This window comes from Pavona decussata, unplaced genomic scaffold, assembly GCF_977016875.1.
Source record: "Pavona decussata unplaced genomic scaffold, jaPavDecu1.1 SCAFFOLD_726, whole genome shotgun sequence".
Lineage (NCBI taxonomy): Eukaryota > Metazoa > Cnidaria > Anthozoa > Scleractinia > Agariciidae > Pavona > Pavona decussata.
Genome location: NW_028145906.1, coordinates 1,540 through 73,628, shown reverse-complemented (window position 1 = coordinate 73,628; position 72,089 = coordinate 1,540). Strand labels below are relative to the sequence as shown.

General features: G+C 39.4%; 1 protein-coding gene across 1 annotated transcript; it reads left to right on the top strand.

The window, feature by feature from the left end:
- Window positions 1-39,700: 39,700 nt before the first annotated feature.
- LOC146448960 (TNF receptor-associated factor 4-like) lies at window positions 39,701-71,214 on the top strand. The gene is made up of 9 exons (XM_085102082.1): window positions 39,701-39,927; window positions 40,947-41,010; window positions 41,935-42,036; window positions 42,618-42,782; window positions 50,948-51,022; window positions 52,094-52,171; window positions 55,270-55,362; window positions 56,933-57,148; window positions 70,628-71,214. Exons 1-9 carry the CDS (start codon window positions 39,755-39,757, stop codon window positions 71,129-71,131), a joined length of 1,470 nt encoding a protein of 489 aa, XP_084958208.1. The 5' UTR covers window positions 39,701-39,754; the 3' UTR covers window positions 71,132-71,214.
- The last annotated feature ends 875 nt before the right edge of the window (window positions 71,215-72,089 follow it).

Genomic DNA, 72,089 nt, shown 5'->3' with positions numbered 1-72,089 from the left:
AGTCTTTGGCTTTAAAAAGTAGGTCTTAGGGATGAGTTCTTTTCGGGCAACGTGAAATTTTCGCGAATTGTTTACCCAGCCAAAGACTTAATATATTTTTGTGGTGGAAAAGGGCGCTAACCCTTCCCTTTTCAAATGTTGATTTCAACATCCGGGATATAAGCTGATATGGAAAACACTAGCAAGAATGGGCAAGGATTTTCTCTTCAAGAAGCGTGAGTTTGAAAAGCTATTCTATTATTTTTCGCCGTTATAACTGTAGCGTTGTTAGGCTAGTCATCGATTAGTCGAGAAGTGCGATTTTGGTCGGATTTCCGGACTCAATGTCATAAATAATTTCCAGATGTTCGTTCGGCGTGATTCTCATTACGTCTTGAACTTATAATTAACACGGAAAATCAATTTAAAAGGCTGGTTTGCCCCGATTAAGCCGATTCTTTTGTGGAAGGCTAGTCTTGAGCGCTTAAAGACCGGGTTTTGGTTGAGATTTAAGATGCGTTGGCGCCGTTAATAATTACCAAGTGTCACACTTGTTTAGTCGGATCACAGGTCATGTCTCATTTCACTCGGGTGTCAATGTCACGTCTAATTCCAAAGAAAAGCCCCTCTTTTCTCTTTCATAGTATTTCCTGACCTTACTTTATTGTGATAAACCGTAACTGGAGTATTGTTAATGACTAGCATATTCCTTCAGCTTAGAAAGTCTCAAAATGTGCTCAATTTCTGTAGCCACCTTTTTGAAAATCAGCTCAGAAAGCTCAATGGTATAAGTCAAATGAGTCCAATGAGCTTGATCAAATGAAAATATGGTGCATATATTATAGCCCTGCTTGTCTAAATCACATTTCTTTTTTGTCAAGCAATGTAACTGATGTTAACAGAGGCCCTTGAAGCCCGAACTTAGCCTGTCATTTCAGGATATGTTGTATCTAAGAGACCTGTTAGCCTTTGTTCTATGGCAGTCATTTAGGACATGATTTCTAGCCAAAAAATACAACTCTTAAAAGCACCGTTTCTTGTTCATTTCATTTCTACGGATCATTCTGAAGTGATTTATGATGCAAAGCAGAATATCAATCCTTTCTTGCAAATTCAAGAATATACCCTTGTGCTTTCTGAGCTGATTTTCCAGAAGGTGGCTACAGAAATTGACGTTTTTGTTACCTTTTCTTAAGATATTTATTTATTTATTTATTTTTTTTTTTTTAGCGTTTCTTATTGAATTTCACATCAGTAACTTAATAGATTACAATGGTCATTAGCAAATATTTATAAAACCAAAATATTTTTCTACTACCCCCCCCCCCCCTCCCTCCCTGATTTGCTAACCTAGCCCCACTCTCTCTCAAACGTCTTCTAACCGCGCAACGATTTGGCTTTGAATTCGGCGCGCGCTCTGAGATCAGAACTAAGTCATTAGACCTAGCGTTTCGTTTGGCTTCCTGAAGCAAAGTTTTCCTGAGGACATCATTAAGTCTAGTGAGGGGAGAAGTCTTACGAGTGCAGTTTCTGCCTCGTACTAATATGCTTGCTACCAATAGTCCTCTTTTAAGCTAAACGAGTAATTTTCAGTTACTCGGGCTTGGACTATTAAAGGCTTGTATATTGTGGGCTTTGCTTGAGGAGGTGACAGTCTTTGGCTTTAAAAAGTAGGTCTTAGGGATGAGTTCTTTTCGGGCAACGTGAAATTTTCGCGAATTGTTTACCCAGCCAAAGACTTAATATATTTTTGTGGTGGAAAAGGGCGCTAACCCTTCCCTTTTCAAATGTTGATTTCAACATCCGGGATATAAGCTGATATGGAAAACACTAGCAAGAATGGGCAAGGATTTTCTCTTCAAGAAGCGTGAGTTTGAAAAGCTATTCTATTATTTTTCGCCGTTATAACTGTAGCGTTGTTAGGCTAGTCATCGATTAGTCGAGAAGTGCGATTTTGGTCGGATTTCCGGACTCAATGTCATAAATAATTTCCAGATGTTCGTTCGGCGTGATTCTCATTACGTCTTGAACTTATAATTAACACGGAAAATCAATTTAAAAGGCTGGTTTGCCCCGATTAAGCCGATTCTTTTGTGGAAGGCTAGTCTTGAGCGCTTAAAGACCGGGTTTTGGTTGAGATTTAAGATGCGTTGGCGCCGTTAATAATTACCAAGTGTCACACTTGTTTAGTCGGATCACAGGTCATGTCTCATTTCACTCGGGTGTCAATGTCACGTCTAATTCCAAAGAAAAGCCCCTCTTTTCTCTTTCATAGTATTTCCTGACCTTACTTTATTGTGATAAACCGTAACTGGAGTATTGTTAATGACTAGCATATTCCTTCAGCTTAGAAAGTCTCAAAATGTGCTCAATTTCTGTAGCCACCTTTTTGAAAATCAGCTCAGAAAGCTCAATGGTATAAGTCAAATGAGTCCAATGAGCTTGATCAAATGAAAATATGGTGCATATATTATAGCCCTGCTTGTCTAAATCACATTTCTTTTTTGTCAAGCAATGTAACTGATGTTAACAGAGGCCCTTGAAGCCCGAACTTAGCCTGTCATTTCAGGATATGTTGTATCTAAGAGACCTGTTAGCCTTTGTTCTATGGCAGTCATTTAGGACATGATTTCTAGCCAAAAAATACAACTCTTAAAAGCACCGTTTCTTGTTCATTTCATTTCTACGGATCATTCTGAAGTGATTTATGATGCAAAGCAGAATATCAATCCTTTCTTGCAAATTCAAGAATATACCCTTGTGCTTTCTGAGCTGATTTTCCAGAAGGTGGCTACAGAAATTGACGTTTTTGTTACCTTTTCTTAAGATATTTATTTATTTATTTATTTTTTTTTTTTTAGCGTTTCTTATTGAATTTCACATCAGTAACTTAATAGATTACAATGGTCATTAGCAAATATTTATAAAACCAAAATATTTTTCTACTACCCCCCCCCCCCCTCCCTCCCTGATTTGCTAACCTAGCCCCACTCTCTCTCAAACGTCTTCTAACCGCGCAACGATTTGGCTTTGAATTCGGCGCGCGCTCTGAGATCAGAACTAAGTCATTAGACCTAGCGTTTCGTTTGGCTTCCTGAAGCAAAGTTTTCCTGAGGACATCATTAAGTCTAGTGAGGGGAGAAGTCTTACGAGTGCAGTTTCTGCCTCGTACTAATATGCTTGCTACCAATAGTCCTCTTTTAAGCTAAACGAGTAATTTTCAGTTACTCGGGCTTGGACTATTAAAGGCTTGTATATTGTGGGCTTTGCTTGAGGAGGTGACAGTCTTTGGCTTTAAAAAGTAGGTCTTAGGGATGAGTTCTTTTCGGGCAACGTGAAATTTTCGCGAATTGTTTACCCAGCCAAAGACTTAATATATTTTTGTGGTGGAAAAGGGCGCTAACCCTTCCCTTTTCAAATGTTGATTTCAACATCCGGGATATAAGCTGATATGGAAAACACTAGCAAGAATGGGCAAGGATTTTCTCTTCAAGAAGCGTGAGTTTGAAAAGCTATTCTATTATTTTTCGCCGTTATAACTGTAGCGTTGTTAGGCTAGTCATCGATTAGTCGAGAAGTGCGATTTTGGTCGGATTTCCGGACTCAATGTCATAAATAATTTCCAGATGTTCGTTCGGCGTGATTCTCATTACGTCTTGAACTTATAATTAACACGGAAAATCAATTTAAAAGGCTGGTTTGCCCCGATTAAGCCGATTCTTTTGTGGAAGGCTAGTCTTGAGCGCTTAAAAGACCGGGTTTTGGTTGAGATTTAAGATGCGTTGGCGCCGTTAATAATTACCAAGTGTCACACTTGTTTAGTCGGATCACAGGTCATGTCTCATTTCACTCGGGTGTCAATGTCACGTCTAATTCCAAAGAAAAGCCCCTCTTTTCTCTTTCATAGTATTTCCTGACCTTACTTTATTGTGATAAACCGTAACTGGAGTATTGTTAATGACTAGCATATTCCTTCAGCTTAGAAAGTCTCAAAATGTGCTCAATTTCTGTAGCCACCTTTTTGAAAATCAGCTCAGAAAGCTCAATGGTATAAGTCAAATGAGTCCAATGAGCTTGATCAAATGAAAATATGGTGCATATATTATAGCCCTGCTTGTCTAAATCACATTTCTTTTTTGTCAAGCAATGTAACTGATGTTAACAGAGGCCCTTGAAGCCCGAACTTAGCCTGTCATTTCAGGATATGTTGTATCTAAGAGACCTGTTAGCCTTTGTTCTATGGCAGTCATTTAGGACATGATTTCTAGCCAAAAAATACAACTCTTAAAAGCACCGTTTCTTGTTCATTTCATTTCTACGGATCATTCTGAAGTGATTTATGATGCAAAGCAGAATATCAATCCTTTCTTGCAAATTCAAGAATATACCCTTGTGCTTTCTGAGCTGATTTTCCAGAAGGTGGCTACAGAAATTGACGTTTTTGTTACCTTTTCTTAAGATATTTATTTATTTATTTATTTTTTTTTTTTTAGCGTTTCTTATTGAATTTCACATCAGTAACTTAATAGATTACAATGGTCATTAGCAAATATTTATAAAACCAAAATATTTTTCTACTACCCCCCCCCCTCCCTCCCTGATTTGCTAACCTAGCCCCACTCTCTCTCAAACGTCTTCTACTAACCGCGCAACGATTTGGCTTTGAATTCGGCGCGCGCTCTGAGATCAGAACTAAGTCATTAGACCTAGCGTTTCGTTTGGCTTCCTGAAGCAAAGTTTTCCTGAGGACATCATTAAGTCTAGTGAGGGGAGAAGTCTTACGAGTGCAGTTTCTGCCTCGTACTAATATGCTTGCTACCAATAGTCCTCTTTTAAGCTAAACGAGTAATTTTCAGTTACTCGGGCTTGGACTATTAAAGGCTTGTATATTGTGGGCTTTGCTTGAGGAGGTGACAGTCTTTGGCTTTAAAAAGTAGGTCTTAGGGATGAGTTCTTTTCGGGCAACGTGAAATTTTCGCGAATTGTTTACCCAGCCAAAGACTTAATATATTTTTGTGGTGGAAAAGGGCGCTAACCCTTCCCTTTTCAAATGTTGATTTCAACATCCGGGATATAAGCTGATATGGAAAACACTAGCAAGAATGGGCAAGGATTTTCTCTTCAAGAAGCGTGAGTTTGAAAAGCTATTCTATTATTTTTCGCCGTTATAACTGTAGCGTTGTTAGGCTAGTCATCGATTAGTCGAGAAGTGCGATTTTGGTCGGATTTCCGGACTCAATGTCATAAATAATTTCCAGATGTTCGTTCGGCGTGATTCTCATTACGTCTTGAACTTATAATTAACACGGAAAATCAATTTAAAAGGCTGGTTTGCCCCGATTAAGCCGATTCTTTTGTGGAAGGCTAGTCTTGAGCGCTTAAAGACCGGGTTTTGGTTGAGATTTAAGATGCGTTGGCGCCGTTAATAATTACCAAGTGTCACACTTGTTTAGTCGGATCACAGGTCATGTCTCATTTCACTCGGGTGTCAATGTCACGTCTAATTCCAAAGAAAAGCCCCTCTTTTCTCTTTCATAGTATTTCCTGACCTTACTTTATTGTGATAAACCGTAACTGGAGTATTGTTAATGACTAGCATATTCCTTCAGCTTAGAAAGTCTCAAAATGTGCTCAATTTCTGTAGCCACCTTTTTGAAAATCAGCTCAGAAAGCTCAATGGTATAAGTCAAATGAGTCCAATGAGCTTGATCAAATGAAAATATGGTGCATATATTATAGCCCTGCTTGTCTAAATCACATTTCTTTTTTGTCAAGCAATGTAACTGATGTTAACAGAGGCCCTTGAAGCCCGAACTTAGCCTGTCATTTCAGGATATGTTGTATCTAAGAGACCTGTTAGCCTTTGTTCTATGGCAGTCATTTAGGACATGATTTCTAGCCAAAAAATACAACTCTTAAAAGCACCGTTTCTTGTTCATTTCATTTCTACGGATCATTCTGAAGTGATTTATGATGCAAAGCAGAATATCAATCCTTTCTTGCAAATTCAAGAATATACCCTTGTGCTTTCTGAGCTGATTTTCCAGAAGGTGGCTACAGAAATTGACGTTTTTGTTACCTTTTCTTAAGATATTTATTTATTTATTTATTTTTTTTTTTTTAGCGTTTCTTATTGAATTTCACATCAGTAACTTAATAGATTACAATGGTCATTAGCAAATATTTATAAAACCAAAATATTTTTCTACTACCCCCCCCCCCCCTCCCTCCCTGATTTGCTAACCTAGCCCCACTCTCTCTCAAACGTCTTCTAACCGCGCAACGATTTGGCTTTGAATTCGGCGCGCGCTCTGAGATCAGAACTAAGTCATTAGACCTAGCGTTTCGTTTGGCTTCCTGAAGCAAAGTTTTCCTGAGGACATCATTAAGTCTAGTGAGGGGAGAAGTCTTACGAGTGCAGTTTCTGCCTCGTACTAATATGCTTGCTACCAATAGTCCTCTTTTAAGCTAAACGAGTAATTTTCAGTTACTCGGGCTTGGACTATTAAAGGCTTGTATATTGTGGGCTTTGCTTGAGGAGGTGACAGTCTTTGGCTTTAAAAAGTAGGTCTTAGGGATGAGTTCTTTTCGGGCAACGTGAAATTTTCGCGAATTGTTTACCCAGCCAAAGACTTAATATATTTTTGTGGTGGAAAAGGGCGCTAACCCTTCCCTTTTCAAATGTTGATTTCAACATCCGGGATATAAGCTGATATGGAAAACACTAGCAAGAATGGGCAAGGATTTTCTCTTCAAGAAGCGTGAGTTTGAAAAGCTTTTGTATTATTTTTCGCCGTTATAACTGTAGCGTTGTTAGGCTAGTCATCGATTAGTCGAGAAGTGCGATTTTGGTCGGATTTCCGGACTCAATGTCATAAATAATTTCCAGATGTTCGTTCGGCGTGATTCTCATTACGTCTTGAACTTATAATTAACACGGAAAATCAATTTAAAACGCTGTCTTGCCCCGATTAAGCCGATTCTTTTGTGGAAGGCTAGTCTTGAGCGCTTAACGACCGGGTTTTGGTTGAGATTTAAGATGCGTTGGCGCCGTTAATAATTACCAAGTGTTACACTTGTTTAGTCGGATCACAGGTCATGTTTCATTTCACTCGGATGTCAATGTCACGTATAATTCCAAAGAAAAGCCCCTCTTTTCTCTTGCATAGTATTTCCTGACCTTACTTTCTTGTGATGAACCGTAACTGGAGTATTGTTAATGACTAGCATATTCCTTCAGCTTAGAAAGTCTCAAAATGTGCTCAATTTCTGTAGCCACCTTTTTGAAAATCAGCTCAGAAAGCTCAATGGTATAAGTCAAATGTGTTCAACGAGCTTGAACAAATGAAAATATGGTGCATATGTTATAGCCCTGCTTGTCTAAATCACATTTCTTTTTTGTCAAGCAATGTAACTGATGTTAACAGAGGGCCTTGAAGCCCGAACTTAGCCTGTCATTTCAGGATATGTTGTGTCTAAGAGACCTGTTAGCCTTTGTTCTATGGCAGTCATTAAGGACATGATTTCTAGCCAAAAAATACAACTCTTAAAAGCACCGTTTCTTCTTCATTTCATTTCTACGGATCATTCTGAAGTGATTTATGATGCAAAGCAGAATATCAATCCTTTCTTGCAAATTCAAGGCTCTACCCTTGTGCTTTCTGAGCTGATTTTCCAGAAGGTGGCTACAGAAATTGACGTTTTTGTTACCTGTTCTTAAGATATTTATTTATTTTTTTTTTTAGCGTTTCTTATTGAATTTCACATCAGTAACTTCATAGATTGCAATGGTCATTATCAAATATTTATAAAACCAAAATATTTTTCTACTACCCCCCCCCCCCCTCCCTCCCTGATTTGCTAACCTAGCCCCACTCTCTCTCAAATGTCTTCTAACCGCGCAACGATTTGGCTTTGAATTCGGCGCGCGCTCTGAGATCAGAACTAAGTCATTAGACCTAGCGTTTCGTTTGGCTTCCTGAAGCAAAGTTTTCCTGAGGACATCATTAAGTCTAGTGATGGGAGAAGTCTTACGAGTGCAGTTTCTGCCTCGTACTAATATGCTTGCTACCAATAGTCCTCTTTTAAGCTAAACGAGTAATTTTCAGTTACTCGGGCTTGGACTATTAAAGGCTTGTATATTGTGGGCTTTGCTTGAGGAGGTGACAGTCTTTGGCTTTAAAAAGTAGGTCTTAGGGATGAGTTCTTTTCGGGCAACGTGAAATTTTCGCGAATTGTTTACCCAGCCAAAGACTTAATATATTTTTGTGGTGGAAAAGGGCGCTAACCCTTCCCTTTTCAAATGTTGATTTCAACATCCGGGATATAAGCTGATATGGAAAACACTAGCAAGAATGGGCAAGGATTTTCTCTTCAAGAAGCGTGAGTTTGAAAAGCTTTTGTATTATTTTTCGCCGTTATAACTGTAGCGTTGTTAGGCTAGTCATCGATTAGTCGAGAAGTGCGATTTTGGTCGGATTTCCGGACTCAATGTCATAAATAATTTCCAGATGTTCGTTCGGCGTGATTCTCATTACGTCTTGAACTTATAATTAACACGGAAAATCAATTTAAAACGCTGTCTTGCCCCGATTAAGCCGATTCTTTTGTGGAAGGCTAGTCTTGAGCGCTTAACGACCGGGTTTTGGTTGAGATTTAAGATGCGTTGGCGCCGTTAATAATTACCAAGTGTTACACTTGTTTAGTCGGATCACAGGTCATGTTTCATTTCACTCGGATGTCAATGTCACGTATAATTCCAAAGAAAAGCCCCTCTTTTCTCTTGCATAGTATTTCCTGACCTTACTTTCTTGTGATGAACCGTAACTGGAGTATTGTTAATGACTAGCATATTCCTTCAGCTTAGAAAGTCTCAAAATGTGCTCAATTTCTGTAGCCACCTTTTTGAAAATCAGCTCAGAAAGCTCAATGGTATAAGTCAAATGAGTTCAACGAGCTTGAACAAATGAAAATATGGTGCATATGTTATAGCCCTGCTTGTCTAAATCACATTTCTTTTTTGTCAAGCAATGTAACTGATGTTAACAGAGGGCCTTGAAGCCCGAACTTAGCCTGTCATTTCAGGATATGTTGTGTCTAAGAGACCTGTTAGCCTTTGTTCTATGGCAGTCATTAAGGACATGATTTCTAGCCAAAAAATACAACTCTTAAAAGCACCGTTTCTTCTTCATTTCATTTCTACGGATCATTCTGAAGTGATTTATGATGCAAAGCAGAATATCAATCCTTTCTTGCAAATTCAAGGCTCTACCCTTGTGCTTTCTGAGCTGATTTTCCAGAAGGTGGCTACAGAAATTGACGTTTTTGTTACCTGTTCTTAAGATATTTATTTATTTTTTTTTTTAGCGTTTCTTATTGAATTTCACATCAGTAACTTCATAGATTGCAATGGTCATTATCAAATATTTATAAAACCAAAATATTTTTCTACTACCCCCCCCCCCCCTCCCTCCCTGATTTGCTAACCTAGCCCCACTCTCTCTCAAATGTCTTCTAACCGCGCAACGATTTGGCTTTGAATTCGGCGCGCGCTCTGAGATCAGAACTAAGTCATTAGACCTAGCGTTTCGTTTGGCTTCCTGAAGCAAAGTTTTCCTGAGGACATCATTAAGTCTAGTGATGGGAGAAGTCTTACGAGTGCAGTTTCTGCCTCGTACTAATATGCTTGCTACCAATAGTCCTCTTTTAAGCTAAACGAGTAATTTTCAGTTACTCGGGCTTGGACTATTAAAGGCTTGTATATTGTGGGCTTTGCTTGAGGAGGTGACAGTCTTTGGCTTTAAAAAGTAGGTCTTAGGGATGAGTTCTTTTCGGGCAACGTGAAATTTTCGCGAATTGTTTACCCAGCCAAAGACTTAATATATTTTTGTGGTGGAAAAGGGCGCTAACCCTTCCCTTTTCAAATGTTGATTTCAACATCCGGGATATAAGCTGATATGGAAAACACTAGCAAGAATGGGCAAGGATTTTCTCTTCAAGAAGCGTGAGTTTGAAAAGCTTTTGTATTATTTTTCGCCGTTATAACTGTAGCGTTGTTAGGCTAGTCATCGATTAGTCGAGAAGTGCGATTTTGGTCGGATTTCCGGACTCAATGTCATAAATAATTTCCAGATGTTCGTTCGGCGTGATTCTCATTACGTCTTGAACTTATAATTAACACGGAAAATCAATTTAAAACGCTGTCTTGCCCCGATTAAGCCGATTCTTTTGTGGAAGGCTAGTCTTGAGCGCTTAACGACCGGGTTTTGGTTGAGATTTAAGATGCGTTGGCGCCGTTAATAATTACCAAGTGTTACACTTGTTTAGTCGGATCACAGGTCATGTTTCATTTCACTCGGATGTCAATGTCACGTATAATTCCAAAGAAAAGCCCCTCTTTTCTCTTGCATAGTATTTCCTGACCTTACTTTCTTGTGATGAACCGTAACTGGAGTATTGTTAATGACTAGCATATTCCTTCAGCTTAGAAAGTCTCAAAATGTGCTCAATTTCTGTAGCCACCTTTTTGAAAATCAGCTCAGAAAGCTCAATGGTATAAGTCAAATGAGTTCAACGAGCTTGAACAAATGAAAATATGGTGCATATGTTATAGCCCTGCTTGTCTAAATCACATTTCTTTTTTGTCAAGCAATGTAACTGATGTTAACAGAGGGCCTTGAAGCCCGAACTTAGCCTGTCATTTCAGGATATGTTGTGTCTAAGAGACCTGTTAGCCTTTGTTCTATGGCAGTCATTAAGGACATGATTTCTAGCCAAAAAATACAACTCTTAAAAGCACCGTTTCTTCTTCATTTCATTTCTACGGATCATTCTGAAGTGATTTATGATGCAAAGCAGAATATCAATCCTTTCTTGCAAATTCAAGGCTCTACCCTTGTGCTTTCTGAGCTGATTTTCCAGAAGGTGGCTACAGAAATTGACGTTTTTGTTACCTGTTCTTAAGATATTTATTTATTTTTTTTTTTAGCGTTTCTTATTGAATTTCACATCAGTAACTTCATAGATTGCAATGGTCATTATCAAATATTTATAAAACCAAAATATTTTTCTACTACCCCCCCCCCCCCTCCCTCCCTGATTTGCTAACCTAGCCCCACTCTCTCTCAAATGTCTTCTAACCGCGCAACGATTTGGCTTTGAATTCGGCGCGCGCTCTGAGATCAGAACTAAGTCATTAGACCTAGCGTTTCGTTTGGCTTCCTGAAGCAAAGTTTTCCTGAGGACATCATTAAGTCTAGTGATGGGAGAAGTCTTACGAGTGCAGTTTCTGCCTCGTACTAATATGCTTGCTACCAATAGTCCTCTTTTAAGCTAAACGAGTAATTTTCAGTTACTCGGGCTTGGACTATTAAAGGCTTGTATATTGTGGGCTTTGCTTGAGGAGGTGACAGTCTTTGGCTTTAAAAAGTAGGTCTTAGGGATGAGTTCTTTTCGGGCAACGTGAAATTTTCGCGAATTGTTTACCCAGCCAAAGACTTAATATATTTTTGTGGTGGAAAAGGGCGCTAACCCTTCCCTTTTCAAATGTTGATTTCAACATCCGGGATATAAGCTGATATGGAAAACACTAGCAAGAATGGGCAAGGATTTTCTCTTCAAGAAGCGTGAGTTTGAAAAGCTTTTGTATTATTTTTCGCCGTTATAACTGTAGCGTTGTTAGGCTAGTCATCGATTAGTCGAGAAGTGCGATTTTGGTCGGATTTCCGGACTCAATGTCATAAATAATTTCCAGATGTTCGTTCGGCGTGATTCTCATTACGTCTTGAACTTATAATTAACACGGAAAATCAATTTAAAACGCTGTCTTGCCCCGATTAAGCCGATTCTTTTGTGGAAGGCTAGTCTTGAGCGCTTAACGACCGGGTTTTGGTTGAGATTTAAGATGCGTTGGCGCCGTTAATAATTACCAAGTGTTACACTTGTTTAGTCGGATCACAGGTCATGTTTCATTTCACTCGGATGTCAATGTCACGTATAATTCCAAAGAAAAGCCCCTCTTTTCTCTTGCATAGTATTTCCTGACCTTACTTTCTTGTGATGAACCGTAACTGGAGTATTGTTAATGACTAGCATATTCCTTCAGCTTAGAAAGTCTCAAAATGTGCTCAATTTCTGTAGCCACCTTTTTGAAAATCAGCTCAGAAAGCTCAATGGTATAAGTCAAATGTGTTCAACGAGCTTGAACAAATGAAAATATGGTGCATATGTTATAGCCCTGCTTGTCTAAATCACATTTCTTTTTTGTCAAGCAATGTAACTGATGTTAACAGAGGGCCTTGAAGCCCGAACTTAGCCTGTCATTTCAGGATATGTTGTGTCTAAGAGACCTGTTAGCCTTTGTTCTATGGCAGTCATTAAGGACATGATTTCTAGCCAAAAAATACAACTCTTAAAAGCACCGTTTCTTCTTCATTTCATTTCTACGGATCATTCTGAAGTGATTTATGATGCAAAGCAGAATATCAATCCTTTCTTGCAAATTCAAGGCTCTACCCTTGTGCTTTCTGAGCTGATTTTCCAGAAGGTGGCTACAGAAATTGACGTTTTTGTTACCTGTTCTTAAGATATTTATTTATTTTTTTTTTTAGCGTTTCTTATTGAATTTCACATCAGTAACTTCATAGATTGCAATGGTCATTATCAAATATTTATAAAACCAAAATATTTTTCTACTACCCCCCCCCCCCCTCCCTCCCTGATTTGCTAACCTAGCCCCACTCTCTCTCAAATGTCTTCTAACCGCGCAACGATTTGGCTTTGAATTCGGCGCGCGCTCTGAGATCAGAACTAAGTCATTAGACCTAGCGTTTCGTTTGGCTTCCTGAAGCAAAGTTTTCCTGAGGACATCATTAAGTCTAGTGATGGGAGAAGTCTTACGAGTGCAGTTTCTGCCTCGTACTAATATGCTTGCTACCAATAGTCCTCTTTTAAGCTAAACGAGTAATTTTCAGTTACTCGGGCTTGGACTATTAAAGGCTTGTATATTGTGGGCTTTGCTTGAGGAGGTGACAGTCTTTGGCTTTAAAAAGTAGGTCTTAGGGATGAGTTCTTTTCGGGCAACGTGAAATTTTCGCGAATTGTTTACCCAGCCAAAGACTTAATATATTTTTGTGGTGGAAAAGGGCGCTAACCCTTCCCTTTTCAAATGTTGATTTCAACATCCGGGATATAAGCTGATATGGAAAACACTAGCAAGAATGGGCAAGGATTTTCTCTTCAAGAAGCGTGAGTTTGAAAAGCTTTTGTATTATTTTTCGCCGTTATAACTGTAGCGTTGTTAGGCTAGTCATCGATTAGTCGAGAAGTGCGATTTTGGTCGGATTTCCGGACTCAATGTCATAAATAATTTCCAGATGTTCGTTCGGCGTGATTCTCATTACGTCTTGAACTTATAATTAACACGGAAAATCAATTTAAAACGCTGTCTTGCCCCGATTAAGCCGATTCTTTTGTGGAAGGCTAGTCTTGAGCGCTTAACGACCGGGTTTTGGTTGAGATTTAAGATGCGTTGGCGCCGTTAATAATTACCAAGTGTTACACTTGTTTAGTCGGATCACAGGTCATGTTTCATTTCACTCGGATGTCAATGTCACGTATAATTCCAAAGAAAAGCCCCTCTTTTCTCTTGCATAGTATTTCCTGACCTTACTTTCTTGTGATGAACCGTAACTGGAGTATTGTTAATGACTAGCATATTCCTTCAGCTTAGAAAGTCTCAAAATGTGCTCAATTTCTGTAGCCACCTTTTTGAAAATCAGCTCAGAAAGCTCAATGGTATAAGTCAAATGAGTTCAACGAGCTTGAACAAATGAAAATATGGTGCATATGTTATAGCCCTGCTTGTCTAAATCACATTTCTTTTTTGTCAAGCAATGTAACTGATGTTAACAGAGGGCCTTGAAGCCCGAACTTAGCCTGTCATTTCAGGATATGTTGTGTCTAAGAGACCTGTTAGCCTTTGTTCTATGGCAGTCATTAAGGACATGATTTCTAGCCAAAAAATACAACTCTTAAAAGCACCGTTTCTTCTTCATTTCATTTCTACGGATCATTCTGAAGTGATTTATGATGCAAAGCAGAATATCAATCCTTTCTTGCAAATTCAAGGCTCTACCCTTGTGCTTTCTGAGCTGATTTTCCAGAAGGTGGCTACAGAAATTGACGTTTTTGTTACCTGTTCTTAAGATATTTATTTATTTTTTTTTTTAGCGTTTCTTATTGAATTTCACATCAGTAACTTCATAGATTGCAATGGTCATTATCAAATATTTATAAAACCAAAATATTTTTCTACTACCCCCCCCCCCCCTCCCTCCCTGATTTGCTAACCTAGCCCCACTCTCTCTCAAATGTCTTCTAACCGCGCAACGATTTGGCTTTGAATTCGGCGCGCGCTCTGAGATCAGAACTAAGTCATTAGACCTAGCGTTTCGTTTGGCTTCCTGAAGCAAAGTTTTCCTGAGGACATCATTAAGTCTAGTGATGGGAGAAGTCTTACGAGTGCAGTTTCTGCCTCGTACTAATATGCTTGCTACCAATAGTCCTCTTTTAAGCTAAACGAGTAATTTTCAGTTACTCGGGCTTGGACTATTAAAGGCTTGTATATTGTGGGCTTTGCTTGAGGAGGTGACAGTCTTTGGCTTTAAAAAGTAGGTCTTAGGGATGAGTTCTTTTCGGGCAACGTGAAATTTTCGCGAATTGTTTACCCAGCCAAAGACTTAATATATTTTTGTGGTGGAAAAGGGCGCTAACCCTTCCCTTTTCAAATGTTGATTTCAACATCCGGGATATAAGCTGATATGGAAAACACTAGCAAGAATGGGCAAGGATTTTCTCTTCAAGAAGCGTGAGTTTGAAAAGCTTTTGTATTATTTTTCGCCGTTATAACTGTAGCGTTGTTAGGCTAGTCATCGATTAGTCGAGAAGTGCGATTTTGGTCGGATTTCCGGACTCAATGTCATAAATAATTTCCAGATGTTCGTTCGGCGTGATTCTCATTACGTCTTGAACTTATAATTAACACGGAAAATCAATTTAAAACGCTGTCTTGCCCCGATTAAGCCGATTCTTTTGTGGAAGGCTAGTCTTGAGCGCTTAACGACCGGGTTTTGGTTGAGATTTAAGATGCGTTGGCGCCGTTAATAATTACCAAGTGTTACACTTGTTTAGTCGGATCACAGGTCATGTTTCATTTCACTCGGATGTCAATGTCACGTATAATTCCAAAGAAAAGCCCCTCTTTTCTCTTGCATAGTATTTCCTGACCTTACTTTCTTGTGATGAACCGTAACTGGAGTATTGTTAATGACTAGCATATTCCTTCAGCTTAGAAAGTCTCAAAATGTGCTCAATTTCTGTAGCCACCTTTTTGAAAATCAGCTCAGAAAGCTCAATGGTATAAGTCAAATGAGTTCAACGAGCTTGAACAAATGAAAATATGGTGCATATGTTATAGCCCTGCTTGTCTAAATCACATTTCTTTTTTGTCAAGCAATGTAACTGATGTTAACAGAGGGCCTTGAAGCCCGAACTTAGCCTGTCATTTCAGGATATGTTGTGTCTAAGAGACCTGTTAGCCTTTGTTCTATGGCAGTCATTAAGGACATGATTTCTAGCCAAAAAATACAACTCTTAAAAGCACCGTTTCTTCTTCATTTCATTTCTACGGATCATTCTGAAGTGATTTATGATGCAAAGCAGAATATCAATCCTTTCTTGCAAATTCAAGGCTCTACCCTTGTGCTTTCTGAGCTGATTTTCCAGAAGGTGGCTACAGAAATTGACGTTTTTGTTACCTGTTCTTAAGATATTTATTTATTTTTTTTTTTAGCGTTTCTTATTGAATTTCACATCAGTAACTTCATAGATTGCAATGGTCATTATCAAATATTTATAAAACCAAAATATTTTTCTACTACCCCCCCCCCCCCTCCCTCCCTGATTTGCTAACCTAGCCCCACTCTCTCTCAAATGTCTTCTAACCGCGCAACGATTTGGCTTTGAATTCGGCGCGCGCTCTGAGATCAGAACTAAGTCATTAGACCTAGCGTTTCGTTTGGCTTCCTGAAGCAAAGTTTTCCTGAGGACATCATTAAGTCTAGTGATGGGAGAAGTCTTACGAGTGCAGTTTCTGCCTCGTACTAATATGCTTGCTACCAATAGTCCTCTTTTAAGCTAAACGAGTAATTTTCAGTTACTCGGGCTTGGACTATTAAAGGCTTGTATATTGTGGGCTTTGCTTGAGGAGGTGACAGTCTTTGGCTTTAAAAAGTAGGTCTTAGGGATGAGTTCTTTTCGGGCAACGTGAAATTTTCGCGAATTGTTTACCCAGCCAAAGACTTAATATATTTTTGTGGTGGAAAAGGGCGCTAACCCTTCCCTTTTCAAATGTTGATTTCAACATCCGGGATATAAGCTGATATGGAAAACACTAGCAAGAATGGGCAAGGATTTTCTCTTCAAGAAGCGTGAGTTTGAAAAGCTTTTGTATTATTTTTCGCCGTTATAACTGTAGCGTTGTTAGGCTAGTCATCGATTAGTCGAGAAGTGCGATTTTGGTCGGATTTCCGGACTCAATGTCATAAATAATTTCCAGATGTTCGTTCGGCGTGATTCTCATTACGTCTTGAACTTATAATTAACACGGAAAATCAATTTAAAACGCTGTCTTGCCCCGATTAAGCCGATTCTTTTGTGGAAGGCTAGTCTTGAGCGCTTAACGACCGGGTTTTGGTTGAGATTTAAGATGCGTTGGCGCCGTTAATAATTACCAAGTGTTACACTTGTTTAGTCGGATCACAGGTCATGTTTCATTTCACTCGGATGTCAATGTCACGTATAATTCCAAAGAAAAGCCCCTCTTTTCTCTTGCATAGTATTTCCTGACCTTACTTTCTTGTGATGAACCGTAACTGGAGTATTGTTAATGACTAGCATATTCCTTCAGCTTAGAAAGTCTCAAAATGTGCTCAATTTCTGTAGCCACCTTTTTGAAAATCAGCTCAGAAAGCTCAATGGTATAAGTCAAATGAGTTCAACGAGCTTGAACAAATGAAAATATGGTGCATATGTTATAGCCCTGCTTGTCTAAATCACATTTCTTTTTTGTCAAGCAATGTAACTGATGTTAACAGAGGGCCTTGAAGCCCGAACTTAGCCTGTCATTTCAGGATATGTTGTGTCTAAGAGACCTGTTAGCCTTTGTTCTATGGCAGTCATTAAGGACATGATTTCTAGCCAAAAAATACAACTCTTAAAAGCACCGTTTCTTCTTCATTTCATTTCTACGGATCATTCTGAAGTGATTTATGATGCAAAGCAGAATATCAATCCTTTCTTGCAAATTCAAGGCTCTACCCTTGTGCTTTCTGAGCTGATTTTCCAGAAGGTGGCTACAGAAATTGACGTTTTTGTTACCTGTTCTTAAGATATTTATTTATTTTTTTTTTTAGCGTTTCTTATTGAATTTCACATCAGTAACTTCATAGATTGCAATGGTCATTATCAAATATTTATAAAACCAAAATATTTTTCTACTACCCCCCCCCCCCCTCCCTCCCTGATTTGCTAACCTAGCCCCACTCTCTCTCAAATGTCTTCTAACCGCGCAACGATTTGGCTTTGAATTCGGCGCGCGCTCTGAGATCAGAACTAAGTCATTAGACCTAGCGTTTCGTTTGGCTTCCTGAAGCAAAGTTTTCCTGAGGACATCATTAAGTCTAGTGATGGGAGAAGTCTTACGAGTGCAGTTTCTGCCTCGTACTAATATGCTTGCTACCAATAGTCCTCTTTTAAGCTAAACGAGTAATTTTCAGTTACTCGGGCTTGGACTATTAAAGGCTTGTATATTGTGGGCTTTGCTTGAGGAGGTGACAGTCTTTGGCTTTAAAAAGTAGGTCTTAGGGATGAGTTCTTTTCGGGCAACGTGAAATTTTCGCGAATTGTTTACCCAGCCAAAGACTTAATATATTTTTGTGGTGGAAAAGGGCGCTAACCCTTCCCTTTTCAAATGTTGATTTCAACATCCGGGATATAAGCTGATATGGAAAACACTAGCAAGAATGGGCAAGGATTTTCTCTTCAAGAAGCGTGAGTTTGAAAAGCTTTTGTATTATTTTTCGCCGTTATAACTGTAGCGTTGTTAGGCTAGTCATCGATTAGTCGAGAAGTGCGATTTTGGTCGGATTTCCGGACTCAATGTCATAAATAATTTCCAGATGTTCGTTCGGCGTGATTCTCATTACGTCTTGAACTTATAATTAACACGGAAAATCAATTTAAAACGCTGTCTTGCCCCGATTAAGCCGATTCTTTTGTGGAAGGCTAGTCTTGAGCGCTTAACGACCGGGTTTTGGTTGAGATTTAAGATGCGTTGGCGCCGTTAATAATTACCAAGTGTTACACTTGTTTAGTCGGATCACAGGTCATGTTTCATTTCACTCGGATGTCAATGTCACGTATAATTCCAAAGAAAAGCCCCTCTTTTCTCTTGCATAGTATTTCCTGACCTTACTTTCTTGTGATGAACCGTAACTGGAGTATTGTTAATGACTAGCATATTCCTTCAGCTTAGAAAGTCTCAAAATGTGCTCAATTTCTGTAGCCACCTTTTTGAAAATCAGCTCAGAAAGCTCAATGGTATAAGTCAAATGAGTTCAACGAGCTTGAACAAATGAAAATATGGTGCATATGTTATAGCCCTGCTTGTCTAAATCACATTTCTTTTTTGTCAAGCAATGTAACTGATGTTAACAGAGGGCCTTGAAGCCCGAACTTAGCCTGTCATTTCAGGATATGTTGTGTCTAAGAGACCTGTTAGCCTTTGTTCTATGGCAGTCATTAAGGACATGATTTCTAGCCAAAAAATACAACTCTTAAAAGCACCGTTTCTTCTTCATTTCATTTCTACGGATCATTCTGAAGTGATTTATGATGCAAAGCAGAATATCAATCCTTTCTTGCAAATTCAAGGCTCTACCCTTGTGCTTTCTGAGCTGATTTTCCAGAAGGTGGCTACAGAAATTGACGTTTTTGTTACCTGTTCTTAAGATATTTATTTATTTTTTTTTTTAGCGTTTCTTATTGAATTTCACATCAGTAACTTCATAGATTGCAATGGTCATTATCAAATATTTATAAAACCAAAATATTTTTCTACTACCCCCCCCCCCCCTCCCTCCCTGATTTGCTAACCTAGCCCCACTCTCTCTCAAATGTCTTCTAACCGCGCAACGATTTGGCTTTGAATTCGGCGCGCGCTCTGAGATCAGAACTAAGTCATTAGACCTAGCGTTTCGTTTGGCTTCCTGAAGCAAAGTTTTCCTGAGGACATCATTAAGTCTAGTGATGGGAGAAGTCTTACGAGTGCAGTTTCTGCCTCGTACTAATATGCTTGCTACCAATAGTCCTCTTTTAAGCTAAACGAGTAATTTTCAGTTACTCGGGCTTGGACTATTAAAGGCTTGTATATTGTGGGCTTTGCTTGAGGAGGTGACAGTCTTTGGCTTTAAAAAGTAGGTCTTAGGGATGAGTTCTTTTCGGGCAACGTGAAATTTTCGCGAATTGTTTACCCAGCCAAAGACTTAATATATTTTTGTGGTGGAAAAGGGCGCTAACCCTTCCCTTTTCAAATGTTGATTTCAACATCCGGGATATAAGCTGATATGGAAAACACTAGCAAGAATGGGCAAGGATTTTCTCTTCAAGAAGCGTGAGTTTGAAAAGCTTTTGTATTATTTTTCGCCGTTATAACTGTAGCGTTGTTAGGCTAGTCATCGATTAGTCGAGAAGTGCGATTTTGGTCGGATTTCCGGACTCAATGTCATAAATAATTTCCAGATGTTCGTTCGGCGTGATTCTCATTACGTCTTGAACTTATAATTAACACGGAAAATCAATTTAAAACGCTGTCTTGCCCCGATTAAGCCGATTCTTTTGTGGAAGGCTAGTCTTGAGCGCTTAACGACCGGGTTTTGGTTGAGATTTAAGATGCGTTGGCGCCGTTAATAATTACCAAGTGTTACACTTGTTTAGTCGGATCACAGGTCATGTTTCATTTCACTCGGATGTCAATGTCACGTATAATTCCAAAGAAAAGCCCCTCTTTTCTCTTGCATAGTATTTCCTGACCTTACTTTCTTGTGATGAACCGTAACTGGAGTATTGTTAATGACTAGCATATTCCTTCAGCTTAGAAAGTCTCAAAATGTGCTCAATTTCTGTAGCCACCTTTTTGAAAATCAGCTCAGAAAGCTCAATGGTATAAGTCAAATGAGTTCAACGAGCTTGAACAAATGAAAATATGGTGCATATGTTATAGCCCTGCTTGTCTAAATCACATTTCTTTTTTGTCAAGCAATGTAACTGATGTTAACAGAGGGCCTTGAAGCCCGAACTTAGCCTGTCATTTCAGGATATGTTGTGTCTAAGAGACCTGTTAGCCTTTGTTCTATGGCAGTCATTAAGGACATGATTTCTAGCCAAAAAATACAACTCTTAAAAGCACCGTTTCTTCTTCATTTCATTTCTACGGATCATTCTGAAGTGATTTATGATGCAAAGCAGAATATCAATCCTTTCTTGCAAATTCAAGGCTCTACCCTTGTGCTTTCTGAGCTGATTTTCCAGAAGGTGGCTACAGAAATTGACGTTTTTGTTACCTGTTCTTAAGATATTTATTTATTTTTTTTTTTAGCGTTTCTTATTGAATTTCACATCAGTAACTTCATAGATTGCAATGGTCATTATCAAATATTTATAAAACCAAAATATTTTTCTACTACCCCCCCCCCCCCTCCCTCCCTGATTTGCTAACCTAGCCCCACTCTCTCTCAAATGTCTTCTAACCGCGCAACGATTTGGCTTTGAATTCGGCGCGCGCTCTGAGATCAGAACTAAGTCATTAGACCTAGCGTTTCGTTTGGCTTCCTGAAGCAAAGTTTTCCTGAGGACATCATTAAGTCTAGTGATGGGAGAAGTCTTACGAGTGCAGTTTCTGCCTCGTACTAATATGCTTGCTACCAATAGTCCTCTTTTAAGCTAAACGAGTAATTTTCAGTTACTCGGGCTTGGACTATTAAAGGCTTGTATATTGTGGGCTTTGCTTGAGGAGGTGACAGTCTTTGGCTTTAAAAAGTAGGTCTTAGGGATGAGTTCTTTTCGGGCAACGTGAAATTTTCGCGAATTGTTTACCCAGCCAAAGACTTAATATATTTTTGTGGTGGAAAAGGGCGCTAACCCTTCCCTTTTCAAATGTTGATTTCAACATCCGGGATATAAGCTGATATGGAAAACACTAGCAAGAATGGGCAAGGATTTTCTCTTCAAGAAGCGTGAGTTTGAAAAGCTTTTGTATTATTTTTCGCCGTTATAACTGTAGCGTTGTTAGGCTAGTCATCGATTAGTCGAGAAGTGCGATTTTGGTCGGATTTCCGGACTCAATGTCATAAATAATTTCCAGATGTTCGTTCGGCGTGATTCTCATTACGTCTTGAACTTATAATTAACACGGAAAATCAATTTAAAACGCTGTCTTGCCCCGATTAAGCCGATTCTTTTGTGGAAGGCTAGTCTTGAGCGCTTAACGACCGGGTTTTGGTTGAGATTTAAGATGCGTTGGCGCCGTTAATAATTACCAAGTGTTACACTTGTTTAGTCGGATCACAGGTCATGTTTCATTTCACTCGGATGTCAATGTCACGTATAATTCCAAAGAAAAGCCCCTCTTTTCTCTTGCATAGTATTTCCTGACCTTACTTTCTTGTGATGAACCGTAACTGGAGTATTGTTAATGACTAGCATATTCCTTCAGCTTAGAAAGTCTCAAAATGTGCTCAATTTCTGTAGCCACCTTTTTGAAAATCAGCTCAGAAAGCTCAATGGTATAAGTCAAATGTGTTCAACGAGCTTGAACAAATGAAAATATGGTGCATATGTTATAGCCCTGCTTGTCTAAATCACATTTCTTTTTTGTCAAGCAATGTAACTGATGTTAACAGAGGGCCTTGAAGCCCGAACTTAGCCTGTCATTTCAGGATATGTTGTGTCTAAGAGACCTGTTAGCCTTTGTTCTATGGCAGTCATTAAGGACATGATTTCTAGCCAAAAAATACAACTCTTAAAAGCACCGTTTCTTCTTCATTTCATTTCTACGGATCATTCTGAAGTGATTTATGATGCAAAGCAGAATATCAATCCTTTCTTGCAAATTCAAGGCTCTACCCTTGTGCTTTCTGAGCTGATTTTCCAGAAGGTGGCTACAGAAATTGACGTTTTTGTTACCTGTTCTTAAGATATTTATTTATTTTTTTTTTTAGCGTTTCTTATTGAATTTCACATCAGTAACTTCATAGATTGCAATGGTCATTATCAAATATTTATAAAACCAAAATATTTTTCTACTACCCCCCCCCCCCCTCCCTCCCTGATTTGCTAACCTAGCCCCACTCTCTCTCAAATGTCTTCTAACCGCGCAACGATTTGGCTTTGAATTCGGCGCGCGCTCTGAGATCAGAACTAAGTCATTAGACCTAGCGTTTCGTTTGGCTTCCTGAAGCAAAGTTTTCCTGAGGACATCATTAAGTCTAGTGATGGGAGAAGTCTTACGAGTGCAGTTTCTGCCTCGTACTAATATGCTTGCTACCAATAGTCCTCTTTTAAGCTAAACGAGTAATTTTCAGTTACTCGGGCTTGGACTATTAAAGGCTTGTATATTGTGGGCTTTGCTTGAGGAGGTGACAGTCTTTGGCTTTAAAAAGTAGGTCTTAGGGATGAGTTCTTTTCGGGCAACGTGAAATTTTCGCGAATTGTTTACCCAGCCAAAGACTTAATATATTTTTGTGGTGGAAAAGGGCGCTAACCCTTCCCTTTTCAAATGTTGATTTCAACATCCGGGATATAAGCTGATATGGAAAACACTAGCAAGAATGGGCAAGGATTTTCTCTTCAAGAAGCGTGAGTTTGAAAAGCTTTTGTATTATTTTTCGCCGTTATAACTGTAGCGTTGTTAGGCTAGTCATCGATTAGTCGAGAAGTGCGATTTTGGTCGGATTTCCGGACTCAATGTCATAAATAATTTCCAGATGTTCGTTCGGCGTGATTCTCATTACGTCTTGAACTTATAATTAACACGGAAAATCAATTTAAAACGCTGTCTTGCCCCGATTAAGCCGATTCTTTTGTGGAAGGCTAGTCTTGAGCGCTTAACGACCGGGTTTTGGTTGAGATTTAAGATGCGTTGGCGCCGTTAATAATTACCAAGTGTTACACTTGTTTAGTCGGATCACAGGTCATGTTTCATTTCACTCGGATGTCAATGTCACGTATAATTCCAAAGAAAAGCCCCTCTTTTCTCTTGCATAGTATTTCCTGACCTTACTTTCTTGTGATGAACCGTAACTGGAGTATTGTTAATGACTAGCATATTCCTTCAGCTTAGAAAGTCTCAAAATGTGCTCAATTTCTGTAGCCACCTTTTTGAAAATCAGCTCAGAAAGCTCAATGGTATAAGTCAAATGAGTTCAACGAGCTTGAACAAATGAAAATATGGTGCATATGTTATAGCCCTGCTTGTCTAAATCACATTTCTTTTTTGTCAAGCAATGTAACTGATGTTAACAGAGGGCCTTGAAGCCCGAACTTAGCCTGTCATTTCAGGATATGTTGTGTCTAAGAGACCTGTTAGCCTTTGTTCTATGGCAGTCATTAAGGACATGATTTCTAGCCAAAAAATACAACTCTTAAAAGCACCGTTTCTTCTTCATTTCATTTCTACGGATCATTCTGAAGTGATTTATGATGCAAGCAGAATATCAATCCTTTCTTGCAAATTCAAGGCTCTACCCTTGTGCTTTCTGAGCTGATTTTCCAGAAGGTGGCTACAGAAATTGACGTTTTTGTTACCTGTTCTTAAGATATTTATTTATTTTTTTTTTTAGCGTTTCTTATTGAATTTCACATCAGTAACTTCATAGATTGCAATGGTCATTATCAAATATTTATAAAACCAAAATATTTTTCTACTACCCCCCCCCCCCCCTCCCTCCCTGATTTGCTAACCTAGCCCCACTCTCTCTCAAATGTCTTCTAACCGCGCAACGATTTGGCTTTGAATTCGGCGCGCGCTCTGAGATCAGAACTAAGTCATTAGACCTAGCGTTTCGTTTGGCTTCCTGAAGCAAAGTTTTCCTGAGGACATCATTAAGTCTAGTGATGGGAGAAGTCTTACGAGTGCAGTTTCTGCCTCGTACTAATATGCTTGCTACCAATAGTCCTCTTTTAAGCTAAACGAGTAATTTTCAGTTACTCGGGCTTGGACTATTAAAGGCTTGTATATTGTGGGCTTTGCTTGAGGAGGTGACAGTCTTTGGCTTTAAAAAGTAGGTCTTAGGGATGAGTTCTTTTCGGGCAACGTGAAATTTTCGCGAATTGTTTACCCAGCCAAAGACTTAATATATTTTTGTGGTGGAAAAGGGCGCTAACCCTTCCCTTTTCAAATGTTGATTTCAACATCCGGGATATAAGCTGATATGGAAAACACTAGCAAGAATGGGCAAGGATTTTCTCTTCAAGAAGCGTGAGTTTGAAAAGCTTTTGTATTATTTTTCGCCGTTATAACTGTAGCGTTGTTAGGCTAGTCATCGATTAGTCGAGAAGTGCGATTTTGGTCGGATTTCCGGACTCAATGTCATAAATAATTTCCAGATGTTCGTTCGGCGTGATTCTCATTACGTCTTGAACTTATAATTAACACGGAAAATCAATTTAAAACGCTGTCTTGCCCCGATTAAGCCGATTCTTTTGTGGAAGGCTAGTCTTGAGCGCTTAACGACCGGGTTTTGGTTGAGATTTAAGATGCGTTGGCGCCGTTAATAATTACCAAGTGTTACACTTGTTTAGTCGGATCACAGGTCATGTTTCATTTCACTCGGATGTCAATGTCACGTATAATTCCAAAGAAAAGCCCCTCTTTTCTCTTGCATAGTATTTCCTGACCTTACTTTCTTGTGATGAACCGTAACTGGAGTATTGTTAATGACTAGCATATTCCTTCAGCTTAGAAAGTCTCAAAATGTGCTCAATTTCTGTAGCCACCTTTTTGAAAATCAGCTCAGAAAGCTCAATGGTATAAGTCAAATGAGTTCAACGAGCTTGAACAAATGAAAATATGGTGCATATGTTATAGCCCTGCTTGTCTAAATCACATTTCTTTTTTGTCAAGCAATGTAACTGATGTTAACAGAGGGCCTTGAAGCCCGAACTTAGCCTGTCATTTCAGGATATGTTGTGTCTAAGAGACCTGTTAGCCTTTGTTCTATGGCAGTCATTAAGGACATGATTTCTAGCCAAAAAATACAACTCTTAAAAGCACCGTTTCTTCTTCATTTCATTTCTACGGATCATTCTGAAGTGATTTATGATGCAAAGCAGAATATCAATCCTTTCTTGCAAATTCAAGGCTCTACCCTTGTGCTTTCTGAGCTGATTTTCCAGAAGGTGGCTACAGAAATTGACGTTTTTGTTACCTGTTCTTAAGATATTTATTTATTTTTTTTTTTAGCGTTTCTTATTGAATTTCACATCAGTAACTTCATAGATTGCAATGGTCATTATCAAATATTTATAAAACCAAAATATTTTTCTACTACCCCCCCCCCCCCTCCCTCCCTGATTTGCTAACCTAGCCCCACTCTCTCTCAAATGTCTTCTAACCGCGCAACGATTTGGCTTTGAATTCGGCGCGCGCTCTGAGATCAGAACTAAGTCATTAGACCTAGCGTTTCGTTTGGCTTCCTGAAGCAAAGTTTTCCTGAGGACATCATTAAGTCTAGTGATGGGAGAAGTCTTACGAGTGCAGTTTCTGCCTCGTACTAATATGCTTGCTACCAATAGTCCTCTTTTAAGCTAAACGAGTAATTTTCAGTTACTCGGGCTTGGACTATTAAAGGCTTGTATATTGTGGGCTTTGCTTGAGGAGGTGACAGTCTTTGGCTTTAAAAAGTAGGTCTTAGGGATGAGTTCTTTTCGGGCAACGTGAAATTTTCGCGAATTGTTTACCCAGCCAAAGACTTAATATATTTTTGTGGTGGAAAAGGGCGCTAACCCTTCCCTTTTCAAATGTTGATTTCAACATCCGGGATATAAGCTGATATGGAAAACACTAGCAAGAATGGGCAAGGATTTTCTCTTCAAGAAGCGTGAGTTTGAAAAGCTTTTGTATTATTTTTCGCCGTTATAACTGTAGCGTTGTTAGGCTAGTCATCGATTAGTCGAGAAGTGCGATTTTGGTCGGATTTCCGGACTCAATGTCATAAATAATTTCCAGATGTTCGTTCGGCGTGATTCTCATTACGTCTTGAACTTATAATTAACACGGAAAATCAATTTAAAACGCTGTCTTGCCCCGATTAAGCCGATTCTTTTGTGGAAGGCTAGTCTTGAGCGCTTAACGACCGGGTTTTGGTTGAGATTTAAGATGCGTTGGCGCCGTTAATAATTACCAAGTGTTACACTTGTTTAGTCGGATCACAGGTCATGTTTCATTTCACTCGGATGTCAATGTCACGTATAATTCCAAAGAAAAGCCCCTCTTTTCTCTTGCATAGTATTTCCTGACCTTACTTTCTTGTGATGAACCGTAACTGGAGTATTGTTAATGACTAGCATATTCCTTCAGCTTAGAAAGTCTCAAAATGTGCTCAATTTCTGTAGCCACCTTTTTGAAAATCAGCTCAGAAAGCTCAATGGTATAAGTCAAATGAGTTCAACGAGCTTGAACAAATGAAAATATGGTGCATATGTTATAGCCCTGCTTGTCTAAATCACATTTCTTTTTTGTCAAGCAATGTAACTGATGTTAACAGAGGGCCTTGAAGCCCGAACTTAGCCTGTCATTTCAGGATATGTTGTGTCTAAGAGACCTGTTAGCCTTTGTTCTATGGCAGTCATTAAGGACATGATTTCTAGCCAAAAAATACAACTCTTAAAAGCACCGTTTCTTCTTCATTTCATTTCTACGGATCATTCTGAAGTGATTTATGATGCAAAGCAGAATATCAATCCTTTCTTGCAAATTCAAGGCTATACCCTTGTGCTTTCTGAGCTGATTTTCCAGAAGGTGGCTACAGAAATTGACGTTTTTGTTACCTGTTCTTAAGATATTTATTTATTTTTTTTTTTAGCGTTTCTTATTGAATTTCACATCAGTAACTTCATAGATTGCAATGGTCATTATCAAATATTTATAAAACCAAAATATTTTTCTACTACCCCCCCCCCCCCTCCCTCCCTGATTTGCTAACCTAGCCCCACTCTCTCTCAAATGTCTTCTAACCGCGCAACGATTTGGCTTTGAATTCGGCGCGCGCTCTGAGATCAGAACTAAGTCATTAGACCTAGCGTTTCGTTTGGCTTCCTGAAGCAAAGTTTTCCTGAGGACATCATTAAGTCTAGTGATGGGAGAAGTCTTACGAGTGCAGTTTCTGCCTCGTACTAATATGCTTGCTACCAATAGTCCTCTTTTAAGCTAAACGAGTAATTTTCAGTTACTCGGGCTTGGACTATTAAAGGCTTGTATATTGTGGGCTTTGCTTGAGGAGGTGACAGTCTTTGGCTTTAAAAAGTAGGTCTTAGGGATGAGTTCTTTTCGGGCAACGTGAAATTTTCGCGAATTGTTTACCCAGCCAAAGACTTAATATATTTTTGTGGTGGAAAAGGGCGCTAACCCTTCCCTTTTCAAATGTTGATTTCAACATCCGGGATATAAGCTGATATGGAAAACACTAGCAAGAATGGGCAAGGATTTTCTCTTCAAGAAGCGTGAGTTTGAAAAGCTTTTGTATTATTTTTCGCCGTTATAACTGTAGCGTTGTTAGGCTAGTCATCGATTAGTCGAGAAGTGCGATTTTGGTCGGATTTCCGGACTCAATGTCATAAATAATTTCCAGATGTTCGTTCGGCGTGATTCTCATTACGTCTTGAACTTATAATTAACACGGAAAATCAATTTAAAACGCTGTCTTGCCCCGATTAAGCCGATTCTTTTGTGGAAGGCTAGTCTTGAGCGCTTAACGACCGGGTTTTGGTTGAGATTTAAGATGCGTTGGCGCCGTTAATAATTACCAAGTGTTACACTTGTTTAGTCGGATCACAGGTCATGTTTCATTTCACTCGGATGTCAATGTCACGTATAATTCCAAAGAAAAGCCCCTCTTTTCTCTTGCATAGTATTTCCTGACCTTACTTTCTTGTGATGAACCGTAACTGGAGTATTGTTAATGACTAGCATATTCCTTCAGCTTAGAAAGTCTCAAAATGTGCTCAATTTCTGTAGCCACCTTTTTGAAAATCAGCTCAGAAAGCTCAATGGTATAAGTCAAATGAGTTCAACGAGCTTGAACAAATGAAAATATGGTGCATATGTTATAGCCCTGCTTGTCTAAATCACATTTCTTTTTTGTCAAGCAATGTAACTGATGTTAACAGAGGGCCTTGAAGCCCGAACTTAGCCTGTCATTTCAGGATATGTTGTGTCTAAGAGACCTGTTAGCCTTTGTTCTATGGCAGTCATTAAGGACATGATTTCTAGCCAAAAAATACAACTCTTAAAAGCACCGTTTCTTCTTCATTTCATTTCTACGGATCATTCTGAAGTGATTTATGATGCAAAGCAGAATATCAATCCTTTCTTGCAAATTCAAGGCTATACCCTTGTGCTTTCTGAGCTGATTTTCCAGAAGGTGGCTACAGAAATTGACGTTTTTGTTACCTGTTCTTAAGATATTTATTTATTTTTTTTTTTAGCGTTTCTTATTGAATTTCACATCAGTAACTTCATAGATTGCAATGGTCATTATCAAATATTTATAAAACCAAAATATTTTTCTACTACCCCCCCCCCCCTCCCTCCCTGATTTGCTAACCTAGCCCCACTCTCTCTCAAATGTCTTCTAACCGCGCAACGATTTGGCTTTGAATTCGGCGCGCGCTCTGAGATCAGAACTAAGTCATTAGACCTAGCGTTTCGTTTGGCTTCCTGAAGCAAAGTTTTCCTGAGGACATCATTAAGTCTAGTGATGGGAGAAGTCTTACGAGTGCAGTTTCTGCCTCGTACTAATATGCTTGCTACCAATAGTCCTCTTTTAAGCTAAACGAGTAATTTTCAGTTACTCGGGCTTGGACTATTAAAGGCTTGTATATTGTGGGCTTTGCTTGAGGAGGTGACAGTCTTTGGCTTTAAAAAGTAGGTCTTAGGGATGAGTTCTTTTCGGGCAACGTGAAATTTTCGCGAATTGTTTACCCAGCCAAAGACTTAATATATTTTTGTGGTGGAAAAGGGCGCTAACCCTTCCCTTTTCAAATGTTGATTTCAACATCCGGGATATAAGCTGATATGGAAAACACTAGCAAGAATGGGCAAGGATTTTCTCTTCAAGAAGCGTGAGTTTGAAAAGCTTTTGTATTATTTTTCGCCGTTATAACTGTAGCGTTGTTAGGCTAGTCATCGATTAGTCGAGAAGTGCGATTTTGGTCGGATTTCCGGACTCAATGTCATAAATAATTTCCAGATGTTCGTTCGGCGTGATTCTCATTACGTCTTGAACTTATAATTAACACGGAAAATCAATTTAAAACGCTGTCTTGCCCCGATTAAGCCGATTCTTTTGTGGAAGGCTAGTCTTGAGCGCTTAACGACCGGGTTTTGGTTGAGATTTAAGATGCGTTGGCGCCGTTAATAATTACCAAGTGTTACACTTGTTTAGTCGGATCACAGGTCATGTTTCATTTCACTCGGATGTCAATGTCACGTATAATTCCAAAGAAAAGCCCCTCTTTTCTCTTGCATAGTATTTCCTGACCTTACTTTCTTGTGATGAACCGTAACTGGAGTATTGTTAATGACTAGCATATTCCTTCAGCTTAGAAAGTCTCAAAATGTGCTCAATTTCTGTAGCCACCTTTTTGAAAATCAGCTCAGAAAGCTCAATGGTATAAGTCAAATGAGTTCAACGAGCTTGAACAAATGAAAATATGGTGCATATGTTATAGCCCTGCTTGTCTAAATCACATTTCTTTTTTGTCAAGCAATGTAACTGATGTTAACAGAGGGCCTTGAAGCCCGAACTTAGCCTGTCATTTCAGGATATGTTGTGTCTAAGAGACCTGTTAGCCTTTGTTCTATGGCAGTCATTAAGGACATGATTTCTAGCCAAAAAATACAACTCTTAAAAGCACCGTTTCTTCTTCATTTCATTTCTACGGATCATTCTGAAGTGATTTATGATGCAAAGCAGAATATCAATCCTTTCTTGCAAATTCAAGGCTATACCCTTGTGCTTTCTGAGCTGATTTTCCAGAAGGTGGCTACAGAAATTGACGTTTTTGTTACCTGTTCTTAAGATATTTATTTATTTTTTTTTTTAGCGTTTCTTATTGAATTTCACATCAGTAACTTCATAGATTGCAATGGTCATTATCAAATATTTATAAAACCAAAATATTTTTCTACTACCCCCCCCCCCTCCCTCCCTGATTTGCTAACCTAGCCCCACTCTCTCTCAAATGTCTTCTAACCGCGCAACGATTTGGCTTTGAATTCGGCGCGCGCTCTGAGATCAGAACTAAGTCATTAGACCTAGCGTTTCGTTTGGCTTCCTGAAGCAAAGTTTTCCTGAGGACATCATTAAGTCTAGTGATGGGAGAAGTCTTACGAGTGCAGTTTCTGCCTCGTACTAATATGCTTGCTACCAATAGTCCTCTTTTAAGCTAAACGAGTAATTTTCAGTTACTCGGGCTTGGACTATTAAAGGCTTGTATATTGTGGGCTTTGCTTGAGGAGGTGACAGTCTTTGGCTTTAAAAAGTAGGTCTTAGGGATGAGTTCTTTTCGGGCAACGTGAAATTTTCGCGAATTGTTTACCCAGCCAAAGACTTAATATATTTTTGTGGTGGAAAAGGGCGCTAACCCTTCCCTTTTCAAATGTTGATTTCAACATCCGGGATATAAGCTGATATGGAAAACACTAGCAAGAATGGGCAAGGATTTTCTCTTCAAGAAGCGTGAGTTTGAAAAGCTTTTGTATTATTTTTCGCCGTTATAACTGTAGCGTTGTTAGGCTAGTCATCGATTAGTCGAGAAGTGCGATTTTGGTCGGATTTCCGGACTCAATGTCATAAATAATTTCCAGATGTTCGTTCGGCGTGATTCTCATTACGTCTTGAACTTATAATTAACACGGAAAATCAATTTAAAACGCTGTCTTGCCCCGATTAAGCCGATTCTTTTGTGGAAGGCTAGTCTTGAGCGCTTAACGACCGGGTTTTGGTTGAGATTTAAGATGCGTTGGCGCCGTTAATAATTACCAAGTGTTACACTTGTTTAGTCGGATCACAGGTCATGTTTCATTTCACTCGGATGTCAATGTCACGTATAATTCCAAAGAAAAGCCCCTCTTTTCTCTTGCATAGTATTTCCTGACCTTACTTTCTTGTGATGAACCGTAACTGGAGTATTGTTAATGACTAGCATATTCCTTCAGCTTAGAAAGTCTCAAAATGTGCTCAATTTCTGTAGCCACCTTTTTGAAAATCAGCTCAGAAAGCTCAATGGTATAAGTCAAATGAGTTCAACGAGCTTGAACAAATGAAAATATGGTGCATATGTTATAGCCCTGCTTGTCTAAATCACATTTCTTTTTTGTCAAGCAATGTAACTGATGTTAACAGAGGGCCTTGAAGCCCGAACTTAGCCTGTCATTTCAGGATATGTTGTGTCTAAGAGACCTGTTAGCCTTTGTTCTATGGCAGTCATTAAGGACATGATTTCTAGCCAAAAAATACAACTCTTAAAAGCACCGTTTCTTCTTCATTTCATTTCTACGGATCATTCTGAAGTGATTTATGATGCAAAGCAGAATATCAATCCTTTCTTGCAAATTCAAGGCTATACCCTTGTGCTTTCTGAGCTGATTTTCCAGAAGGTGGCTACAGAAATTGACGTTTTTGTTACCTGTTCTTAAGATATTTATTTATTTTTTTTTTTAGCGTTTCTTATTGAATTTCACATCAGTAACTTCATAGATTGCAATGGTCATTATCAAATATTTATAAAACCAAAATATTTTTCTACTACCCCCCCCCCCCTCCCTCCCTGATTTGCTAACCTAGCCCCACTCTCTCTCAAATGTCTTCTAACCGCGCAACGATTTGGCTTTGAATTCGGCGCGCGCTCTGAGATCAGAACTAAGTCATTAGACCTAGCGTTTCGTTTGGCTTCCTGAAGCAAAGTTTTCCTGAGGACATCATTAAGTCTAGTGATGGGAGAAGTCTTACGAGTGCAGTTTCTGCCTCGTACTAATATGCTTGCTACCAATAGTCCTCTTTTAAGCTAAACGAGTAATTTTCAGTTACTCGGGCTTGGACTATTAAAGGCTTGTATATTGTGGGCTTTGCTTGAGGAGGTGACAGTCTTTGGCTTTAAAAAGTAGGTCTTAGGGATGAGTTCTTTTCGGGCAACGTGAAATTTTCGCGAATTGTTTACCCAGCCAAAGACTTAATATATTTTTGTGGTGGAAAAGGGCGCTAACCCTTCCCTTTTCAAATGTTGATTTCAACATCCGGGATATAAGCTGATATGGAAAACACTAGCAAGAATGGGCAAGGATTTTCTCTTCAAGAAGCGTGAGTTTGAAAAGCTTTTGTATTATTTTTCGCCGTTATAACTGTAGCGTTGTTAGGCTAGTCATCGATTAGTCGAGAAGTGCGATTTTGGTCGGATTTCCGGACTCAATGTCATAAATAATTTCCAGATGTTCGTTCGGCGTGATTCTCATTACGTCTTGAACTTATAATTAACACGGAAAATCAATTTAAAACGCTGTCTTGCCCCGATTAAGCCGATTCTTTTGTGGAAGGCTAGTCTTGAGCGCTTAACGACCGGGTTTTGGTTGAGATTTAAGATGCGTTGGCGCCGTTAATAATTACCAAGTGTTACACTTGTTTAGTCGGATCACAGGTCATGTTTCATTTCACTCGGATGTCAATGTCACGTATAATTCCAAAGAAAAGCCCCTCTTTTCTCTTGCATAGTATTTCCTGACCTTACTTTCTTGTGATGAACCGTAACTGGAGTATTGTTAATGACTAGCATATTCCTTCAGCTTAGAAAGTCTCAAAATGTGCTCAATTTCTGTAGCCACCTTTTTGAAAATCAGCTCAGAAAGCTCAATGGTATAAGTCAAATGAGTTCAACGAGCTTGAACAAATGAAAATATGGTGCATATGTTATAGCCCTGCTTGTCTAAATCACATTTCTTTTTTGTCAAGCAATGTAACTGATGTTAACAGAGGGCCTTGAAGCCCGAACTTAGCCTGTCATTTCAGGATATGTTGTGTCTAAGAGACCTGTTAGCCTTTGTTCTATGGCAGTCATTAAGGACATGATTTCTAGCCAAAAAATACAACTCTTAAAAGCACCGTTTCTTCTTCATTTCATTTCTACGGATCATTCTGAAGTGATTTATGATGCAAAGCAGAATATCAATCCTTTCTTGCAAATTCAAGGCTATACCCTTGTGCTTTCTGAGCTGATTTTCCAGAAGGTGGCTACAGAAATTGACGTTTTTGTTACCTGTTCTTAAGATATTTATTTATTTTTTTTTTTAGCGTTTCTTATTGAATTTCACATCAGTAACTTCATAGATTGCAATGGTCATTATCAAATATTTATAAAACCAAAATATTTTTCTACTACCCCCCCCCCCTCCCTCCCTGATTTGCTAACCTAGCCCCACTCTCTCTCAAATGTCTTCTAACCGCGCAACGATTTGGCTTTGAATTCGGCGCGCGCTCTGAGATCAGAACTAAGTCATTAGACCTAGCGTTTCGTTTGGCTTCCTGAAGCAAAGTTTTCCTGAGGACATCATTAAGTCTAGTGATGGGAGAAGTCTTACGAGTGCAGTTTCTGCCTCGTACTAATATGCTTGCTACCAATAGTCCTCTTTTAAGCTAAACGAGTAATTTTCAGTTACTCGGGCTTGGACTATTAAAGGCTTGTATATTGTGGGCTTTGCTTGAGGAGGTGACAGTCTTTGGCTTTAAAAAGTAGGTCTTAGGGATGAGTTCTTTTCGGGCAACGTGAAATTTTCGCGAATTGTTTACCCAGCCAAAGACTTAATATATTTTTGTGGTGGAAAAGGGCGCTAACCCTTCCCTTTTCAAATGTTGATTTCAACATCCGGGATATAAGCTGATATGGAAAACACTAGCAAGAATGGGCAAGGATTTTCTCTTCAAGAAGCGTGAGTTTGAAAAGCTTTTCTATTATTTTTCGCCGTTATAACTGTAGCGTTGTTAGGCTAGTCATCGATTAGTCGAGAAGTGCGATTTTGGTCGGATTTCCGGACTCAATGTCATAAATAATTTCCAGATGTTCGTTCGGCGTGATTCTCATTACGTCTTGAACTTATAATTAACACGGAAAATCAATTTAAAACGCTGTCTTGCCCCGATTAAGCCGATTCTTTTGTGGAAGGCTAGTCTTGAGCGCTTAACGACCGGGTTTTGGTTGAGATTTAAGATGCGTTGGCGCCGTTAATAATTACCAAGTGTTACACTTGTTTAGTCGGATCACAGGTCATGTTTCATTTCACTCGGATGTCAATGTCACGTATAATTCCAAAGAAAAGCCCCTCTTTTCTCTTGCATAGTATTTCCTGACCTTACTTTCTTGTGATGAACCGTAACTGGAGTATTGTTAATGACTAGCATATTCCTTCAGCTTAGAAAGTCTCAAAATGTGCTCAATTTCTGTAGCCACCTTTTTGAAAATCAGCTCAGAAAGCTCAATGGTATAAGTCAAATGAGTTCAACGAGCTTGAACAAATGAAAATATGGTGCATATGTTATAGCCCTGCTTGTCTAAATCACATTTCTTTTTTGTCAAGCAATGTAACTGATGTTAACAGAGGGCCTTGAAGCCCGAACTTAGCCTGTCATTTCAGGATATGTTGTGTCTAAGAGACCTGTTAGCCTTTGTTCTATGGCAGTCATTAAGGACATGATTTCTAGCCAAAAAATACAACTCTTAAAAGCACCGTTTCTTCTTCATTTCATTTCTACGGATCATTCTGAAGTGATTTATGATGCAAAGCAGAATATCAATCCTTTCTTGCAAATTCAAGGCTATACCCTTGTGCTTTCTGAGCTGATTTTCCAGAAGGTGGCTACAGAAATTGACGTTTTTGTTACCTGTTCTTAAGATATTTATTTATTTTTTTTTTTAGCGTTTCTTATTGAATTTCACATCAGTAACTTCATAGATTGCAATGGTCATTATCAAATATTTATAAAACCAAAATATTTTTCTACTACCCCCCCCCCCCTCCCTCCCTGATTTGCTAACCTAGCCCCACTCTCTCTCAAATGTCTTCTAACCGCGCAACGATTTGGCTTTGAATTCGGCGCGCGCTCTGAGATCAGAACTAAGTCATTAGACCTAGCGTTTCGTTTGGCTTCCTGAAGCAAAGTTTTCCTGAGGACATCATTAAGTCTAGTGATGGGAGAAGTCTTACGAGTGCAGTTTCTGCCTCGTACTAATATGCTTGCTACCAATAGTCCTCTTTTAAGCTAAACGAGTAATTTTCAGTTACTCGGGCTTGGACTATTAAAGGCTTGTATATTGTGGGCTTTGCTTGAGGAGGTGACAGTCTTTGGCTTTAAAAAGTAGGTCTTAGGGATGAGTTCTTTTCGGGCAACGTGAAATTTTCGCGAATTGTTTACCCAGCCAAAGACTTAATATATTTTTGTGGTGGAAAAGGGCGCTAACCCTTCCCTTTTCAAATGTTGATTTCAACATCCGGGATATAAGCTGATATGGAAAACACTAGCAAGAATGGGCAAGGATTTTCTCTTCAAGAAGCGTGAGTTTGAAAAGCTTTTGTATTATTTTTCGCCGTTATAACTGTAGCGTTGTTAGGCTAGTCATCGATTAGTCGAGAAGTGCGATTTTGGTCGGATTTCCGGACTCAATGTCATAAATAATTTCCAGATGTTCGTTCGGCGTGATTCTCATTACGTCTTGAACTTATAATTAACACGGAAAATCAATTTAAAACGCTGTCTTGCCCCGATTAAGCCGATTCTTTTGTGGAAGGCTAGTCTTGAGCGCTTAACGACCGGGTTTTGGTTGAGATTTAAGATGCGTTGGCGCCGTTAATAATTACCAAGTGTTACACTTGTTTAGTCGGATCACAGGTCATGTTTCATTTCACTCGGATGTCAATGTCACGTATAATTCCAAAGAAAAGCCCCTCTTTTCTCTTGCATAGTATTTCCTGACCTTACTTTCTTGTGATGAACCGTAACTGGAGTATTGTTAATGACTAGCATATTCCTTCAGCTTAGAAAGTCTCAAAATGTGCTCAATTTCTGTAGCCACCTTTTTGAAAATCAGCTCAGAAAGCTCAATGGTATAAGTCAAATGAGTTCAACGAGCTTGAACAAATGAAAATATGGTGCATATGTTATAGCCCTGCTTGTCTAAATCACATTTCTTTTTTGTCAAGCAATGTAACTGATGTTAACAGAGGGCCTTGAAGCCCGAACTTAGCCTGTCATTTCAGGATATGTTGTGTCTAAGAGACCTGTTAGCCTTTGTTCTATGGCAGTCATTAAGGACATGATTTCTAGCCAAAAAATACAACTCTTAAAAGCACCGTTTCTTCTTCATTTCATTTCTACGGATCATTCTGAAGTGATTTATGATGCAAAGCAGAATATCAATCCTTTCTTGCAAATTCAAGGCTATACCCTTGTGCTTTCTGAGCTGATTTTCCAGAAGGTGGCTACAGAAATTGACGTTTTTGTTACCTGTTCTTAAGATATTTATTTATTTTTTTTTTTAGCGTTTCTTATTGAATTTCACATCAGTAACTTCATAGATTGCAATGGTCATTATCAAATATTTATAAAACCAAAATATTTTTCTACTACCCCCCCCCCCCTCCCTCCCTGATTTGCTAACCTAGCCCCACTCTCTCTCAAATGTCTTCTAACCGCGCAACGATTTGGCTTTGAATTCGGCGCGCGCTCTGAGATCAGAACTAAGTCATTAGACCTAGCGTTTCGTTTGGCTTCCTGAAGCAAAGTTTTCCTGAGGACATCATTAAGTCTAGTGATGGGAGAAGTCTTACGAGTGCAGTTTCTGCCTCGTACTAATATGCTTGCTACCAATAGTCCTCTTTTAAGCTAAACGAGTAATTTTCAGTTACTCGGGCTTGGACTATTAAAGGCTTGTATATTGTGGGCTTTGCTTGAGGAGGTGACAGTCTTTGGCTTTAAAAAGTAGGTCTTAGGGATGAGTTCTTTTCGGGCAACGTGAAATTTTCGCGAATTGTTTACCCAGCCAAAGACTTAATATATTTTTGTGGTGGAAAAGGGCGCTAACCCTTCCCTTTTCAAATGTTGATTTCAACATCCGGGATATAAGCTGATATGGAAAACACTAGCAAGAATGGGCAAGGATTTTCTCTTCAAGAAGCGTGAGTTTGAAAAGCTTTTGTATTATTTTTCGCCGTTATAACTGTAGCGTTGTTAGGCTAGTCATCGATTAGTCGAGAAGTGCGATTTTGGTCGGATTTCCGGACTCAATGTCATAAATAATTTCCAGATGTTCGTTCGGCGTGATTCTCATTACGTCTTGAACTTATAATTAACACGGAAAATCAATTTAAAACGCTGTCTTGCCCCGATTAAGCCGATTCTTTTGTGGAAGGCTAGTCTTGAGCGCTTAACGACCGGGTTTTGGTTGAGATTTAAGATGCGTTGGCGCCGTTAATAATTACCAAGTGTTACACTTGTTTAGTCGGATCACAGGTCATGTTTCATTTCACTCGGATGTCAATGTCACGTATAATTCCAAAGAAAAGCCCCTCTTTTCTCTTGCATAGTATTTCCTGACCTTACTTTCTTGTGATGAACCGTAACTGGAGTATTGTTAATGACTAGCATATTCCTTCAGCTTAGAAAGTCTCAAAATGTGCTCAATTTCTGTAGCCACCTTTTTGAAAATCAGCTCAGATATATATATATATATATATATATATATATATATATATATATATATATATATATATATATATATATATACATGTCTATCTAAGCTAACTATTTAAAAAGATACAGCTAAAAATGTCATTCAGAAGCTTATAGAGATTGGTATTCTCATAGTAATTAAGCTAAATTTATAAAATGTTTTAACTGAGGAACAGAATAAAAAGCGGAAAAAGCCTGGAAACGTTCCATTGGAGACAAAATCTTAAAGTTCATTGGAAGACTATTAAATAAGGATGCACCATAATAATTCGCGAAATGCCTCCGGCAGAACTTTTAAGTATTATATTGCGAATTCAGGCAAACGACAAGTTTCATGCATGTCCGCGGGAGTGAAAACAAATATTAAGCTGAAATGACAGAAGAGATTTTTTTACCTTATTTTGAAGGACGTATCTTGACTAAAACCCAGAAACCAATCCAAATGTTTCAACTCGGTGTCGGTCAAAGTCAAATGCATCCTCCACTGAACTGTTTTATATCCCGGCATCAGTAATAGGCTTTGTTTATAGCCTAGAAACCGGCTGCAGTTTTACGAATGTAAGAAGGTATAATTTTTTAGCTAATTTTTTTTCCTGGTTAGAAAGTCCATCCATGTAGCCGGTTGTTGTCTTGCTTCTTCCTTTGCATGGCCACGGAACTTGATTCCAAGCAGCAAAAAGCTCTTTTTCCAGTTCAACATGAGCAAGAAAACAGGGAAAGCTGACAGAGCTCAATATGGAGGTTGCAAAAACTGCGTAACATCTTTGCAGCATCAAAACTTTCCACAACTGTTTAGACTTTCTCCAACAACAAATAACTGAACTTTAGACATTTTTCAGGTACTGTTTAAACCATATCATACTGGCAAAAGTGACGCGGAAAGCAGCTGAGAAAAAATTCACTTAGCACCACCATTTTGGTGCCTTTTTGACTTTACTTTGAGAGTCACGTGATCAACATGCCGCTTACTCCAAATTCCCCCGTCTTCTTTCAATTGTTACCTTTTCGTTGTGAGAGTCTAATTCCTTAAATGTGGGCACTGAGGATATATTCCAGGCCAGAATTTTTAAAGTTGGACGCCATTTTGAACGGGTAGAAAAAATTTCAATTTTTCCACGCGCGATCCTGGGCATTTACACGCGTGCGCGCACGCGTGCTGTAGACACTTGCGTGACGAACATGTGCTCTCATTTTGCCGCTGTGTTCAATCAGACAAAATTACTTTAGACTTCTTTTGAATAGAAAGAACCACATGGTACACATATAAACTGTTCTGAATACTTTTCGTTGCCGGATCTCTTGTCGTGGAGATGCAGTATGGTTTATACACCAAATGTCCCAGGGCGAACTGCAATAAGAAAAAGAATTTTCAAACACAAAAGAAATCGTTCAAACACCGTTTGCTGAATTACCTGAGGCTGTTTGGGAAACAAGCTGGCGCTCCTCTGTCGAGGAATTGATCTGAAAGTGATCTGACATCCTAAAGTGTTCTTTTCTTTCCGAAAAAGTTAACAGTCAGACTGTCACGGTTATGCGTGACATTGAAATGATATTCTTGACAGTTAATTGACAAAGGAAAAAATCCCAGGTCATTCACGACTGACCCGAAAGCGAAAGTGTTTTTATAAACACACCCAACTCACTTGCGACGCTTGAGTCACGTGACAAACATGGCGGAGGCTGGAGGATATCCATCGTTCGGTGGATACGACGAAGAGTTTGTGAGTGCAGTGGATGAAGATTGGGAATGTCCAGTCTGTCATTTACCATTGAAAGATGCAGTCCAAACTGAAGAATGTGGCCATCGATTTTGCAGAAAGTGTCTTGAAGGGCACTTTTTAAGGTTAGCGTTCCTTGATAAGTTTTAACTTCGAGGACTTAATCGCGGAGGAATATGTATGGTTGGCTCTGATAGTCAAAAGAAAATTTATAAGGCTGACATACTGAAGGAAACTTTCTTCTCGACCCCATCGAAGACCGACGAACGAAGTATATTCCGGCAGGCTCAACCAACCAAGCTGTATTGAAACAACTGAAGACGGAAGAATGGTTCCCATGTAATATCAACTGCCGTGAAATCCGAATTAACGAGGTTTTTCGTTCCAGTCCAAAAAACGTAGTGTACAATTAATCATCAACGGTCACGAAGAGCATTACAATTCAACGGAATCAACGCTGACGAAGCGCTCATCCGCATTATGTTCCATAGATCAATGAAATCAGTGATGCAGAAACTTGCATTGGTATTTTTCAGAATTACTAAACGTCCATCTGTTTGTGCAATTGTTCTTTTCTGGTACCGAGTTGTATTCACCACTACACGGTTATTCAGGACTTTCAAATTGTGACCATAAAGCTAGAGATAAAGGAAGTGGAAAATGCGTAACAATTGTCTCAGTTCATGCGGTTATCTAAACGAGCAAATGTTGTTCCTGCCTCACGAAAACGCTGATGAATAGGACAGTTTGAAATCATATTCTTCATAAAGGAACTCAGTTTCCTTTGAGCCAATTTCAAAAGACTTTGACCGGCTTGTATTTTACATGCTGGATCCCGGCTTTTGAGACTTTTACGTGCGAACACAACTGAGAGAGAAGTCAACAAGTTCAGATTGTTTGTCTGTATGCGTTTCAGGGATTAGAAGAACAGAGTTTGTTGGCTACAAGTTTTAAGCTTTATTAAATTGGCTGTTTTAACTACTTCTGAAATAGACAAACCTGTCTATAAAAATCAAAGCAGGAGCGGGGCTACAAGTGAATAATTATGTGAAGGAATATCATGGTCTGTATTTTTATTATCAAAGGTTGCATTCTGGCAACGGGAATTTTGAATTTAAATTTTGTTTGAATTATTTTTATACAGACTGGAGCGTGACAACAAACCCTTAAGCTGTCCCGTGGATCGAAACAATCTGACTCGGGAAAGGGTAAGAGAACTAAAATAATATCTATACAAAATAGAAGTATATATCACAGTCACGTTGAAAAGCTTTACAATTGGAAGCTTTATCAGGGGCAAGTATAATTTAATCTACGATTCATCTTGTATAGATTTAAATTCGTGATAGGGGAAATAAAAGACTAATAAATAATGATTAACAATAAAACTATGTGATGATCGAGTTAAAAAGAGCCACTTTGTCACGAACACTGCAATGATAAAAGATATTAAACTGGTTTGCTTTGAATCAAAATATGAAATGGAATGGACATTCGTTGAGCCTGTGCATCATGCAGGATCATCTGTATCCATCTGTGAACACCATAGGATGTTCTCAAAGGATTGAACTCAGGCTCGGCTATTATAAAGGAAATGTTTTCGGATTGGATTGATATAAAAATAATTATCAAAAAGTGTCAAACCATTTTTGACACTTTTTGATAATTATTTTTATATCAATCCAATCCGAAAACATTTTCAAGTGTTACGCATCTCCAAGGAACTTTCCTTTCTCCGTTCATTATTATAAAGGAAATACTGCCTTAAAAATCACAGCCCCTAGAGTTAATTATTGGTGAGGCAACAGTGTGGTTCAAGGAGTCCTTCTTGTTACTAAAATTTGTCCAATAAATACACTAAGCCCCGAAATTTATGTGCACGATAAGGCTTATTTTGTTTTCTCAGTTGCTTGCTTTCTTTATTGTCAGGTTTTTGTATGGAAGAATAAATTAGTCCGAATAAGAATACAATAAATGCGTGTAGCGAAACTCGTCCATTCATATTTGGTTTTGCTCCCTGACTAGAGCTTATCTTTTAACTCGACTTTTCACTTTCTAAAACTTAATCTGTCAACGTAGAAGCCATAAATCAACTGGATTTATAAACAGTCGTAACATTTTTTTTTCTGTAGGACATGTTTCCTGACAAAGCAACAAATCGAAAGATTCTCTCGTTTGTTATCAAGTGTCCAAGTGAAGGATGTCAGTGGACTGGTGAACTGAGGTCAAAAGAGGTAAGATGCTCCATTTCCTGAAACAGGTTTCATGAAAATAGTGTAAATAATATGAGTGCATCATCCTTGGTCAAACCTTCTAGCGACGATCCATTTCAAGTCAGTAATTAGTATCTGCATATTTTGCATGTACTTTTCACATTATTATAGTCCTTGGCTTTAAACAAGAAAAAGCGTTAATACACAAGGATAACACTCTGTAGAACATATACTAGTTATGCAATGCTTTCGAGTGGTATACTTAACAATTATTCCACGAGCGCGCGTTGGATTTGAGATGATAGATAGCCAACGAGGCGCGATTCCTTGTATTATACTGCCATATTTATACCTGAGGTATAGTCCTACTCATCCAGTGAAGAATTAAAATGCAAATAGGACATGTTGGCTGTTTGAAATGGTTGTATGAGCGTAATCTTCATTGTTTGATTCAATTCTGAAAAGTACTCAGACAACCTGAGTAATGAACTGTGAAAGCATTTTAAAATGTGACGGATTGTTTTTGTTCTCTCTGTGTATAAAAGCAAGATACTTGTAAAAATATTTAAATATTATTTTTCCACTTTTCTTAAACAAAACAGGAGCATTTAGAATCTTGCCCCCTCAAAGTTGTTTCTTGCACAAACGAAAATTGTCAAGTGAAAATAACAAGGGGTGAAATGCAAGAACACATGACAACCATGTGTGAATGGAGGATTCTTCAATGCACGTACTGCAGTGCGTCACACACAGCGTGTGATACAGAGGTAAGAACCTTGGTTTGTTGAGAAGTAAAATAATGGCAACGTTTTGAATACCGTATTTTCTCGATTAAACGCAGTTTTGACCCGGCGATTTTTCGAGGCCGGCGTTTAATCGGGGTCCGGCGTTCATTAATGAAATGCGATTTTCAGCCATTTTTTCCAGGTTGTTTTATTATTACCGATCCTCCGAAATCTACGGGCAGTTTGTCAGCGCTGGACTATTTTTCCCCTGGATTATCCGAAGTTATAGTATTATGGTACCGCACATACAGTACCATTTGGGCTCTATCCTGTATATTGTAATACGCTATATATTATACGAATGGAAAATCAAGGAACCGAAGAAACATTTGAAATTGATTGCTGTGTGCAGGGATACCACGTTACCGAGAAAAACTGGAAAGATATCGCGATCGGCAAAGGTCTTAAACAACAAGTACGACCCATGTGCGATGGCTGTTTATCGTGAGCATGGACCTGGTAACGAAAGGATAAATGTCGGGCATATACCTATTGAGCTGTCATCGACTCTTCGCTTCTTCGTCAAACATGGAGGGAATATTTCACGTAAAGTGTCTAAAGTGAGACAGAAAAACTATCGAGCAAGCAATTTGGACAAGGTGGTGTTGAAGTCCCTATTACTAGAGACCTTTAGATTCTAATACGAGTACGAGTACGACTCATTCTCGACCCCAGTGCTTACGCTTCTAACAATCTGAATGACCGCGTAAGCTCTGGGAAACTCTGCGCACGCGTAGCCAAAATTTGGCTAACTGGACATCATAGCGCATGCTCGGTTCTTCCAACACAAAATGGCGGCCTTGAGCAGAGCAGAAGAGTTCGCTTTAGCAAAGGATGGTAGAGACTGTGACTTTCAGATAAAGCCCGAACAAAAGAAAATAATTGATGCTGTAGTTTGTCGTAAGAAAGATGTATTAGGTATTTTACCAACGGGATTTGGAAAGTCCCTTATCTTTCACTTGCTGAGTAATGTGTTCGACTTCATGGAAGCCGGACAACCTCCCGCGAAAGGGAGAAGCACCACAATCGTCATATCGCCACTAAATGCGCTGATGCGCGACCAGATCAGCAAACTTGGCCAAGAAGACAAATGATTTGGTGATTTTGCAAGCTCGGGAAGGCAAACTACAACTCGTTTTTCCTCACCCAGAGTTTGTTATCGAGAATACAACCAAATCCACGCTCAAGACCTCCACATTTGAGAAACACGTACGCTGTATTGTCGTAGATGAGGCGCACTTAGTGGATGACTGGTGGGTGCTTCTCTAAATGTTCTATTGCCCGAAATTGTTGCTATGGGCCATACCATTTTATATCCGCATCCCCCGCCCCCTATTGAAGTATTAATAATTAATATGCTTTAAGACCGCTTCAGAGGAAATTATCCCCCTTCAGAATCCATTTTCAAGCAAACATCCCCTCGTATCTCTGAGACACCCCTTTGGAAATGGCTTTGTGTTGGATTCACCCTCTTGGATTCTTGAATGATTTCTCCCCCACTTTGGAAATCAATGGTTTGGGGGTGGGAAGGGGGGGGGGGGGGGGGAGGTGCGGATAAAAATTGGAATGGTCCTATATAATTGGATGAGCTTACAATAATATACGCTGTGTCTAGCTACTGTAGATATGCAGCAGCTAGGAAATGTTAAGCTTACTAGATTCTCCTGACCATTAAAATACAATATAGTTAATAAATAATGGAAGAACATTTTGTCTGAATGATTAATTTTTTTAAAACCAACAGTAAGTGTTGTGTTAAATGATGATACATTTTTTCAGCTGGGAGACCATCCCTTCCAGCTGCATGGCCTTCTTCTTGGACTATCCCTCTAAGTCTATGGTATTGGGGACACCAAAGTGACAGACCCTTCTAATCTCATGTTGCATATTGTTTTTATTTTATTATCCGTGTAAGAAACAATTTTGCCCAGCTTTTGGAAAGCTGCTCTAACATTCGAAGGGCAATTCATTTGGGTGTCCCCTACACAATGGAAGAGTACTTCCAAGAGGCAGGCCGAGCTAGTTGGGATGGCCTGCCTTCTGAGGCAATTGTTTATTTCAATTGTTACGATGTCAGTAAGGCAAAGCGTGGCCTTCAGGATACGATGATAAAGTTTGTGAAATCAACAACTGAATGTAAACGTGAAATTATTCTTCAGCACTTTGGGCATTCTGCCCCCAAAAGAAGTGACGGTGGCCACAGTTGCTGTGACCATCACAGAAACATTTGTACATGTCAACTGTGTAAAAGTAAAATCAAACCGGTAAGTGAAGATGTTCTTCCCAGCACAGCACCTGCTGCCAGCACAGTCATTGTCTCTAAAGAACAAGCTGACCTGTTTCGTCAAAAGCTTCTGCAATGTCGAAACACCCTTCGCAGTTCACGATGTTGTGTAGGAATTGTAAGCATATCAACTGGCTTTAGTTTGGAACTTGTTGATATGGCAGTAAACAACATTGAACACCTTGATTCAGTTGAAAGCATTTTATCCTTGCCACCTGTTTTCAGTGAATACAATGCTAAAGTTATTTTTGACATTCTGCAAAATGTCCTGGGTAAGGTGGACGTACACATGGAATAACAAGTGGAGTTTAGTAACTTAATATGGAGTCTGAAGGGCTGGATATAACAGCCACAAGCTGCCCAGGTAGAAATCACTCATCCATACATGTAGAAGAATAATTATTTTATTTCCCCAGCATCAAACACTGTGTTACATGTACATGTATCTTATCTCTTTCCCCTAATTTAATATGACACTCTTAATACAGTACTGCAGAGTTCAAAAAGTAGTTGTGGTTGTGTTTTTCCATCTTTTGTTTCTTCAGTTACTAAGTAATTTTCAGCGAGAGAACGAAAATCTTTTCGCCTTTTAAACACTCTGGGGCCGAAATATTCTTCAAATAATCTGTGGTACAGCAATCGCTTTTGGCAGAGAAATGATCAATAAATTATTGTTACCAAAGAATGAAATGACCACAACAAAATAAACTTACAAGTGGCAAGGCGTGCGATCATGGGTAAATGCAGTGGTCATATTACAAACTCAAAAATTAGGCTAATCAGATCATGAATTGGCAAAAACTAATTTTCCTCAGATTGACTGAACACATTTTTTGAAAAGGTATCAGTATCATTTACAATGACATGTTTGGGGCATTGGAATGTAGGTAAACAAATTAATTGAAAACTTTATTAACCTGTCGAGTAAAATCTAGCAGTGCAGATTTCCCCACTGCTAATAGGGGACACCTAACTTTCTAAAATACAATCTAAAAATGTAAAAAAACTAATCTAAAATACAACTTTCTATGCCTTCTACACTGACCATGACCACTTATTATAAAGCATTATAAAACAGGTCTCTACTTATCTATGGAAGATATATATCTGTTCTGGTTACAACTCTAGGACTGTTTTAAAAATCTCTACATAATTATTTGCAATCTTTGCACATATATACAACTGTGAAAGGTGTATTTGAATGTGCCTTGTAAAAGAAAAAAAACCAAGTCTTTCTTTGTATCAATTTACATGGCATTTAGAGGTAGTGCTGTCTTTCAAACCATTTGTCCCCTTTAGGGCTAGAGAAATCTGATATTTTTTGTTGAGACGATATAGAAACATAGCTAATAATATTATTACTTCAGAGAAAAAAGGCTTCAGAGATGGCCTTCTGTGAGACTTCTTTTTCTACACCAAATGTCACAAACAACTAAAATCTCTTTTGGAAAGGCACAGCCCTTGAAGTTTAACAACAAATTTAGTTTAGAAATATGGAACCTAGGAACCTGAGGTTTGGCGTTGGGTTTATGTTTAACACAACTTCAAATTATATGCCAAATGGCAACACCAGTACTTGCAACCAAAATTAGATGAATGTTAATTTGTTTATTTTTAAATGAATCGGACTTCTGATATTGAGTGCAAGCCATAAAAACCTTCCTCACTTGGCTTTTGATGAGAAAATCAAAGTGTTGATGGTTTGAGGCTAGGTCTGTCCCTGAAGTGCTGAAAATTCACTACAGCATTGACTCTCTACCCACGTGTATTGTTAGGAACTGGCAAAAAAAATGTACAACTGCAATGGACTCACTGTTGAGAAATTTTCTGGTGAAATTTTGTTGGTAGAAGGTCACCTTTGAGGATTTATAAAAAAAAGCCACTACCTTGGTGTTCTTGGATTTATGGTTGAACAATTAATTTCTCTTAAACAAATTGCATTCAAATGATGAGATTACAAAAACATTGTCATTGAATGTTATTAGACTTATAATATTCATTTTCATATTTATAAGAAGAAATAGGCATACACAAAAGATTTTGATGTGTTTGTGTTCTGTATCGAGTTTTGTAATCTCAAGTTTAAGAGCTAACCCATTCCCAGTGCTGGTATCCCTGAGCAAAAAAGATTTGGTTCCCACCTTGCAAAGATGACCGCAGTCTGCTTAAAACTTCCAACATGATGAATAATAAAGTTTGGGGGTTATGTCTACTAGGCTAGTGGATTAGTTTGGACATTTTGCCCCATGCATTCAAATTCTCTTTCACCAATACACTTGGTAACACCCCACCCCCCTCCCCCCCACACACACACACACACACACCTCCAGGTATGTTTGGAATGAAACTATAAAATATCCTTGGGCTCATAAATTGGTGTGTCCTTGTTGTTTTCACAAGAAGTCTGAGTGGCCTCTTGTAACCTTCTCACTTCTTGAATTTTTCACCTGAAAAATAACGGTTTTAAAATAAAAGATCTAGTGAGAGTTGCTGTGGTTGAGGGGAATTTTTCAAAGGCCCATGTTTCACCTTTTTCCTTTTATAAACACATGAAAACATTATACAATTTTTATATCAAACTAAGCAAAAGGGCAGGACCTTGACTTGTAAATCATAAGTTGCATGGAACTAAGTAACTTACTTTCCAGTATTGGTTCTGAACATTACAACGTATTAATGAAATAAGGTAAAGGGCTTGTTGAATTTACAAAAAAACCAAAAAAACGGCTTTATTGGATGCAAGGGTACTGAATTAGAAACCTATCTACCTTGGATGAGCCAGCAATCAAACGATTTCTGCGTGTATCCCTCTTAAAACAAAGCCTAAATTAAAATTGCTTAGAAACTCGATGAAATACTGCCGGTCACTTTTAGAAAATCATTCTTACTTAAACAATCTCAAACTGATCTGAAATGATTTAAAGGTGCGCACATACAGCTTAATTAAAAGAATTGAAGTTACCTTTCCTCCACGATTGATAGAGCCACGGCTGAATTTTCTCAGTCCTTTATAGATACGGTCAATCACCATTTACTTCTGTTGCAATATTTACGACAAAAAAAATCCTCCAGCCCAGTATGTATGCTTGTGCTCGCAATACATCGAGGCAGATGTCGCGGAAGAAAGACTCGATCGCTCCCAAAAGCGGACAATTCTGCACTAAAAGTATCCTCGCGCTTAAAAAAAATCCTTGCCTTTATTTCCGCCATCGTGATTAAAGAATACGCATGAAAAAGAAATCCTTATTTCGGCCGCCATCGCCGCCATGTTTGTTTATAATGTTTTCGTTGGCGCGCCCGTCATCGGAACCTGGGCTCTAGGAAAGGGATTAACCAATCAGTCAAAAGTCTCCTTTGTTTCAATTGTTTCAGCCGTAAACCAATCAGGAGCGGTATAGGTCCCAGGGTTCCCCAGAGCTCTTCCTCCCTGCTGGTCATGCGCAGAAGAGCTCTGGGGTCGAGAATGGAGTACGACTACGAGTTTCTCCAATAAACAAAGAGTGCGCACGCGTGAAGCAGTGTCATTTTGGCGGGAAAACGAGATAGCTGTCGTCATTTTGCTACGAGTTTTTGTAAGAATCTCGTAGTGGCGAAAACGAGTCCTCAAAACGTAGGTGATCTCGTCTTTTTGGAAACACGAAAGGGCTTAACTATCATCATTCAAGCCAACTGCGTCAAGTTCGTCGTTCGTAAAGAGTGAAATGAAACTTTCCGTGATATACCTGTTCTTAGTACTTCGCTAAAAACTCGAAGTCAAATCTCGTAGTCGTACTTGTACTGGTTCTAGAATCTAAAGGTCTCTACTGTGCAATGGGCGATTTCCTCCCAGAAAGAACAACTCATGAAAAGACTGAAACAACTTATAAACAAAGGCTGGAGGGATCCTCGCGACTCAAACGACAGTGAGCACTACAACACGAGAAAGAAAGTGCGTCAATAATTTGTTACGCCGGTATTTTTCCTTTGAACGTTTATTAAAATACCAAAACAGCATACCGCGTACTTGGTATGTCGTAGCAGGTCGACCCCTAATAAACGCCGGGACCCCGATCAAACGCCGGGGCCCCGATTAAACGCACCCGGCGTTTATTTAAAAATCGGCAGTTTTGATACGAAGCCGTCGTTAAATCGGGGTCCGGCGTTTAATCAAGAAAATACGGTACATTAATGGGTCAGCAAATTCGTATCTAGCTCAAGATGATGAGCTAGCTTGTCTTCTGTCAATTATGTCTTCAGCTGCGTATATACCTAGGTACCTGTAGGTGAATTTAGCAAGCGTGTAAACAAATAAAAAAATATAAAGAATACAGAGCCAAAAAAGACAAAGGAAAAACAATAAACAATACACAGAAACAAATTAAAGTGCCAAAAGTGCATTAAAGTGCCAACTTTATTATACTTATCATTGACATTTTTGACACATTTTAGAGTTCATGACATTCTTACCGATTTTTAATTGTATGAATATATTTCTGAGCTGATTTTCCAGAAGGTGGCTACAGAAATTGACGTTTTTGTTAATTTTTCTTAAGATATTTATTTATTTATTTATTTATTTTTTGGCGTTTCCTATTGAATTTCACATCAGTAAGTTAATAGATTACAATGGTCATTAGCAAATATTCATAAAACCAAAATATTTTTCTCCTACCCCCCCCCCTCCCTCCCTGATTTGCTAACCTAGCCCCACTCTCTCTCAAACGTCTTCTAACCGCGCAACGATTTGGCTTTGAATCTGAGCTCAGAACTAAGTCATTAGAGCTAGCGTTTCGTTTGGCTTCCTGAAGCAAAGTTTTCCTGAGGACATCATTAAGTCTAGTGATGGAAGAAGTCTTACGAGTGCAGCGTCCTGTCTCGTCTAATATGCTCCCTTTTTTAGTTCTCTTTTTGAGCTAAACGGATAACTTTTAGTTACTCGGGCCTGAACTATAAAGGATAGCATGTTGTGTGCTTTGCTTGAGGAGGTGACAGTCTTTGGCTTTAAAAAGTAGGCCTTAGGGATGATTTCTTTTCGAGCAACGTGAAATTTCCGCGAATTTTTGACCCAGCCAAAGACTTAGTATATTTTTGTGGTGGAAAAGGGCGCTAACCCTTCCCTTTTCAAATGTTGATTTCAACATCCTGGACTTAAGCTGATATGGAAAACACAAGCAAGAATGGGCAAGGATTTTCTCTTCAAAAAGCGTGAGTATGAAAAGCTATTCGATTATTTTTCGCCGTTATGACTGTAGCGTTGTTAGGCTAGTCATCGATTAGTCGAGAAGTGCGATTTTGGTCGGATTTCCGGACTCAATGTCGTAAATAATTTCCAGATGTTCGTTCGGCGTGATTGTCATTACGTCTTGAATTTATAATGAAGACGGAAAATCAATTTAAAACGCTGTCTTGCCCCGATTAAGCTGATTCTGTTGTGGAAGGCTAGACTTGAGCGCTTAAATACCGGATTTTGTCTCATTTCACTCAGGTGTCAATGTCACGTCTAATTCCAAAGAATAGCCCCTCTTTTCTCTTGCATAGTATTTCCTGACCTTACTTTCTTGTGATGAACCGTACCTGGAGTATTGTTAATGACTAGCATATTTTCAAATTCTGTAGCCACCTTTTTGAAAATTAGCTCAGATTTATGCTAAGGTTTTTATTTTTTACTCGCACTTGAAAATGGCCTCAGAGAGGTCGAAACGTCGTGACTTTTTAGCGTGTATTTTCATTACAAAATCTATTTCAAAGAAATTACCCATCAAAAAAAGAGTCGTTTCAATTAATTCACCACAGCAAACGTTTTTCGCTCCTTTTCCAGTGCGAGGAAATTATCTGATTTCTAAGGTTCTTGATAGTGAAATGCCTTGCGTTGTTTCCTTAAAAGGCCCACCAAGGTGAATGTAACAGATTGCCATTCAACTGTCCCGAGAACTGTGGAGCAATCATTCCAAGAGAAGAGGTAGGTTCTGTGCTTGAGACTTTTGGTTAAAGAAAAGACTGAATGCTCTGTTTTTGAATTGTCAGCGGTTGCAACATTTTTATGTTCATTTTTCTTCGAAGTTTTCTGCAAAGTAGAACGAGATTATTCTTGAGAATGATGTATTATTCAAAGTGACACCGGCATACTGGGAACAAGGAAATCCGAGTGCTCCTTACAGGAGTGGAACCTAAGACCTTCCGACACTGTAGTTCAGATGCAATACCATTGAGCTACGGAAGACTTGTGGGAGCTAAGGCCATTAAACCAGGTTCATGTGACAGACACCCCTCATCCTTGGCTACATTTGAATGGATAAACTGAGAAAGAGAGATAATCTCATTCAAATCCTAGCACTATGCAGGATGTTTTTTCCACTGATGAACCTAGTTTAATGACCTTAGCTCCCACGAGTCTCTTGTAGCTCAGTGGTAAAGCACCCGAACTAGTTATCGGAAGGTTTTAAGTTCGACTCCTGTTGGGAGACCTTGGATTTTCTTTTTGCAAGCATGCCTCTGTTAGTGACTGAAAAATATATTTACATATTTTATTTTTAATTCCTATTTTACTCTGATTTTGCCTTAGTTTGAAAACGACCCCATAAACATGATTCAGAGCTCAGAAATAAAAGGTATCCGTCCATCCATCCATCCATCCATCATTCCGTCCGTCACTCCGTCTTGTCTATATATCCGAATAATCCATTGATACGCAACCCAAGGCCTTATGAAGTTAAACCTCTTAACATCATCTGCCTTCTTAGGCTCAAGTTAGTCTCATTTGCTCACATTTCACCGTCAGACTGTTATATTTATCCATTCTTTTACTCTTTGGGGATACCCAAGCTGGAAGTTGTTGCTTATTTGATGAACAGTTTTTTTACAGAAGCGTTCTCTGGGTGGTGTAAATCTGGTTATGACTATTTTTATTTCCTGTTTGCCTCCGGATGAACCGTTTCCCGTTCACCGTAGCAGCATACACAACGTTCTGTGCCGCTTTGTTCCATCTTTATATACTACAGTCTTAAAATCGGTTTATGTAATTTTTTCACAGATTTTGTCTCATGTTGAGAAGGATTGTCCGCTGACCATGATTTCGTGTCCATATGCTGGGATGGGTTGCACGAGCAAGGTAATGGGCCATTTTCAAGAATGACACCTTATTTGTATTTCTGAAGCACATGCACTAGAACAGTCAGCGTTTGTGGTGTCCCATTGACTAATTAGAGCTCTTGTTTTCGAAACCCCACCGGGATTACAAAATGTTTATAACTGAAAGGCTATCTTTAAAACAGGAAATTGAAAACGGGGGAACGCAGGAACGCAGGAACGCAGGAACGCAGGAACGGAAGAACGGGGAACAGGGAACGGGGGAACGGGGAATCTTTAAAATGGGAAATCTTTAAAACGGGTAATCTTTAAAAGCGGGAAGATGGCAAAACGCAGACACAGTTTTTTAGCGCCTTTGTGTCCGGAAATTGAGCGTGAACCGATGAATTAAATTAGCGAAAAACAAAATTCGGTTTGACTTGTAGCTCAGTTTCAAAAGGTGATTTGAACGCTCGTATTCAGAGGAAATTAAAAATTCGATAATTCATTTTAAAGTATTTCAAAATTCTTGGTATAGTTTTATTGCCAGCTCTTTAAGCTTTATTTGATAGAGAGGTTTAGGTACAGTTTAAACTGAACTCGCTACATCGCTCGGCCACGAGGCACCTCTGAAGGTATACGGTAACCGGAATGTGTTTAAATGAAGAAAGCGGAAATTTTTTAAAGCCGGAGTCAATAATCTTTAAAATGGACAAACTTTAAAAGCGGATTCTTGCTCCAGCGAGGATCTTCTGCAGTGAACCGAAAACCATTATTCTGCACTTCTTAATTACATTGAAACGTGCTGAGACTTTGTTCGGAATAGCAGTGTTATGTTCTTTAGAATACAGTCGGACCTCTATTAAGCAGCCACCTATTAAGCAGCCACCCTCCATTAAGCGGCCACTTTCCAAAGTCCCGAATTATTTTTTCGTCAGTAAAGTGCTGTATTCGATACCTCTATTCAACGGCCAACCTCTATTAAGCGGCCAGTTTTCAAAGTCCCCAGGGTGGCCGCTTAATAGAGGTCCGACTGTAATGCTTGTAAATAGATGATGCCTTTTGACGGTGTCCCTTAACGCGCTTACGATGTACGTTTCAATGTAATCAAGAAATGCACGAACAAATTTGACTACCTTGTTAATGAAATGCTGTGTATTCAAGATCTTAAACCAACACTGAATGTACACTCTTATTCTCTTCGTGCAATTAGCTTGGCACTTTTCCTATGGAAATTCGTTTTCAACTTAACCTATTCACAAACCGCTTTTTTATCATTAATTACTATTATCATTATCTGATCATTATTATTATTATTATTATTATTATTATTATAATTGTTGTTATTTAATTACAGCACTTACACTTACAAATCTAACACTTACTACACTTAAACAGCATCTTGCTACTACTTACAGATACTAGTACATGACAGACATTTTGAACAAAAAAGGCATGGTTTCACCTTCGTTTCCTATATGCTGTGCGCTGACTGACCTGTTTCCTTTTCAATTGACGACTGTAATGATAGCGTAGTTCAAGGAAATGAGCCGTCAGGAATTTTTCAAGGTTAACTGAGGCTGTGGATTGTTGTGCCGCATAAGCGTGTAAGGCAGTAGCCTGTTCCAGGCTCCTAGAGACACGCGCGAAGGAAAGGACGATGGGACGAAAACGACGGGGGTGGGGGAGAGAAAAAGAGGGAAAGAAGAGGAGCCTGTGATCATTTTCTTAAACACCTCATGCCGACCACTTTTTCCAAAATGTGTCAACATGTCAAAATGTCAAACTTTTCATTGTCACGGGTTTCGATTACTCGCGCAAGTTCTCGAGTTCGCGCGGTTGTCCATACATCACTTCGATGTCGCGGACACCGAAAGGTTCTCCGGGTTTGGGATTTCAACCCTCAAAATCCTGTAGATTTTGCCAAAAAAATTGGCGTGTCTTGGAACGAAAGTTCCCCGGGTGTCCTTGTTCATCGCCGTTCGAAATCATGGAGAAACTTATTAACGCGACGTTATCGAGCGACGATTCTCTAGTGTTGGCCGATGTTGTGTCTTCGCTTGGTTGTGTCTTCGCAAGCTTTTAAGAAACGAAGAGCTTTCCAGCTTTTTTTTTTTTGCCTCACTTGTGCAAAGACCCTGGCCGGAATTTATGGCTCGTTAAATGTTAAAATGGGGTTAACAGACCTGCACGACTCCCACTGTGTGTCCGTTGTTTTGATAAAAGCCTTTTCAGTTTTGCTTTTACAAGCATGTCTTTAAGCGATTTTCCTTTTGTATAAGAAATTCTTCCCTTTTGATCATTTGCTAAAGTTTATCGGCTCGAATTAATTGCAAGATTTCAGGTAGCGCTAAATAAATTTTATCTGTGAAGACACGGGATCCGTGGATTAATATTTCTTTATGCTATTGTATATCGCTGCGGGAAGATTTAAGTTGCCGCAGGATGTTTGTTTATCACGGATATGGGTGTAACAGATCCTCGTCTTTCAAAGCTTATCATTGTTGTCTCTCGCTTTCAAGAGCTATTTACTCCTTCCGAGTACTTTAACTTGCGGAAAATCTCGAAGATAATTCTCTAAAACTGCATTAAACTCATCAAAACCACGCGCGTGTGACACACTCGCCATTTTGACTCTTTCAGATTCTTTCGCAATATCTTTCGTTTGATGTGTGAGCTGTCAAAACTGACCAATCAGAAGGTATACCGGGAGCTGGTATACCGGCATGAGGTGTTTAAGAAAATGATTACAGGCTCCTCTTCTTTCCCTCTTTTTCTCTCCCCCATTCCCCCCTCGTTTTCATCCCCTCGCACTCTCCTTCGCGCCTCTCTCTAGGAGCCTGGAACAGGCTAGTAAGGCAGCTTTGATCGCCAATGGTTAAGATTATCAACTTTATTCCTTACCCAATCAGAACCGATATTCGCTCTCAGCTATGTTTACGCTGAATTCGTTTGCTGAGTTCAGCCGGCAATAAAATAATGGTTACCATTATTTTGCTCAAATGGTAAACTATGAGGCGATGCATAATCCAGGAAGATTAGTCGCATTTAAACGTATGTTTCCTCTCAGTCCCGCGAGGAACAGTTTTCTTCAGTGCTAAGGTTATTAGAATATTACGATGCTTTGATTTGTTCCTGTAGGTTCAGCGAAAAGAGGTTGAATCCCATCTTCAGTGTGCTACGAGACTTCATCTTGACTTGGCTTTTGTTAAACTTAGTTACACCAAGAGAGGATAAAGGTAAGAGAGGTAATCCCCCATATAGGCCCTGTCCCCATCATAATCCCTCTGAAGTTATTTTTAGAAGGTATCGATTTCTCGCGGATAATGTTACCTCGCGCGTTACGTGTCTTTCACCGTTTTCAATTTTACAACGGCTAATCACCATCTTACACTTCCATAAAAGAATTCAAATTGCTTCTCGCGTTACTTCCAACGAATCTCTAAGAAATACACACAATTTGAAAGCTAATAGAATGTAAATTTGAATGTCCGAAGAGATTTTAAACTCACTGTGACAAAAATGTCAAAATTTTCGTGCCGTGGTTGTGATCTTTATACTCGTCTGTTCAATCGCAGCTTCAGTTCAAATATAATGTAACACTCTTGCATAAATAAGCTAAGATTTGTTTCTCGCCTTTCTTTTAAAGAATCTCTTGGCTACATGCGTGATTAGAAAGCTAATGGAAGGTAGACTTCAATGACCAACGGGATTTGAACTAAGTGAGATAAAAATATCAAAATTTTCGTGCCGAGGTTGTGATGTTTATACTCGTCTGTTCAATCGCGGCTTTGACAGCTAAATGTAACACTCCCGCATGAAAAAAAAAGATTTATTTCTCGCCTTTCTTCCAACAAATCTCTTAACTACATACGTGATTTAAAAGTAAATAGAACGTAGATTTCAATGACTAGAGGAATTTTGTACTCACTGCGATAAAAATATCAAAATTCTTGCCGGAGGCTGTGATGTTTATACTCGTCTGTTCAATCGCGGCTTTCAATGTTTCGACAGCTATTAAAATATAACACTCTCGCATGAAAAAAAAGATTTATTTCTCGCCTATCTTCCAACAAATCTCTTAACTACATACGTGATTTAAAAGTAAATAGAACGTAGATTTCAATGACTGAAGGAATTTTGTACTCACTGCGATAAAAATATCAAAATTCTTGCCGGAGGTTGTGATGTTTATTCTCGTCTGTTCAATCGCGGCTTGCAATGTTTCGACAGCTAAATGTAATACTCTTGCATGAAAAAAAGATTTGTTCTCGCGTTTCTTCCAACGAATCTCTTAACTACATACGTGATTAGAAAGTAAATAGAACGTAGATTTCAATGACTGAAGGGATTTTGTACTCACTGCGATAAAAATATCGAAATTCGTGCCTAGGTTGAGATGTTTGTATTTGTCTGTTCAATCACGGCTTTCAATCTTCGCCAGCTAAATATTCTTGCATAATTTCCGCACAGCTGGGCTCTAAAACAAATCATGCCGGAGCGATTCTTCAGTTTCCAATCTGCCTTGATCAAATACAGCCACTTTAAACTCGCATTCGTCCACAAAACATATGCAGGCACCGCTTTCTGTATGCATGTTCGGCCATTTTGTTTTTAGATCAATTCGCGAAAGACGCGTAGCATTGAGTGGGAATCGGCTCAGCTGTCAACGTGGGTAAAATTCAGGATATATCATTGGCTAACACCTAACCCTCTTGGGACACTGGATCTCGCGGGAGATCTAAAAATAACTTTAGAGGGATTACGATGGGAATAGGGCCTATATGGGGGATTACCTCTCTTACCTTCATCCTCTCTTGGTTACACTCAAGAGGAGTTGCAAAAGTCACAAGAAGTCATACGGAAACTTGACGAGAAGGTCGAAACTCTGGAAAAGCTGTTTGAAGAGAAAGCTAAAACTGAAGACTCTGAGAGAACTACTCTAGAAAAGAAGATTCATACACTTGAAGGAGGCACCAAGAAGATGGAGGAAAAAGTGACTAAGTTGGACAAGGAACAGGTAAACCATTCCCAGTGCTGCATGTAAAATAATAACTGAGAAGACCTAATAAGACCTATAAGCTTCTAAGTTTCCTTTAGGTCTCCTCGCCATTGTTACATCTTTTTTTCTATCTTTTTTTGTTTACATTATGTTTGTGGTGTGGCAAAATAAATAAAACAAACTAAAACTCCTCGTACTTTCCTTGAGAAATCCACTCCTACAAACTCTGCTCTATTTGCTCACTTAATAATTATATCTTTACTCACTTGTTAATTGAAGGGAGTTTCAGTTTAGTGTCGTAAACCCAAAACTAACTAATTACTCAAGCCAATCACAACGGACGTACACAACGCAATGAATCAATCAGATTTCTAGGAAAGAACATGTAACTGGCACCAAGTGCAGGAAAACGCGTGCAATTAAGACACGATTGGCTTTGGTTGGCTTCCAATTGATTGATACCATGGTGCAAACCCTGACATTGACAACCAATCACAGAACATAGTAAAGCAAAACCGAAACAAACGCGAAATTAATTTCGACAGTCAAATAAAAACTGGTATAATTAAATGACTAATAAATTAATTACAGTCAAACCTGTATATAACGGTCACCCTTGGGAAATGGCCAGGTGACCGTTATATACATGATGACCGCTGTACACAGGTTTCCTTTAAACTCCCCCAGAAGTCAATAAATAGCATTTTTATGGCCAAATTATCACTCATGTTATGTTTTATTGACAACAACGAGTAATAGCAACGCAATAACCAGGATAAAAAAAAGGTCCATAAACTGTCCATGGTGTACTTTTGGGAGGCGCAGTAAAAGTCTGCTGGAAGCTAATGAACAAACTTTTTAAGTGGAAAATCACTCAATTTACATTTATTGACAACAATTTTAAACAGAAACGCAGTAAATGCGACAAAAATGCCCATGAAATGTCCATGGTGTACTTTAAGTGAGGTGCACTATTTACTTTCATCTAATTTTCCTTGTATTGTAGGAAACGCTTTTAACGTAACAATATGGATTTCAAGAAGAAAAAAATCGGCCGTTATAGTTTTGTGATATTTTGGAGCTCGAAGCTTGATTTCATGTAGTATGCTATTGACTTTACTCAGAGGAAAGAAAGTTCTTCATGTCCATAGTACTGAGCAAAGTCTTTCAACTGCTTCTCAAGCCCGACTGCCTGTGCTACTATCTTATTCATCAAGGTAAAGTTCTGTGGCATCGCTGTCTCTCTTTCACTTCTCAGGGGGGACTAGCTACAATTTCATCATCTTCGTCATCAAAGAGATCGTTCCGGACCTCCTCCCTCCAGTTGGGTTTTGAGGCATCGATATATCCCTGGCATTATTCGTTAATCGTAACCCAATTTCGTGACCGTTATATACAGGTAGAAGATAATAAAATTGTGGATTCAGGGAGTCTAAAGGGTGACCGCCTCCGTTATATACAGGTGACCGCTATATGCAGGTCAACTTAACAGTAAATATAAGGGACGATTTTCGGGGAGTTGTTCAGTGACCGTTATATACAGGGTGACCGCTATATACAGGGTGACCGTTATATACAGGTTTGACTGTAGTAACCCGAGCAGCAATCCATGTTCTAGTGGCGGCGACAACGACAAGAACGTCAGGAAATACAAAAACCAAAACAATGTCTGTTGGTACGAAATGTATTATAGTACATATTTGACGTCCATCAAAATATAATTAGTTAGTTAATTAATTAATTAATTAATTAATTGATTAGTAACCTTAGAAGAAGTTCTAGTGGCAGCGACAACGACAAGAACGTCAGAAATTAACACCAGCAAAACAATAACTGTTGGTTCGAAATACATTATCGGTACATCTTTGACGTCCTGCACAACGCAATGAACCAATCAGATTTCGAAGAAAGTACATGTAACTGGCACCAAGTGCAGGAAAGCACGTGCGATGAAGACACGATTGGCTTTGGTTGCCTTCCTATTGATTGATACAATGGTGAAAACATTGATAACCAATCTTAGAACATAGTTAAGCAAAACCAAAGCAATCGCGAAATTAATTTTGACAGTCAAATGAAAACTGGTATAATTAAATGACTTACTAATTAATTAATTAATTAATTAATTAATTAGTAACCTTAGCAGCAAACCATGTTCTAGTGGCGGCGAATGAACGACAAGAACGACATCAGAAAATAATACCAGCAAAACAATAACAATGACTGTACTTATTCAAGGTTTCAAGAAGAACTCTGAAGAACGCACAACAGTAAATTTTCCTTCCTCCTTCTAAAATTGAACCGAACTCTGACAAATCCAGTTCTTGGAAAGCTTCGTAACATAAAGAAAATTGGACAGGTCCGGATACCGTAAGCTGTCGAATACACGCCCTGCGCCTAAATATGCTGAAAGAACCTTTTTGGTGAGCGGGGAAGCTTACTATTGGACGGAACGTTTGGGTTTGACTACAAAAACATCTTAAAACTGAATAAAAAAAAAGCCTGATAAAGTAAAATGGGCTTATTTTGAGAAGTTTAATAGAATGTTTCGTCTAAGATTTCGGAGGGGCTTATATTCGGAATTTCACAGTAATGCGCACGACATAGTTTAAGGTGGATGGCGCCAGTTTCCAGCATTTTCAGGCACTTATACTCTAACGGAACTATATTTAGTACCGCTCTACCCGTTGATACAACTGTAATGATATCAAACAAATGCCTAAGTATTGGTGAACAAGTTATAATCATTTTCTTAACATGATAGGGTACCATAGCAACGAGGTTAGTAGACTTGTAAAAGCAAGATTAAACGTCCTATTTGAAAATATGGTTCGATGGAAAGGACTCGAACCTTAGTCTCCCGCGTTTAAGGTAGTCGTGATAACAGTTGCAACACTAGCGAGCCTACAGTAGAAGCGAGAAATAGCAATAGTAAAACTTGTTACATTACTAAGATCACGGGGTGGCCCGCTCAATGGTTGATCCTAAGTGAGATTAGAGTCTTCGTGTTAAGTAAGGGACCCCGCTTTCCTCCTGATGCAATAAACGTTGTCATATATATTTTACCCGCTTCTACTGTAGGTTCTCCTGTAGCATATCACGTCTGTCTTTAATGCAGGAGACCGTGTTCGAGTCCTCGCCGGTGAACCACTATTTTTACATCGCACGTTATACCTTGCTTTTACACGTCTACTCACTTTGCTTCTTTCCTATAACAAATCATTACAGTGATCCTATGTGAAAATATGGCTGATTCACTTAATACGAACATTCCTCGCTACCTGTGTCACATTACCACAGCAACTGCTAAAAGTGTTTTAGCTTTACTCGGTTATAGCTCCGTGGTTCCCATACCTTATTATAGGGCTGTAATAAGCATTTTCATATACAACTTTTTGTAAAGTTAAAAAAGTTTCAAACGACGTATTCAGAACCACCTGAACTTTTTGACAATCAAAGGGATACTATTGCTATGGTAATGACCTATTATATTGAGAACATCCCCATGACTTGTTCGTCATTGATTAGCCATTTGTTTAATACCGGTTTTGGTATCAACTGATAAAGAGTGGTAGCATTCGTCCGTCAAAAGTGATGGAAATCGTTGTGAGGCATCTTAATGAAAACAATTTAATTTATAAGTGACGTTTTCGTTGGCGCTACCGTCGAGGTAGCTTAAGTGACCAATTAACACCACCCGCCAGGGCTTCACTTGATAGCTAGTAAAATGGACTGTGTTCAGGAATCATGGATCTTCCTTCATTATGAAGATTCATGGGAGTAATCGTTATCAAATCAGACTACTTTGGGGCCTTTATTTTGTCTTCATCATTGTATTTTATGGGTATTGTTTCAAACGTAATTTTGAGTCGAATCTGCAAGTAAGCCGGTCCTTGTCGGAAAATTGAACGACGTCGGGGTAAAAGCATCTTGGAATACACCACATCGTCACTCATCACAGAAACTCATGTTTTTTTAAAATTTTTATGTAGGTTAAACGAAAAGAGTTTGGGGAGCTTGAGGCGAGATTCAATGCTAAAAAACAGCCCCCTTGGTCGGGGCTGCCCTACATTTGTATCACATACTAATCTGAGGACCAGGCGCTACGTGGTGGATGACACTATTTTCGTCCAAGTTCAAATCGATCCACCACAATAGGTTTAATTGCAATTCAAAAACACCTGAAAAAAACAGAATTACTGGATTGTTTACCGTTAGCTGATGTGATAATTGACTTTTGTCACACAGTCTCAGTACATTCACTGCACCACCACTAATATTTTATACCTTTCCTTGAGCCTCTTGTACGTACCACCAAGTTCTACCTGGCTGCGGCGCTCTTTGGTTGTCTTCCATGAGCCTGTTCACTACATATGTCCCGAGCGTAAGATTTAATTATCGTTGGCTCCTGCCGTAACTGACTCAGTCAGTTTACTTGAGCTGAACTCTCTTCAAGATATATCTTGATAGTGGCTATCCAAGGGACAGCTGACTAGATTATTACCCGGCTGGAAGGCAGTCACATACATTAAATCAGATGCGTAACAAATCACCCGTAATCAAACCTGTAGCAAAAAGGTTCACCTTCCAGGCTATGTTATCTTCCTGGGTCAGCTAAAATGGCAGTGTAACTTATTGTTGGGACAAACCTAAAGGTTTAGAATATAAAAGACAATTGTTAATAGATTTTTTGTGAAAGTGGGCTAATTTCAGTTGATACAAAGTTGAAGGGTTTGTTTTGCTTTCCCTTATTGTTTAATGCGTTATAATACTGTGTGATCAAAACTGATGGCCTGAAGAGTTTACAGTATTCAGTGTAAAAAGAAACGCAAAGAGGCAGGAAAAGAAACTCGAAAGGTACACAATTAACTAGTCACGAAATCATCATCCATAATTTTAGGAAAAAAATATAAATACACAATAACTCTCTTTGGGGTTCTTTGGGTCTCTATTGCCTAACCACCGCGATATACCCTCAGGGAGGGAGGGTTGGGAAAGAAAATGCTTACAATCATGTAAAACGCGCGCGCTAGCTGGCTAGAATCGCATAATGACTTACACGAAGTTACAGCTTGCATATATACATGGGTTTTGCGCTGAACTTCCGTCACATGTATTAAATCCTAATAAACAGGTTTTATCACTCACTAAATACACAACAACTCTCTTTGGGGTTCTTTGGGTCTTCATTGCCTTACTACCGAGATATAACCTCTAAACCCCCAAAGAGATAGAGTAGTTAGTGAGTGATACCCTGGCTCATCTGTTTAACTGCCTCCAATTTGTAGCGCAGTGAATGGTCTAAGTAGCGCTCATATGCATTCGATTTCCAGTCACCTTGTAGCTTAATAAAATCACTAAGCACACCGCAATGCAAGGCAAAAGAGGCACCCCCTCGCCTGAAGGAGTGTCCAGAGAAACTCGAGCTATCGTAGCCGCAGAGGTCCAGTGTTCGTTTCAGTTCAGAATTGTGAAGGTGGTACTATCGGTGTCTTTAGGAGACCGTCCTCTAGTTAGGTAAAAGTGGGTGCTAAACCATTTTTCTTCTGGTGATGAACACCGGCAAGCTTGAAAGCGCGAGTTACCACTGACCAGGTACAGGAGGACTGAAGAATTTTAGGAACTGGGACCAGGAGAGTGCGATCCCGGTATTGGATTGTTTTGGACCAACGAACGACAAAAATGATGCCCCACGGGAACAATGGAATGTCGCAATTTCGCAGGTGGCGCTGGGGATCAAAGTCCGTTGTTGAAGGTGGCAGTAGGTTTGACTTGCGGAAGAGGAGAAAAATGCCACCAAACATGCTGCCCAAAACGTCGCGTCGAACGAGGAGTCAAACTGTAAACGGCGTTGCATTTTGTGAAGGACATCTGGTACAATAGATAGCTTTTGCGCAGCAGGGTCGCCATTAATCCGCTTTATGCCTCTCATGATGAGAGTTTTCTGATGCTTGAAGAGAGGGTCTTCAAGAGGGTTAGGGTAGCCATACTGCATATGCAAAAGACGAACAACGTTGAGATAATTGGGAATGCTGCCAGTAGAGAGTGTGCGTGCGAGGAACACGATTTAACGGAGGAGGAGGATGGCGTGGCAGGGAACTGGGGTATAGCCGAAGAAAAGACAGAGGCAAAGGTTTGCTCTTAACTGCGACTTATAACTTGCTGCGGTAGAGTTGGGAAAGGCATGGTGGTGGTACGTTCTCAGTTCTTCCTGCAGTAGCTGTTCCTGAGCATGGACTGAACCTGCCGTGGAAGAGAAGAGAAGGCTAACTGTGAAATCTGAGCTCGTTGGTTATCGTATTCTATAACGAGTTTGTAAAAATGTTCCTGTAGCGCTCGAGAGAAGGCAGGGTAATAGAGGGGTGAGATGGCGTCGGCAGCTTGATGGGATGTAACGTGCAGTGATTCGAAAATTGTTAGTAGCAGAAAGCCAAAATATGGAATGTAACCATTGCATAATATGGGGGTTGCGACTTGTGCCTTTGTTTAAAGCGCTGATAGTCGTGTGGTTATCCGTGTGGACAACAATCCACTTGTCCAACAAGTAAGAGTTCCAGCGGTGTAACGCGAGTAAAACCGTAAAGGTTTCTTTGAGATTGATAAACGCGCCCGCTGGTCGGGATAATCAATAGCCCAGTTGGTGTAAAACCAATCTCACCGAAAGAACCCTCCACCTCCGATGGGACAGGCATCGGTAGAGAGTTCTTCCCAAGCGATTGGGGTGGAATCAACAAAGAAAGTTTGGTTACAAAACTCGCCCACCACGATAAATCGGCTCTTAGGGGGGTGTTAATACGCACGTAGTGATGTGGTCGCGATAAAGCATTGGTGACATCGATAAGTTGCCGCAGGAAGGTCTGGCCTCGGAAAACCACTCGTGCCGCAAAGTTCAATTTTCCGACGAGGCTCTGCAATTCGTGCTTTGTGATTGATTGCTTGAGTAAGGTATCGCTTAGTAACTGTTGAAGTTGGCATAACTTGCTGTCGGGCAAACAAAGTTGCCTAAGCACTGTGTCGATCTCAATTACTACGAAAGTTAACAGCTCTGAGCAATCGCTTTCTCCCAGTTGATGCTAAAACCAAGTTCGGTTAGAAGTTTAAAATAAGTTCGTAATATGCCAATTCGCATTCATGCTTGGTATCGCCAATAATAAGAAACTCATCGGGATATGTAGACTGTTCACAGTCCCCCTATTTTTCCGTGGGATTCTTGAGACCGGTACGCTTCGATGGAACTGCCGCCATCTTGGTTTGTAAAAGCGAGCGCGATCTGGGGAGAGTGTCTAAACTACCGAGGGGAGCGGGAGTGGGTGTTAGTATAGTGATGGAGGGGAAGCGAAAAAATATTTTTCCCGCCGCCTCCCAACTCCCCTCCCACCCCCCCCCCCCCCCCTCGGTAGTTTAGACACTCTCCCCAGATCGCGCTCGCTTTTACAAACCAAGATGGAGGCAGCTCCATCGAAGCGTACCGGTCTCGAGAATCCCACGGAAAAATAGGGGGACTGTGAACAGTCTACGGGATATGCGAGGATTGTGCGAAATCCTCGTCGGGCCATCATGCGCGTAACAGCTAGTGTCAAAACACCCACGGTGATTTCGAGGCTCCGAAGGGTGGTTTGTTGTCGTACAAATACGTGATATGGTGATCGCCATGAAATCGCCACGCTAGGCCAGTCGCGCGGTAGATGGAAGGGTGGATTGGGACGTGGCGATAGGCACTCTTCAGGTCGAATTTTGCGAGGTAGGCGTTAGGGTTAATCTGTGATAAAGCTCTTTCTACTGTTACATAAGAAGTAAAGTGTTGAGTTGTGGCATAGGAGTTGACATTAGAAAACTGCGGTGTGCTGCAATCGTGTATGAGCAGGATTTTATCAATGTCCGGTTTAGGGATAGCCCCAAGGGCACTAACAATAGGCGGCTTCGCGTGTGTTACTACGTAATTGCCGTTACGAATTTCCTCGCGGATTTGGTTTACTACTTTGTGGCGTACATCGCTTGCGGTCGCCGATTTGTAGTGGCTAGTTTCTGCCTCTTTCACAACGCTATCGCTGGGAATAACCTGAAAGCTGTTTGTGAGTCCGTCAATAATTAAGTCCCTGTCACGATTTGTTTCGAGATTTCGTATCCAAGCCTGTCGGTCACCCAAGGCGACTTTTCTAGTTTCGCTTTCTTCATAACAACCTTTTACGCAATGCTTGAATCCAAAATGGAACGCTGTTTCACAGTAAAATTTTACATACGACGCCGTGACATGCGATGAACACGATGTAGACAAAAATATGCAAATTTGCCGGTAATTCGAGATCGCGGGTAAATTTTGCCGCGTAATATCTCAACACAGTCCCGCATAAATTGGATTATGACACCTTCACTCGCTCACCGCTTTTCCTACAAAACTTTGTTTTTTCAGATAGCTCGCGTTCTTTTTAAGATTTCTAACGGCTGTTTTCACGAAACTTTGCATCCCTTTCTTGTTTCAACAATTATCTAAAAAAAATTATTTGAGAAAAATTCGACCTTCCTTCCCTATAAGTAACCTTAAGAAAAGACCGGGCCCATGCAAAGAAGGTCGAAAAATCATTTGACGAAGCCAAAGAAATTCAGCTGGCGGAGAGCGACCAGGGTTCTTGTTGGTACAACCAGTCAGATTTTCTATAACTGCCTCGGCAGCAGAGAAATTCGAGGACGAAAAAATCGGATAGCGGAGAGTCGAACATCAGTTCGGGGTCCGAAATCGAGGATGCCGGCGACAATCCAGCCACTTTCTCCGTTGTTGACCGGCTGAAAATAAGCAGCGAACCTCAGCGCGAAGCCTCGTGTACTGATAGCGGTGAGAAGTGCGTGCCTCGTGTCAACTCCGCTGGGGCTGCCAGTTTCATGTTCTGCGTCTATCTGCCGTTTTCTTCTTTGTTTTGGTTTCGCCGGTGGCTCTCTCGCGCCAAACTTAACTTTTCCCATAAAGAAATCGCTTTACAACATTACAGTAACACTAAATGCTTACAGAACTCCCCACGGAATGCTTCTTTGTGTTTGGTTGGCCAGCGGCGTGAGCGCGTTGACAAGTATTTTAATGAGGTGCGAAAACTCGGAAAATGTTTCAAGGCCGAAAACACGGCTTTTGTTTTGGCGCGAATTCCCCATCTTCAAATGAATTAATAGGGTATGTATATTTGCCAGATTTCAACGAAATTTGGCCAAAATGGTCATCAGATATTAATGCATCAAAGTGTGTCAGGCTTTTACGAAATTCAAAATATTTTTCCCGTGACGTGTTAACATCTGACAGGACTACAAAAATTTTCCATTGTCCATCTTTAGGATGGGTTTTCTCACAAACCAATAGGAATAAAGAAAAAGCCTGACACACTTTGTTAGCCTATTATCTCCTGATTGATATTGTGCAGTCTGTTTGATTTTGCACCTTTACGTGAGAGTGGGTAATTCAGTTAAGTACACGTCTCTAGTATTGAGTTTGCAGGCCTCTGAGCGCTTATGTATCCAACAAAGTAAAAAAAACATTGATATTTTCGCAAACTTCAATTTATCAGCTTTACAGTGATATATAGGTTTGCGTGGTTTTATTGAAAGCAGCGCGCGTACGCTAGATGTCCCTGAAGGCACTCGCGAAACATGGAAGTAACCTTAAGTGGGGATGTGATTGTTTGTGTGTCTACTGGAAGTCACGCTGTGGTTGCTGTTCGGATGTTCGTGCCGTGGGTGACCCTGGTTGCAATTTGGCACCAAGCAAACATGCTGAAAGCGGCAGTTTGGCCAGTGGCATCCGGTTTGGGAATTAAATTGGCGGCAGATAGGAGTTGTAGGGGACGTTTGTGGTTGGCGGTTAAGGCGTGGGGGAAGTCTCTGTGCGTTGGGTGAGGTGGCAGCTGGGGTCTGCGAAGGACGGTGTTTAACGAGAAATCTGGTGTGAAGGTGCTGCGAGTCGCTCCCCCACCAAAAGCCATATGCGCACTGTAATTTACCATACTTGTCACCATACGCCAAAGCCGATGCGAGTGTATGACACTCAAGGAGCTCGGCAAATTTTCTTGTATAAACCAAGTAATCAGCAATGGCGGTAGTGGTTGCTGACAGTTTTCCTGTTCGAAGAAGCTCGTGCATAATTCGAGAGTTTGCGGCAAACCACCAAGAAAGGGTGATTTGTTCTAACTTTGGTTTTCCCCTTGCTGAGCGAATTCAATTTTTGCCCTACTGGAATTGTTTCCAATTTCTTGCTCTTCTTCGCGATAGTCATAAGTTCCCAGGTTTACAAAGTCTGGAATTCAACAGAGGTTTCTCACCGCACCCTTATGCTGTTGGCCGAGAAACACGTGCGTATCGGTATCCAGTCTGGGGAGAGTTAATGCGTTTGATGCAGCTGGCATTTTTACTGAAGAAAAATCAGTCGATCCTAGGCCCAGAAGAGATTCATCCAGTGATCCTGCGCTTTCGAGTTTTTTTTTTTAGAATTTCGTCTCGCCGTCCATCGCTCGCCAGGGACTTTGTCGTGACTGGAAAGTGCGCATCAGTAGCATCTCCATGCGAGGGTTGTGGGTTGACGTCCTGTCGCAACTTTTTTAGTGCAGCTTCGAGAACACGTTGCTGCCCTATAGTTAGCCCCAACTTTTCCAATTCCGTCGGAGTCAGGAGTTTCAGTGCTTCCTCAGTATCGAGATCCTCTTTCTTGAGGGTATCCACACTTATTTCAGTTAGTTTTGTGGTCGTACACCACATGTCGAAGTTAGAGCTTGCCATAGTTTACAAAGAAAATGCTTACAATCGTGTAGAACGGGCTAGTTGGCTAGAATAGCATAACGACTTACACGTGGCTACAGCTTGCGTACGGACATGGGTTTGGCGCTGAACTTCCGTCACATGTATTTAATCCTGATAAACAGGTTTTATCACTCACCGCTGAATATGCTTCTATAAATGTGGAAGTTTTGACAAAGACCTAAGAGCTTTTCTCGTGTAATCTATATTCTGCCTACTTATAACTCTTTCTACGTTTCATTGTTTCACCTTCGTTTCTCCCAGAAGCTTAAACATTAACTTAACTGTTTACTTTTTATTTGACGACTGTAATGACTAGGTTAGCCTAGTTAAAGGAAATGAGTCGTGAGTTCTTCAAGGTTGACTGAGGTTGCCGGATTGTTGCGCGGCATAAGTTGAACTAAGTACTAAGTTGGACAAGGAACAGGTAAACCAATCCAAGTTCTGCATATGAAACAACTCCTCTTACTTTCCTTGAGAAGTCCACTCCAACAAACTCTGCTCTATTTGCTCACTTGATAATTATATCTTTACTTACTTGTCAATTAGAGGCAGTCTTATTTTAGTGTCGTAAACCCAAAACCAACTAATTACTCTAGCCAATCACAACAGTCGTACACAACGCAATGAACCAATCAGATTTCGAAGAAAGTACATGTAACTGGCACCAAGTGCTGGAAAACGCGTGCGATTAAGACACGATTGGCTTTGGTTGGCTTCCTATTGATTGATACCATGGTGCAAACATTGATAACCAATCACAGAACATAGTGAGTAAAGCAAAACCAAAGCAAACGCGAAATTAATTTCGACAGTCAAATGAAAACTGGTATAATTAAATGACTTATTAATTGATTTATTAGCAACCTTAGCAGTAATCCATGTTCTAGTGGCGGCGACAACGACAGGAACTTCAGAAAATAATAGCAGCAAAACAATGACTGTTGGGCCGAAATACATTATAGTACATCTTTGTCGTCCTGCAAAAAATAAATAAATAAATAAAAAAAAAAAAAAAAAAAAAAAAAAAAAAAAAAAAAAAAAAATAATAATAATAATAATAATAATAATAATAATAATAATAATAATAATAATAATAATAATAAAAAATAAACGAACCCACGACAGTAAATTTTCCTTCCTCCTTCTTAAATTGAACCAAACTCTGACAAATCCAGTTCTTGGAAAGTTTCGTAACATAAAGAAAATTGGACAGGTCCGTATAACGTAAGATTTCGAATACACGCCCTGTACTTAAATTGGTTAAAGAACCTTTTTGGCGAGAGGAGAAGCTTACTATTGGACGGAACGTTTGGGTTTGACTACAAAAACATCTTCCGGGCTTATTTTCAAGAGTTCTGTAGAGTGTTTCGTCTAAAATTTCGGAGGGGCTTATATTCGGAATTTCCCTATAATCCACACGACATAGTTTTAGGTGGATGGCGCCAGTTTCCAGCATTTTTTAGGCACTTACGACTCTAACGGAACAATATTTAGTACCACTCTTTGCCAGTTGATACAACAATAATGGTGTCAAACAAATGTCTAATCATTAGAGAATACGTTATGGTCGTTTTTTTTTTTAACATAATAGGGTACCATAACAACAAAGTTAGAAGACGTGTAAAAGCAAGATTTAACGTCCTTTGTGAAAATATGGTTCGACGGCAAGTACTCGACCCCCGGTCTCCTGCATTCAAGGCAGACAGTACAAACGGGAAATAGCAATACTAAATCTTATTACATCACTAACATCACGGGGTGGCACGCTCAATGGTGAATCCTAAGTGAAATTAGAGTCTCCGTGTTAAGTAAGCGACCCCGCTTTCTTCCTGATGCAATAAAGTTTAGTATTAAAATTTCACCTGTTTCTACTTTCAGTAGGTTCTCCCGTAGCGTATCACGCCCGCCTTTAACGCAGAAGACCGAGTTCGAATCCTCGCCTGTGAACCACTATTTTCACATAGTAAATATTAACTTGCTTTCACACGTCAACGTACTTTGCTCCTTTCCTATAACAGATCATCACAGTGATCCTTGTGAAAATATGGCTGATTCACTTGCTGCCTGCTTCACATTACCATGGCAACTGCTAAAAGAGTTTTAGCTTTACGCGGTTAAAGCTTGGGGATTCCCGTATTTTATTATAGGACTGTAATCAACATTTTCAGATACAATCTTTTTGTAAGATTTAAAAAGTTTCAAGGAAGGTATTCAGAGCCACCTGAACTTTTTGACAATTGAAGAGGTATTTTTAACAAGTTATACTCTTGCTATGGTAACCTATTATGTCCAGAAAATCACCATGACTTGTTCGCCATTGATTGGCACCGTTTTTTTGGTATCAACTGATAGAGATTGGTAGTATTTATCCGTCAAAGTATAAGTGATTGGAGCTGGTGTGAGCCACCTTAATGAAGAACAACGTTTTCGTTAGCGCTACCGTCAAGGTAGCTTGAGTGATCAATTAACTCCACCAGCCAGGGCTTTACTTGATAGGCAGTAAGATGGACTGTGTTCATGAATCCTGGATCTTCCTTCATGGGAGATTCATGATGAGAGTCATCTTTATCAAGGTGCTTTATGAATATTGTTCTAAACGTAATTTTGAGTCGAATCAGCAAGTAAGCCGGTCCTAGCCGAAAAATCGAACGACGTCGGGTAAAAGCATCTTGGAATACACCACATCGTCGCTCATCACATTAACTCATGTTTTTTTTTATGTAGGTTAAACGAAGAGAAGAGTTTGGGGAGCTTGAGGCGAGATCCAATGCTCCTAAAAATTCGTGGAAAATTAACAACTTCAGTGAAGTCTTGAGAAAAGCCAAAGCTGGGGAAGAAACCGAAATATACAGTGCTCCATTTTACGATTATGGATACAAATTTCAATTAGAATTGTCACCAAATGGGGAAGACGTTGGAGAAAATACTCATCTCTCGATATTTATTAATATAATGAAAAGCGAATACGATGCCATGTTACCGTGGCCTTTCCATAAAAAAGTAACTTTCACGCTGATCGATCAACAACAAGTAGAAAAAGAGAAAATGGACATTTTCAAGGCGTTTACAGCTGATCCAAAACGGCATAGGAACTTCGCGAGGCCTGAGGCAGATAGTAACATTGGTTGGGGCTTCCCTAGATTTGTATCACACACTGCTATGAGAACCAGGCGCTACGTGGTGGATGACACTATTTTCATCCAAGTTAAAATCGATCCTCCACAATAGGTTTAGTTGTAATTCAAAAACAACTGAGCAAAACCATGCAATATTAGTGTGGTAAATCCGTGTTTTACAGTACGATCCCTAGCTTTTTTTTCTGATTCCAAAATCTCGAATTTTGATTGGACTTGAGTGACCTCCATCTCTGCCTAGATAGAAATAGTTTCTCATAATTACCTGTATTTTGTATTGTAATTTGTAATGTGTGTAGTACAGTAATAAAAAAATGAAATGAAATGAAAAATTACACAATTCGAAGTACTTCCTTACAGCACCTAAATTCGTGCTCTTTGAGAATAAATACAAGAAAATTTTGCCCAAAAGGATGCTTGTAATGGAATGATACTCCTATTTCTATTCGTAAATAGGTAACTAGAAAATTATTCAAAAGAGCACTTTAGCAGTACTAATTTGCTCAATATTAACCACTGCAACATCTATACTACTTTAGTGTTTCCTCGTTTCCTCTCTTGTATTATCTTTTCATTTTTATCATAGGAAAAATATGTAATTTAATTCAATTCAATTCAATTCAATTCAATTTATTTGCCATTAACAAAAAAATACAACATAAATACATTATAGACGACACACAATATTCTTACTATTACAATATTCATACTTGACTATTTACAATATTAATGTGTTAAAGGCTAGGAAGCCTATATAGAAGCCGGGGGCTTATTAACTATAGGCTTCCTAGAACTATTGGATAAACCATAGAAGTTAAGGGTACTGATTGAAATTTCCAATTAATTTTTTTTTTTTTAAAGAAGAAAAAAAAAAAGAAAAAAAAAGGAAAGGAAGAAAAAAAGAAAAGGTAAAGAAAAGGTGTGTAGCTCAACAAAGAGTCAATTTAACTTAGATAGAAGGAATTTTTTAAGTCTTTTGCCAAACAAACTGATAGTTTCACTGTTTTGAATTTCACGACTTAGCGAGTTGAAAAACGAAGGACCTTGAAACC

Excerpts from the sequence above, each read along its gene's own strand:
- LOC146448960 (XM_085102082.1), top strand. The coding sequence starts at position 39,755 with ATGGCGGAGGCTGGAGGATATCCATCGTTCGGTGGATACGACGAAGAG. Across the intron at positions 42,783-50,947 it reads ACACAGCGTGTGATACAGAG|GCCCACCAAGGTGAATGTAA; the intron begins GTAAGAACCTTG and ends TTTCCTTAAAAG. Across the intron at positions 51,023-52,093 it reads CAATCATTCCAAGAGAAGAG|ATTTTGTCTCATGTTGAGAA; the intron begins GTAGGTTCTGTG and ends ATTTTTTCACAG.